Below are 65,563 nucleotides of genomic sequence, written 5' to 3' on the forward strand. Positions count from 1 at the left end.
CTTTTGCATGCTGTTAAGTTAAATTGCAAACTAAATCAACAGAAAAAAAATTTCAAACAGTTCTGAATCTCTCAACTGAATGTGCATACCAATGTTGGATCTGCCACTCTTGACCCTCAACCTCAGTATTTAGTCAACTTATCTAAACAATGGACACAAAATCATCAGCCACCTCCTGACTTTCAATACCAACAACTTCCCCACCCATATAGTCAACTTACCTAATGCAGGACACAAAAACAAACAAGCCCATATCATTCAAAGCATAGCTCTTCCCAGGTTAGCTACTGGAAATGTCTGTGAAGATATTAATTGGCTTAACAACCCATTGTTCTTCTCTCAAAATGGCAAAGAGAGCTAACTACACCTTATTTCAGATCAAGAAACGCTGTGGCCATTCAATAATATTTTTACAACATTCAATTTACAAGGTAATCTGGGAGTTCCTTTAGAAAGGATGTCAAGAGTAGCCTTTTGCTTTTGGTGGCTGGGATTGGGAGGACTGGTTGCGTGAGTAAGAAAGCGTGTAAAAGTGCACTGCTTTTTCTGTTAATTTTACATGCATACATAGATACAAATAATAGATTTTATTTGAATGTTCAATTACAGAAATTGCACAACTTCTTCAGCCTAGGTAGCTTTATGTTCGATCTTTCACTTTCATCTTAACCCCAAAGAGGACCAAGCCTACTGATGGGTGACAGCTCCACTCAAAATGGCCTCTCCATTCTTAATGTGCAAGCATGAAAAGCAAACAATGCACTATTTGATTAAAATAAGCCAAATTCTTTGTGATTATTTATAAATGTGTTCATTAACATCAATCCTTTTGCCACTCTACCAGTCCAGGCACAGTAACCCAGTAGTAGCATCCCCACAAGGGAGCTGGCTGGGTTTGCATGGTTCAGTATTTCCACTGAGGTGCATTCAAACATTCAGATAATCAGTTAATTGTACATAAAACAAAAATCATGAATCTACTTCAAGAAATTTAATAAACAGTTTAAATGATGCATGATGCACCATGTCTTTGCCTCATTCTTGGATTCTGTGCTGTGTGGAAATATTGTCAGGGATTTTCAGGTCATTGACTCTGTTCCAGCTGCAGCTGGCTTTGAGTCAATCTATTCAAACAGAGTATTGTGTGGAACGTTTCAACAAAGCATGTAAGGTCCTGAATTTCTGATGTTGAGTTTCCACAGTAACCTTGGTCTTGAAAAATTGCAGAGAGGTTTATAGGAAATGGTTCGCAAGCCATTTAAAAAGTTAGATCTCATTATGCTCATTGATGTTAAAAGGGTTGAGAAGGATCATGTTGGATAGCTGGAGACTTTCCAGAAGGAATTAGTTACATTTAATCAGAATGTTGTGCAAGCACAGCTAAGTAAAAGCTCAGTGTAAAATATACTGCAAGCAGATTACATACAATGTTCTTTTGCTGTTTTAAGTATGCATGCATCAACAGGCTGTGTTAACAGCTACCCTGTATAGTACTGGTTCAAAAGAGTGCCAGCCACAGCCAGATTGCCTTTACATTAACAACAGTCACATTATTTGAAGAATATGATGGCCTCACTGAGCTACGCAAGCGGCTTATAGAAACTCATTCATTAAATTTATCTAAAATTCTGCAGTATTTCAAGTCAATTTCTGCAGGAATCTCAACCACATTGAGTGACATATAACTGTAGATTCTGTAGACAAATCTGCTCAGGATTTCAGTTGTCTTAATGTAATGTGTACTCCCAATCCTGTAAATAGTGACAGTTTTTTTAAAAAAAATAGCTGGCATGTTAATGGTTTAGATTGATTCTCCAGCATTGGCAGTTCCCACTATCTCACGTTAATGGTTTAATCCATATTTGGTTTGTACTATTCATTGTACAGTAATAGCTACCACTTAACAGTTGTCTTACCTGGATTTTCATTAAGTGAAATGAGACAGCAAGGATTCTGGTGTAAGTTAACAAAGCCGGTATTTTTTTGTTTAATGTTCCAATATTCAAAACATTATGATTAAGAAAGCCTAATTACTGAAACTGATCTATCCTATTTAAAATTATTTCAAACACTGCATATGCTGGACTAATTAAGGTGCTCGTGAGCTTTGTGTTTGCTGACCCATATATTAACCGCTGAAGTTAATACTTTCAGTAAGGCGACACAAACTTGCCAACAATTATAAAAATAAAAATCAGAGACTATATTGAAATCTTTAAAAAGAAAAACATAATACGATATGTGCCCTTCATTCTGGGAGGTACAATGTGTAAATACAGACACTACTTTTTCTGAGAGTCTCAGCGACTGCGAGAGGCTGTAGCTAGCTTCTGCAAAGTCTAAAGGAGGACAAATCAATCCTCATACATTACACACTTTACAGATTTCACCTGTTTAGCAATACTCAGTGTATAAATATCAATACTTGCTGTCCTGAATATATAATATGATAAGTTTTAAAATTCTCTTATTTATTGTTAATCCGATGGATTTTAACCTTGCACATTTCACTTGATACACCAGATCCAAAGCTTCTGCATAACCAGATGATTACAAAACAGCCATCAGCCAAGTACATTTCATACCTTTTAGATCTAGCATGATGCTCAGCTTTGCATGTTAGTATTCTAGGAGACAAGCTTCAACAGACTTTGGCCTTTGGTTTTCTTCGACTACTGCAGCATAGTATCAGGTTAAGTTGCCACTGACTTGCTGACAAGTATAATTAGAACAGTAAAGTGGAAATGGGGGTGGGGGGGCAATAAATAGTGGCAACAATTCAAAACATTTATTACACACATTAGCATGGCAACTCAAGCCAAAAGGATTTCTGTATCGATGAGCTAGGACATGTCTTATTTATTTCCCCAATAATTTTGTGAAGTCCAGGATTGTTTCTTTGCAATCTCAATCTGAGTAAAACTGCATTTTATCAATTCAGTCAACAAAATGTAGATTTTGTCAATGTTATAACCAAGTCTCAAGCTGAGAACAACATCCAATTCACCTTCAACTATTTGAAGTTGAGCAAAGAAACTATTTGTAAGCAATCAGTTTACCACAGTTTATGATCACACACCCTCAACATGCACACTTTATCCATTAACCTACCTGATAGGCAGACTCATGTGCCAAATTCCAAAAAACAACTAAAATAGAAAATGACTTAACATCAAATTCTTTTATATTTAACAATTATATATTCTCTCAAATTACTTTATGCAGAAGTTCATTTATTTCTAACCAACATTTTAATATCACTGTTCAAAAGTTATTTTGGGAGGAAAAGGAAGAGATAAGAATTGAAATAGTATGTGCTGACATTTTAATTTAAACTGATGTTCTCTCTTTCTTCATATTCATGCCTTTGGTCTAAGACCAGCTAAAGAATCACAGCTTGAGTTGTTATATGCTCCAGAATAATAAAGTGTGTTTTGCATGTCAGTTCAAACTGTTTTCACCAACAACATTGCTGTTGTAGCAAATAGTAAACAAGGAAGATATAAAACTGTTATTCTAGATAAGTGGAAAATACAGTGAAGGTGCAATTCATTGCAGAGAGGCAAGATTTTGATTTCAAATGCAGAACTCAACCTCAACCATGGTACGAATGGAAGATGTCAAGCAGAGGCCATGCATTTCCTAACATGAACTGATGAAAGATCTCCTCTGTAACATTAACCAGTCCTTGTCTTTCTGACAATTACTATTTTTTTTATTGCCAAGGCAATACCTTTTAACTAAGCAACGGAAACCATATTATTGAGTTATTGAAATAAGTTTATCAACTGCAACCTCCACTCTGGCCCCAGTGATACTGAGGCTACATAACCCATTGCCCAGGAGTGAGTTAATGGCTATAATATCATTCAGGGTTATTCAACATACCCAGATTTGATATAATTTACTCTCATGTTAACCATTAAGTATTCTGTCCATCAATTCTTTTACTGTTTAACAACAGTTCAGCTGGGAAAGCTGTCCTGTTTGATTTACCGATTAGCAATGGCTCCTCAGCCTCACTCACTCAATAGTTTCATTTCACTGTTTATGAGATTGTTCATGTTGTAGCCTGACTCAGGCAGTACAGTCTGCATGGACCTGGAACCAGCAGTGTCGGAATCTCTGACCTCCACTATTTCAGGATCACTCTCACTAGAGCTTGAACCCACACTCATGGTGAACACACTCTCAGGGATGGCACTGACTGAAGCCCCCACCTCTGGCTCACTTGTTTCACTGGCACTTGAAACAACAGAAAGAAGCGACATCTTTCTGGTCAGTCTGCTTGGCAGCAATGATAGGGCGTAGTCCGCTATTATACCACTTACATCCAGATTGCAAGCTTTATCAAAGGCCCTGAAACCTACATTTGCATTTGCTTCACACACTACAAAAGAACCGTCATCTTTCCTGAGCAGATCGATACCGCACACGTCCATGCCCAGAATATTGGAGACCTGGATTGCCAGCTGTTTGCCCTGCTCACTCAGCTGATACATCACACCAACACCTCCTATGAAATAAAAAAAAAGTATCAGTTCTGAACTTCCATGAAAATTAAAAATTATAATTAGCATATCACAGAAAAATAGTATACAAGTAAAATATTCTGTTGGCAAATGACCAATTAAGCTTTCTATATAACTCTCAGTAAACCCAGTAACTAAAGCTGGAATCTCTGCTAGGCAGTAAAGCTTAAATCTCCAGTCTTAACTCATTTTATTTTACAAGCACCCAGAGAGTAAGCTTCCACAATCTGTCAGTTTCCAGACAATAAATTTACTTCCAAACAGCAATTTTGCTCATCTTGAAATGAAGAAGTGACCTCTCCTTTGTGTGTTTCTAACTACTGAAGATGATGATATTTCCAATTTTCCTATTGTTGTCAAAACAGCTTATTTTTTATACTAACCTCTCCTTTTTGAACAAATGTATCCTCTGGATGAGAGCAATTCTGCTAAGACTGCATTTATTATTGCTGCTTAGCCATCTGAAGAACAACTGCAATTTGGTGGTGGACTTCCACAGTGTGAAGTCATGAATTCCAGCTCAAATGTGGAATAGTGATATATGTCCAAGGCAGTAATCGTGCGTGACTTGGGATGAAAACTTGAATGTGTTCCATTTGTATTATTTTGCTGTCTTGGCCTTCACAATAGGAAAGGTCATAGAGTGGCTGCTGAACTACCTTTGTTGATTTGTTCCAAGACCCTGTGTAACACACAAATACTGCAAGTTGGATATGCTGATGGTGCAAGAGGTAGATACTGTATGCAGTCAGTGACCACGGCAAAACATGAAGCTAACTTGATCATGAATATACTGAGCTTCGAATGTATTTATAGCTGTACCTATTCAGTTGAGTAGGCTTATTTGAAACAAACCTGATTTGAGCCTTATATGTGATGGAGAGGTTTTCAGGGATCAGGAGGTACACTACTCATTGGGGCTTCTGTCCTATTATTGTAGCTGTGGTGTTGATATGGCTGGTCCAGTTTGGCTTTGGTCTTTGGTGGCTCCCCCAATATGTTGATAACAGTGCTGCTGAAGGTCAGAGAAAATCGGTTTGGCTCTTTTTTTTAAGCCATTGATGACCATTATCTTGAATTTACATAATACAAATATTACCTGCTCTCATCTGTTCAAATTTGGACCTTCTCCAGATCCTGGTTAGGACTTCTTTATTACAAGAATTGTGAATGGACTGGAATACAAAATTATCAATGTAAATCCCCTCTCTTGACCTTAGGTTAGGAATTAAACTGATGAACTGACTGAAGAAGTCCGTGTGGAGGCCACTTCCTTGTAGAAATCTTGTCATTATGTCCTAGTGTTGCAACGATTCCCACCTGACAACCAACAAATATTTTTCTTTGTAGCTGCTTTGATTCCAATTGTTGTCAGATCTTCTCTTTGATTGACAGTGACTTCAGTCTCTTTACGATGTTACATATTATCCAATACAATGTATATATTAGCACGCTGCTTGCTGCAGACAAAAGGACCTGTTTGATACATTTTCCAATGATTTGGATGTACAGCTTATAGACCTAGCATTACACGGACACTGAAATTCATTTATGACATTATTCATTTGTCTGGTAAGCAAAACATCTTTTTGGTTAACAGCAGTATCCTGGAGGAAACAACTTGTGCTTATTGCAAAGTGTGTCATGACTCAATTGGGAAAAGTGCACTGATAACTGAGACTCACTATTCCATAAGCTGTTACAAAAACATACTCACCCAATTAAAACACCAAGATAACCAACTTGCTGACTGACTGCTACTCAGGACAAAGTAATTCAGACCAGGTTTCTTCATTAACAGGAAAGTAACTATTTACTATAAATGAATTTATTCTTTAACAAAAGGGCAAAAATGGATGACTGATTTATCACTATGCAACTCAAGACAAACTCCAAATAGGTGCACATTCATTCACGAATATGGCAGAAAATAACAGATGGTTTGACAGAAATATTACTGGTGGAAAATACAGACAAGGAAAACAAATGACATAGAAACATAAAAACTAGCAGCGGGAGTAGGCCACTTGGCTATTTAAACTTGCTTTGCCATTCTGTAGAATCCAGGTAGATTCTCTATCTCAATGTCATATTCCCTTTTTCTTCCTATAGCCCTTGATGTCTTTAACATCTAAAAGTTTTTATGGTGAATATGCTTAATGATTTGGCCTCCACAACCTTCAAATAGTTGAGAATTCCACAGGTTAACTACCACTTGAGTCAAGAAACCATTCCTCATCTACAGTCCTAATTCTGTCAAAGTCCAGACTAGTAGGTTGGATGAGTTGTTTCTCATAATTCTTCTGATTTTCAGCAACAATGACGATATACTGTCTGCATGGCAATGGTCCATATTCAAAGCGTGCTAGTTTCTGGATATCTCTTGGTGCAGAGTCTTACAGGTCTGTGAAATTGCAACCTAAGAAGCATATTCTTAAGGCCATTGCTCAGTAGTTTTCCCTTAATTCAAAGGCTGCTGGTGCCACTCTGTCACAAAACATTCATGTCACGGTTCTGAAATATAACATAATCTTGTCTAATTAAAGTGTACACCTCACAATCCCACTTGATCTTGAAGTTATAAAATCTCTCCTGGTACTGTAGTTTTAGCTGTATAGCAGTGTCCAACTTAATTTTCAATTTATAATCCTAAATGGAAAACATATGGCCCCTTACAAGTAGCTGAGTCATGTTTTATAAATTGCCGTTTCTTTTCAAAAGACTTTTCTTCTTGTGGTTCAGCTAATGGTGAAAAACTTCAACGTTATCTGTCCTTTTTTAGCATTAATTATGTTCTGTATTATATACTCATTCCAGGTGAAACAATAGTTTATTCATTTAAATTTACTACAATGTATTCACTGATCACAACACAGTCTGCTTGACATAGATGTGGATGGGTGACCATTTCTGGAACAGCTCTGTTCAGTCCATAAACATGACGCTGACCTTCTGTTCACCTATCGTTTTAACTCTTCATCTTATTCTCACATTGAACTGTCCTTGGCCTCCTGAAGTTCAATTAAACTTGAGGAACAGCATTCCATCTTTTGACAAGATGCTTTACACATTCTAGAGTGAACAATGACTGATGATAATGTTATAGCATCAGGTAACACACTACCATATGTGATGCCCAGTATAATCAAGCAATCCTGCAAGATCATTTATAGTACGATTACAGCGAGTCGACATCTTCCAGTGACAGGACCAATGTCAATTCCAGAACTTAATAATTCTATGTGGTCCCTAATTCAACTCCACTACTCCAAACCATCTGACACAAAGTCAGGGATTAAAGCTGGGATTGATGGTCTGTATAACTATATCATGTAATAATTACATATTGCCTTTACAAATGGAGCCAATGAGGGAGCCACAATATTCCAGTACCCATGAAGTGCAAAATCTCACCTAGTGAGCAGTTACTTTGCATTCTACCATCAGTGGAGCAGCGCAGCATTGCACCAATCACACGGCCTCCCACCAGCACCACACGGATATCCTTCCCATGAGATTCCTTTACGTATTTCTGGAAAAGGTATGGAGCATCATGTCGTATCAGATGAGATAAGTCAGACAAATGATGCTTGTCCCGTGCCAGGAACACTGCCTTCCCTGAAGAACAAAATAGAGGCAAATTTCTGTTATGCATCTCAACAGGCTAAATAATAAACTATTTCCACTCAGGCAATAAAGATTCTTTATTATTTTTACATATATATATATATATATATGAAAAACACTAAAAACATAAGACAGCACAGTATTTTACTTTGCAATATTCTAATGTAAATGTAAATATTTATTTGAAAAAATATTTAAATTTTGCTTTATTTTTCTTATAAAAATACTGGTTCTTGCCATCCCACTAAATATCTGACACACTCCTGTAACTCTCAAAAGGAGGATATCCTTAATGTCCTGCATGTGAGAACATCAGCAGGTTAGTTAAGCGCAGGGCTAGAGGTGGCATCTCTACTGAGCATGTTTTTGCCCAAATGCAAGTTTATCACTGGGGGGCACAGGATATTAATCAGGAGGAAAAGCTCATCTGATTCCACATCAGTTTTTTCCACTTCCTGCAAACCATCACCTCTGCTCCTCCCAACATCTACCTTCAACCCCTCCAGACCACCTGTGGTGAGGCAACTATGACTGATTGTAGTGCCCAAATACTATCGCAGCTGAAATCAGCTACCTCATCAGAACAGAGATTGCACCATCCTTCAATGATTTGATTTCTGTTCCTTAAAAAGTGATATTAAAGACCACAAAAATAAATTTATGTGCCTTCAGTTTATCTGTACTTATCTGCAAAATGAGAAAGAATTTATACCTCGGTGACCTCGTGTATTTTTAACTACCACTGGATAACCCAAAGGCTCAGCATTATCGATCATTTTTGCAAAATTTTCATGACCACCTGTTGTAAGAAGAAAGTTTCAAGGTTATTGGGCAAACAGGAATAAGATTATGGATGCTTTAGTCCCTGCAAGGAGAAAACCTATATTTGTCTCCTCTTCCCTATATCTCACCCAAGATTTTAAAAAAATCAGCTTAAGAATAGTGATCTAACCACATTCCCATTACATTATCGAGATTTTTTAAAAAAAAACAAGTCCTGTATTTTGATCTTAATTACTGATTCTGGCAATTCATTTTAACTTTTCATCAGTTCTTAAAAAACAAACTGTATCAAACGCAACGGCTGAAATTTTTCAAGGACACACAGTGCCCATAGTATGAAAAAAACACCAAGATCAAGAACGTACGGAGATACATTTTATAGTGTCTAGCTTTCTTAACTTAAGGTTTACAGCTGCACAAGTAACAATTATGGGTAATAACTATTGCAGGTGTCAAAGAAAGCTGCAGCATAGACTAGGTTGTGTCTAAATATTATTATTTCAGAGGGTATTGTGTTTTTGCTTTCAAAAATAAAACATTGCTGAAGATTTTAAAGTCGCAAAAGTATTCTTAACATCTATTTATATATACCATAAGAGAAGGTGTCAGGCAGTGGTATTCCATGACCAGCTAATTCCTGGAAAGTCCAGAACTTGTTAACGCAGTGCAATATGGCCTGAGGACGATTGGCCAGGCGACAGCCCATCTTTTCCAAGTGCCGCAGGACAGTGATGTCACTATCATTCTGGACTGAAGGAGTAGGAACTCGAACAACCACTACTTGAGGGTAACTGGTTACTGGCTCCTGTTTGATACGTAGTCCTGCAGGGAACAGAACAGCCAACATTAATACAACACAGATGGCCAATAAAAATCCTTCATTTGCGTACTTTATGCACCGTTCCCAATAGAGTATTTTGCTTACACAGTTGCAAAACAGTACTGTACAACAGGGCTTAGGGCACCTGTTGATTGTGCATGCTAATAATTCTCTCCAGTACTCAGCTCAGATGAGTTAACTTCAGCATATCAGAATTAGGGGAGAGAGTAAAAGAGAGCTCCTCCTACAAGTTGCTTTGGTAACGTCTCAGAGTAATAAGCAACAGTCAACAATATCAGCCATCTCACTCTCATCCTCTCCTCTCCAAAAAGTCTATATTTATACTCCAATGTCTTTAGAAAGGTACAATGGTCATCAATAGATCTACAACAGTTTGATACTGATTATTTCTTTGTACAGGATTCTGTAAAATGAATATACGGTTTGGCTCAGAGGCATGAAAATATCTATTTTAGCACAAATCGCATTGAGGATTAAAAAAAGGAAAATTTTAAAATGTTAGAAGGAGGAAAAGACAGTCTCAAGTAGGTAAGAGACTATCTACATTATTTTCTGCACTGCTAAGTTTCTGATCCTGGTTCTACTGACAAGGAGTAACACAACTTAACCGATTTATGACACAAGAAATTACGGAGAAAAGAGAAAACACGCATTGAAATATCACTGAAAATTCCTCTTGCACTCCATCCACTAGTTAATTCTGTGGAAACAACTCTCTTGACTAACTTGTCAATGGTGAGACAGATGAGGAGGAAGGAGGGTTGCAAAAGGTCTACAGAAGGGACAAAAAAGTTAGAAGGGAAAGTGAAAACTCTTACCATTACAAAATTACTATGAATAAATGAAACAATCACAGCACAGGAAGTTACATGTGACATTGTTTGAATAAGATCCCTATGATTAAATCAAGTTATTTTCATTCTCTTTGACCATTTTAATTAATAGACATTCAATCATTGGGACGAAATCAAACTTGTGCTTACTTTAAAGTGAACATATGACAGTTCTTGGCAAACATTTCTCTTAAAACCAGTCCAGATCTTTCATTCGGTATTCTGAAAATAACAACACTGTCCAGTTTTTTTTTGGGCGGGGGGAAGATCAAGAAAATATAGATTACCCTAATATAATTAAAAGAATGCAAAACAGTTGTTCAGCCTCCTGTTACAAATTGTCTTTTCGAATTCAATGTATATCTGTCAAACTATAGTCAGGAAGCATCAATATTTCCCAGAGAGTTGAAGAAGGTTTGGAAACAGAGAGGTTCCCTGGTGGCTCCGACAAAGAGGTGCAGGGCCTGCATTCAGATAGGGGAAGTAGGAATTTGAGGTTCAGGTTAACATTTAATCAGAATCATCAAAGTTGGATTCAAATTTTTCACTGTGATTGTCGCACTGATCGTCAGCTTGATGAGCAAAAAGAGATGAATAAACTAAGAGTCAGAAACTTTAAATGCTGTTGCTTCAAAACAGGTATGTATCTCAGAACAAGTTAGGAAGTCTGCTTCCAAAAATAGATTTGGATCCTGATTCAATGGTTCAAAATAATAAATGTTTCAATTAACACAAATATTCATCAGCTCCTTCAAGCAATCAAGGCTGATTTTCCAATCTGAGGAAGTAGGCGTTAGTGAAGCAACTGTGACAAAACAAAGCAACTGCGGATCGAAGTAGGGATTTGGACCTGAAGACAAGTGCGTGAGAAAACGTTTCTAGTTCATGCCTTGAGAATGACTTAACTGAAGCAGGATTGCTTTTTATTGGACTTCGAATTTCAGTGAAGATCCAATTATTCTCATCCAAAATCACTGACCTGGGAGCCAGATTAAATCATATATAATAGTGTTATAGATGCATAGAGGTCCACAGCATAGAAAAAGACCCTTCAGCTCATTGAGTGTACGCTAGTCAAAAACAAGCGCCTAACTATTTTAATTACATTTTCCAGCACTTAGCCCTTAGCCTTGTGTGCCTTGACATTGCAAGTGCACATCTAAATACTTATTAAATGATATGAGGCTTCTATCTCTACCACCTTGCAGGCACTGAGTTCCAGATTCCACCAGCATGTGGATGAAAAAATGTTTTCCTTTCATCCTCACTAAACCTCTCGTCCCTTACCTTAAATCTACGCTGCGTAGTCATTGATCCCTCCACCAAGGGGAAAAGTATTTTCCTGGCTATCTTATCTATGCCCCTCATAATTTAAAACAATCTCAATTATGTCACCCTCAATCTCCTCTGCTCGAAGGAAAGCAACCCCAGTCTATCCAATCTCTCTTCATAACAAACTCTCCAGACAGGCGATATCCTGGTAAATCTCCTCTGTAAAATGAATGCACTATCTAGTGCATTCACATCCCGCCTAATAATGTGGATTCCAGACTGCACACAATAGTCTGGCTGTGGCCTAACAAACATTTTTAAAAATTCCAGCATCACCTCCCTATTCTTAAACTCTATACCTCAGCTAATAAAGGCAAGTATTCCATTGCTTTCTTAGCCACTTTATCTACCGGTCCTTTAAGGGACCAGTGGACACGCACACCAAGGTTTCTTTGATCCTTGGTGCTTCCCAGGACCGTACCATCCAGCATGTACACACCCTTGCCTTGCTTATCTTCCCAAGTGCATCATTTCGCACTTATCCAGACCGAATGCCACATTTACCACTAATTGACCCATCTTATCAGTAGGTCTACATCTCCTGTAAACTAGGCTACCTTCCTCACTATTTACCATCCCGCCAATTATTGTATCATCTGTGAACTTATTGATCTACACACAAACCTAAATCATTTATTTACACTTCATCACCATCCTAAATGACAGTTAAGTCATCATTACCACGCTCATTGAGCCCTTTGGCTAAACCTCTTAAATTTCACTTAATATCTTGAGCATTGGAGATTTAGAGTGATCGGATTAAGATCAAAATGTCACAAGTACTTGATCATGCAGATATTACTTTCTCTGGAAGGATCAAGGGCCAGGTCTATAATCTTCAAATTTTGGCCAAGTCATTTAGGAACAAATCAGCAATACTTTTTCCACAACAAGAGGTGATAAAATTTTGGAATTCTCTTCTCACAAGACTAGGGATGCCAGGGAACAACTGAAGTTTTCAAGACTGAAATTGTAGGGTTTTTTTTTTAATTAGCTAAGGTGATAGAGAGATATGGAATAAGGGCAGGAAATTGTAACTTATGTGATTACCCGTGGAATAAATCTTAGGGGGGGTGAATGGCCTACTGCTGCTCCTAATTGCCTACATTTAAAAAAAAAAGGGACATGAGCACATTGGAAAAACCCAACTAGTTCCTTTAGGAAGGGGCAACTACTGTCCTTACCTGGTCTGGTCCACATGTGACTCCAGATCCAAAGTAATTTGGTTGACTGTCAACTGCCCTCTGGGCAATTAGGGATGGGCAATAAGGCTGGCCTAGCCTGTGATGTCCTCATCCCGTGATGTCCTCATCCCATGAAAGAATAAATGAAAACACTAAGTGTTCAGCCCATGAATGAAAACAGAGAAAACTATTTACTTTCAAGCATATAAAAATGTAGTGTGTTCAGCTAACAGAGACTGAAACTCTTTGAAAATTTGCTGTGGCTAGGAAACAGTAATTATTCAATGAAAAATGGTTTGTCAGTTTGGAGAGGTGACAGGAGGGAAGACAAAAATCAACATACACCTAGGCATTCGCAGTTTCCTTTTTAAATTGAAAACAAAAGGGTAAAGCATTGTTAGAAATGAGAGACAGGGGAAGAACACTCAAGATGCAAACAGGTGGTGTAGCACCCAACCTATAGGGAGTCTCTTAGTAGAAATGTCAACAGCAGATTCACAATAGTGAGACTCTCAGTCATTAACCTTGCCAGACCCTATAAGGCCTTTATGCACCTAATGTAAGAAACCAGATACAAATACAAGAAATGCTGGAAAAACTCTGCAGGTCTAGGCAGCATCTGCAGAGACAGAAACAAAGTTAACTTTGCGAGTCCAGTATGACATTTCTTGAGAAAGTGTGGGTTTGATCCCCATTCCAGTTGAGACAAACTTGAGACTTGCATCCTCACACCACTCAGTGGAAAGCAATGGCAAATACTATTGACAAAAATGCCAAGGAAAGTGGCTCAGGATGAAGTATCAGCATGCATGAAGCCAAAGACCTGTCTTTAGAGACAGCACCAATACACGCTGGTATCAGCAATTCAGATTCATACCGCAGTTTAACATAGCAAAACATCTCACATAAACATAAATTTACACACTCAGGGAACAAACGAGTAGCATTTTTGATGCACAAGAGAAACTTGCCTAGGAAATTTGTTTCAGAGATAGTAGGAACTGCAGATGCTGGAGAATCTGAGCTAACAAGGTGTAGAGCTGGAAGAACACAGCAGGCCAAGCAGCATCAGAGGAGCAGCAAAGCTGATGTTTTGGGCGTAGACCCTTCTTCCGAAACGTCAGCTTTCCTGCTCAGCCTGCTGTGTTCATTCAGCTCTACACCTTGTTATCTAGGAAATTAGTTGTTTGCTTTACTCACCTCACTATTCACCTGAGCTTTTCAAAACTGTAAGATTCCCTGTTTCAAACATGTATACAATTAATGGTGAGCGGAGGAAGGCAGGATATATTTCTTGTATTTGGATTGTACTGTCTCCTCCTTTTCCATCATTCACTCTACCTTAAAGATGTGACTTGTTAAAGTGGCAACTTTGGTCTGAAATGATTCTTTGCAACTTGCAAATCAGCATCTCTTTGAACCTGTGCTTGGAGATTTTGATTTGCTTTGGGTCTCCCTAGGAAAAATGCAGTCTTGATTGCTGGACAAGAGTGCAACAGCTTCTCAAGCAGAACCTCCCTGCAAAGTTAGTTGCTCCAGTGACGAGTACATTCTTGCACTGGTAGAATTCCAGTATAGACGCTATGCTAGCGTACCAATGTGAGCAATAAGATGTCAACTGGCTCATGCAAAAGAATCAATGCAGAACCAAATTAAGTTGATACAAAAACAGAAATCACTGGAAAAACTAAATAGGTCTGGCAGCATTTGTGAACTTCAGAAGGATCACTGCTGGAACTTTAATTCTGTTTTCATTTGCGGAGAGAAAACAGAATTAAAGTTCCAGCAGTGACCCTTCTTCTTAAGTTCACGAATGCTGCCAGATCTGCTGAATTTTTATAGCAAGTTGTTATTGTTTCTAATTTCCAGCATCCACAGTTCTTTGGTTTTATGGTTCACATTAAGGCGATGCTCTTCTCTCCCTGATACAAGTGAAGATTCGGATAGACAGTGTGTTATTCTAGATCAACATTATCTTTATTTGGAGTAAGACACTCTGTACACAGAGCCAAAGAGAATCCTGTTTCCGAGAAATACTTCTTGTCATTGAGTTTAAACCCAAATGCTAGCCTGTTCAGATGGCGTCTATAGATTCAACCACTCAATGTAAAGATTTTCACATTGCTGGTGAGATATTGTGATCGCAGACGCTTTATCTCAAATATAAAATGATGAAATATATTAAAAATACAAGAAATATTGAAAGATTCTATAAAACTTTTATAAGGCAAGAATAAAGATGAAGGGATACAAGTCTCATTATTATTGCCTATGTGTCATAAACATTATGTTTGAACACATTTTCAAAGTGACTTTTCAGCTTTCGCAGGGGTTGAGGCATTAAAGACCACATCTTTTTATTTCTACTGTTTTTCGGCTGTGGACTGAAAAGGAAGATACTGTTTTAAACTAAGAAGAATGGGTGAACAGATGGCTGCAGTTGTATAAATCAGGTTTACTGGAGCTGAGCTGTATACAATGTTGCTTTTTCCTGGTATAGTAACAGCAAAAAAGCAGATGCCACAGAGCTAACAGATTCTGAAGCAAGGGAGATAACGGCTTGGTAACAATACTCTGATTGGCTCATTACCAGGCGACCATGGCTTACGTGCAAGCAGTGAGCTGAGAACCACTTCGTCTGCAAGGAGAAAGCACCAGAAAAATCTCTCTCTCGTTTGCAAGTACCAGCTAGCTGTCTACTAACATTTCGTTGCAAAATCTGAAATAGGAGGATTAAAATGCTTTTAAAAGCCAGTAAAGAGGCAAATTCTCACCCAGTAACTGAAAGACAGCATTACTATCCAAACAATCTTGTGTCAATAGCAAAGAGCCAATAAGGAATTGAAAGAAAGAGAAAAAAGCAACACATTAAATCCTGTGTTACAGAACGGTGCTTTCAGTTATCCTGATTTTCTTTTTTTTCCCCCACACTTAGTATCTACATCTTGCCTATATTTATGGGGGTGTCTGTTTATGAAGGGGGAATTTAAGAAGAAATAGAGTTTAAGTTGTAAAGTTATAAGTTGGCAATACATATTTTCCAATTATCATTGGTTAAAGACAATTTGTTTGCAATAAACAGTTACACTCTTGTTAAGTAAAGAAACCTGGTGAGTGTTTTCTTCTAATTTCATAGATCCACTAAATCTTTTCAATTTTTGACGACAGCGAGAACATAGCCTTAAAACTCACTCGGTATTTCTCCACAGATATGGATTTTCGGAAGGCATACTCACTGGCTGCAGGTTTGCTGGTGGCTAGTCATGCCATCAGCAACTGTCAGATTCTCCTAAAATGGGTTCAAATAAAGATGTAATTGCTGAGGGAGATAAAGCCTCTCTGCTCCTATGATGCTGCTTGGCCTGCTGTGTTCATCCAGCCCTGCACCTTGTTGTCTCTTATCCTCCTCCTCTTCTGTTTCATGCTGGTTCTTTGTTTAGACTCAAATATGTCCACTCCCAATGAAGTATCCTAAGGCATCATTTCTGTCCATAATGGTGGGCACTAGTTTGTTTAGATGATCCTGTCTGGAATACTTCTTCGAAATGGAAAGGTAGTTGATCCCACTTCAGTTGGAACAGTCCGACTTTTCTCCTGCGTGTCTGTACAAGGTGATGATGGACAAACTCAAAGATCCTGTGAAATCTTGCCATGACCCAGCAGACCACAAAAAGCACACAGAGTTTGACATGCAGGGTAAGGCCACCATGCTTCAGGGGTTCAGATACATTTCAATTTGGGGATTTGTTGCTCTTAAATTACACTAAAACTTAAATCCTAAATTGCTTTAACTATCTAGCATTAAAATTAATTTTGATGAAACAAAACATTAAGTCAGGTATCAGTCCCTTTTGCCAAAGTTAGTTGCTTCCAAGTGACAACATGCAACAATCCAAGGCCTTTACACAAGAAGTGTTTTCCAATCACAATATGAATTCTGATAAAATGCCATCTACTTTAATTGAGTATGAGCTGTTATAGTTAACAACCTTTTTAATTACATTGATAAGTAATAACAAATATTGGCTCAAGAAAGGATTATTGTTCAAGTAATGAACAAAGAAAGAGGCTTGTCATCCTTTAAAACTGGCATCTATATTCCTGATATGTTCTGAATCTTTGCTTAATTTTCACAAATGCAGTTAGCTAAACCAAGTTTAGTTTTGTTAATAATGTAATGATTCTAGATGACAGTTGGAGATTTCAGTTTCCAACAGTGTCTCAAATGAAATTAACTAAAAGAGTTAAAAGCAGTCAAAGTGACCTCATTTGAAGTATTTCAGTCCCTATAGCTATCTACAAATTCACAAAATGTAATCCTCAAATGCCATAATTGGAGATGAAACAAAGCCTAGGAGTTCAAGAGGCTGGGTATATATGGTGTCAGTTCCTCCTTCACAGTTTACTAGAATGAGAATGTTTCAAACATTAAAGCTAAGATGGAGGATTCAGTGTTGGAAGATACCTGGATCAAAGTGTGCAAGTAGAATGAGACAATAGGAGCTGACAGAGAGAACTTGTTGTATATTTGGTCAGACTGAAAATGCAGATCTGCTAGATTTTTAGAAGGCTGAATATCCAGTACAACCATCAGAATCCCTCCTCAATACACCCTTTTTAAATATGTTATTGTGCCACCTGCAATCTTAAATAATCTGAATAAACTGCAGTGCCTAGCATCACAAAGCAATCACACTCGTGTGCTGTAGGATTCTGGATTAATTATGATTTACAAGAAGAAAAATGCTCATAAGTAAACAGTTACAGCCACCCTCCAATATTAAAAGATAATTTTCCTGCACTTAAAATAAAACTTTGACACCAAATAATATGTACCTTTACATGAAACAAGATTGTAAATGCACTTCAATGCATCCTTGGGAACAGGGTTTGCAGTGATTATGCTTTGACTTAAAAGTTAGACAACTTACATGAGCAACACCACAGAAGACTTATAACATTTAGTTTTGTACTCATTTCATATTGGATAATCAGAACTCAGACGAGAGACTTCAATAGCTGCAGCCCAGACTAATTTCAAACCTTGATTCCAGATCAAAGATGACATAATCTACGGCACATTGCTTTGGGAAAAATATTCAATTTCAGTTCCATTCTATTTCAGTAATTCCTCAGAAGAAATTTTATGAATCCAGTTAATAAGATTTAAAATAAAAACAGGAAAACATTGCAGACAAACAGCAAGTATGATCAACAATTGTAAAAATAACTGCAGCAGTTCAGGCATACTTTTCACTACTGCTGATGAGAAGTCACCCTTAAGGATAAAATATCTTTCAGATGTTATCTGATGAATCTTCTTCAGTATTTTCTGCTTTCTTTCAGATATCCAACTGAAGTGTTGTGCAGTTACATAAAATATTTTGTTGGAAAATTTCCATTTTGGGTACATTCATGATTCAGGTCCAAACTGCACTCAGAATGGATCTTGTTTTCAGAAGTATTTTTATTTTGTTTCTATTCAAAGTCATCTGCAACATCAGTCATAGCACACATTACGTAGTCCTCTTGCTTCCGAGAAGATCCTGGCTCTTAAGCTGGCAATGCAGCTGATTGATGTTACACTGTAGGAGGTGTTATTCTTTGGTCAAAACCTTTATCTGCCTTGACCATTCTCTAAAGCTTACTCCCTAATTCCCTGTCATTCTGTGGCTCTCCTGGTAGTGTAATAGAGTCATAAAGTTGTACAACATGGAAACATACCCTTTGGTTCAACGCGTCCATGCTGACCAAATACCTTGGAAAGTCATCTTAAAATGCATCTGCTCAGTAAAGTTTAGTCACCCACTTCCTCTTCCTCAATATAATTCAGTTTTCACAGTCCAACAGATATACCTGCAATTCCTTGCCATGATGAGCAATAAAATTTTGGTTACATCTTTGACAATCTATACTGAATGAGGGAATCTGTCTCAATTCACTCAATGCACGTACTCACTTACTGGTGATTCCAACATATACAGGCACGGCACTAGAAGCCGTACTTTTGTTAAACATTTCTCATGAATTTTAATACACCTCCAACATCATAATCATTCCACAGGACCGGGAGGCCCGGGTTCAAGTCCCACATGCTCCAGAGGTGTATGATAACATTTCCAATAAGGTTGATTATAAAAAAAAGTACACACAAAAATAAACAGATTCACTGTGAAATAGCACAAGTACTTTTAGAACATGTGGTACAGTTGTAGTGTCCCTAACTCTGAGCCAGGAGGCCCGGGTTCATGTCCCACCTACTCCAGAGATATGTAATGACATCTCTGAACAGATTGATTAGAAAAATAGGTTAAAGAAAAAAGCTGCCTACACCTGAATCCCAATTTTGAAAAGCAAGACACATTTTACTGAGGAAAATGTAGATGATGCCTGGTCAGTGCACAATCATTGTTTTAAACGTTATGCTGCAGCATTTTTAGAAAAAGCATTTTTGCTATCGCAGTCACACTGACCAACATCAAATACATTTACAAATCAGAACAGAAGATTATAGAAGTGGATGCTTCAGTTGCCTCAGGACTAGAAAAGCCCCTGTTAATGAAATTGCAAAAACAATTCTTAATATCAGATGTTTTAAAGTTTTCTGTCTTTGTCGCTGTGTAGCTACTTATCAAGAAACACATGTGGGGATGAAATCAGTAAATACCTCAAACTGCAAAACCCAAGAGATTATGGTATAATATTCGATTTCACACTTTATATATTAAGTCAACACCTCAAATTACAGCTCTATCCAAAGCTAGAGGCCAAATCTTTCTAACAGGATAAAACTATCAACGAGTTAATGATAAATATTTAAATAATATTTAATATTAAATAAATCAGCACAAATTGGCTCAGCTGCCTGGGTTTTATAGCTGAAATTGCCAAGGCTTGAACGAATTAGGATTATCAACTGCAGTTCAATTACCTGCAATTTATACTGAAGTGTTATCACACAGCTTTGGTACCAGGGTAAGTTAACAATACCTAGGACTCAACTTACAGAACATTACTCATAGAATTGTACAATCACAGAATTGTTACAGTGCTGAAGGATGGCATTCCATTGTCAAGTCCATGCAGGCTTTTTGTAAGAACAACTCACCAAACTCCATTTCCCTCCTTTGCCCCTTGCAAATTCTTTAAGGATAGTGATTTTGTCCTTTTTTTTAAATGAAGAAAAGTTGAGGAGAGGTACCACTCGGTCTACTCAGAGCCAATAAAGTAAACAGCTTGCAAGACACCTTGGGGTTTTATTCCTCTAAATTCAGAACAACAGAAGTAGCCTGAATGGGTGGGGTCAAGCTTCCACAGAAGGAGGAATTCTAGATTTAGTTTTACAGTAGCAGCTGTTGCTGGAGTCTTGAAGCTGGGTTTGGAAGCTGCAGTACATTTCTCCCTTCTATGCTCTGTCTCAGTTTTCTCTTGATGTTGTTTCTGCTGGACCAGAGAATTGCACGTGAGACAATCTTACTGAATTTGCTTTTGCCAAGGTGATGTTTATGGGGTGTTATTACATTGAAACAGTTACAATTTAGTGGTTAAACAATCTATCATCCTGTTCAGCTTTCCAATAGAGTTGTTATTCTAACTTCTTTCTTTTGTTGTATTTTAACTGTAGTGTATGAATAAAGTGTGTTTTGCTTTAAATCTGGTAGTTTGACCAATCGAATTGCATCCAGAAAGCAACGCCTGGCACTTGTCTTTATAATAAGAAAACGTTAAGGTCTAGGCTATCATCTTAATATATTTTGAGGGGGTTTGGTCTGGTCCAAAACAAATTGGGGACTCTTGTCGGGATCAAAATCTGTAATTCCAGATTATTGTACTCGAAGACAGTGAGTGGTGAATGTTGTTTTTTTTATTTTGAGTGTCAAATTCTGTTGGTTTAAGCAGGGTGTGCCTTGTGTAATAACGGCTCTTTCAGTCACTAAGAGTTTCCAGGGCGTAGAAGTCACTTTAGGAGTTTGACAGAAAGTGTGCAAGGCAAAACTTTTGGAATTGGCAAAAAAGGTGGAGTTAGGGTTGTCTGTGTTTCTGAGGAAATGGGAAATAATTGTGGCAGTCAGCAGCATTTACAATTTACAAGGGAGAAAGCAAGAGAAGAAAGGGAGAAAGCGAATTTTTGAACTTCAGGAGGTTGGAACTGAAAATTCAAAGTCAACTTAAAATGGCAGAGGTAGAGGTAAAAAATAGCAGTAGTGATGGAAAGCAATCCTATCGTAGCCAAAGGCCTCTTGTGACCTGTTTAAATAGTCTAAGAGTTGCCTAAGGTCGATGAAGAAGATGTAGAAGCCTTTTTCATTTCATTTGAGAGTGGCTAAACACATGAAATGGCTGGAAACCATGTGGGTATTGTTGATCCAAACAAAGCTGGCAGGTCGTGCTAATGAAGTCTCTGCATCACTATCAGAGGTGGTATCGGGGGAGCATCATGAGGTGAGAAAAGCCATCTTAAGTGCACATGAGCTAGCACCTGAAGCCTACAGACAATGTTTTAGGAATCCAAGGAAGGAACCTGGTCAAACAAGGATCAAACGAAGTAATTTTGATAGGTGGATAAGGACATTGAAAACAGATCGAACATATGACACTTTTAGGGGGACAATTATTTGGAGGAGTCCAAAAATTCACTTCCTGAAGTAGTGAGATCTCATGGCAGAGCAGAAAATTAAGACTGCAAGATTAGCTGGAAGAGTTATTACAATCACATGGGGAGAAATGTGGGAATAAGCTGGGTAATACTAATCTAATTGTGCATGATGTAGATATAGGAAATGCTGTTCCAATTAAGCAACATCCTTATCTTAACTCTCTAGGCTCAGGTTCAAAAAGATATTGAACACATGCTCAGAGACAATATAATCAAAGTGAGTTGCAGCGAATGGAGCTCATGCATAGTAATGGTACCAAAACTAATTGGTACCAACGATTAGGTGTGGCCTATTACAAAGTCAATGCATTTACAAAACCTGACTCATATCCTTTTCCATGTTTGGAAGATTGTACTGAGAAGGTGGGACAAGCAATTTATATTTCTAGGTTGGACTTACTCAGAAGATACTGGCAGGTACCTTTATCTGAAACAGCGAAGGAAGTTTCAACTTTCATGACGCCAAGTGGACATGCCTTTTGGGATGAAAAATGCACCAGCCACATTTCAAAGACTAACCAATGTCATTTTGGGATTACCCAATTGTGTTGCGTACAATGATCTGGTGATTTTTAGTCACACATGGAAGGACCATTTGGAGCATCAATTGGAATTGTTCAATCAACTTCAGGAGGCAGGCTTGGTGATAAACCTAGCTAAGAGAGAGTTCGCAAAAGCAAAAGTCATTTTCCCGGCCACGTCATTGAACACTGTCAAATGGCCCCACAGGATGTGAATACAAAGGTTACTGGGGAATTTCCCATACCATCAACCAAGAGGGAAGTTCTACGATTCCCAGGACTGAGTGTTTTTAATCGGAAGTTTGTACCAAATTTTAGCAGTGTGGTTGCTCCACTGACTGAATTGTTGAAAAAGTGCAGAAAATTTCAATGGATGAAGGAATTTCACAGCCTGAAAGCTGTGTCAACCACTGCCCCAGTCTTAGCCACAATTATGCAATTTACATAATTACGCAAAGCCATTCAAGGTAGCTACTGATGCAAGTGATATGGATGTCGGTGCTGTATTCTTGCAAGACAAGAAGGCAGAAAGACCTATTAGGTGTTTTTCCAGAAAATTGAACAATCAACAGAAATATTCCATGATTGAGAAGGATATCTTCAGCATGGTGTTGGCATTGAAACATTTCAACATTTATATTGCCAGTAATATGTCTGCGACAATTGTACATACTGATCATAACGCATAAAGTTTTTGAAAAACTTTAAGGATAAAAATTCTAGACTGTTTATATGGATCTTATTATCACAGCCATTCAATTTGGAAATTATACGTGGCAGAACGAAAGGACGTAATTGGCGACGCGTTGTCGTGATTTTGATGAAGGAAGATGGAAGCGTTTGATGGCGGCAAGACTGAAATGGACAGTAGTAGTGAATTTTTGCATGTTTAGTGTCAATGCAGCGTATATGTATTATCATGTATCAATAGTGCAAAAGGTTTTTAAAAATGAAGCCATTTTGTATATAAATGGAATTTTTTTAAAAAGTCGGGGGGGAGGAGGTGTGACAATACTATGGCTTCAAGAGGGTTATTTTGTCCCGGTTTGTTTTATGAATAAAGGTTGAGACAGAGGTACCAATCGGTCTATTCAGAGCAGGTAAGGTAAATAGTTTGAGGCGCCTTGGGGGCTTCTTTTTACTAAATTCAGAACAATAGAAGTAGCCTGAATGGGTGGGGTCAAGATCCCACAGAACCAGGATTTTTAGTTTTAGTTTTTCAGTATCAGTTGTTGCTGGGGTCTTGAAGCTGGGTTTGGAAGGCACAGTACATCTCTCCCTGCTACTGTTTCTCACATTCAGTTTTCTCTTTATGTTTTTCCTCCTGAACTGGAGTATTGCATGTGAGACAATCTATTTTACTGAATTTGCCTTTGCTAAGGGTGTGTTTATAGGATGTTACCATATTGGAACAGTTATAATTCAGTAGTTAAATAATCTATTATTTTGGTAAGTTTTCCAACAGTTAAATTATTCCAATTTATTTTCTCTTTTGTTGTATCTTAACTATTGTGTATGAATAAAGTGTCTTTTGCTTCAAATCTGGGAGTTTGACCAATCAAATTGCATCCATAATACAATGTCGACCACTTGCCTTTAAAGAAAGAAAAAGTTAGGGTCTAGGCAGTCTTCTTAATATATTTTGGGGGCGTTTGGTCTGGTCCATAACGGGATGAGGGTGTTGCCGGCATTTATTATCCATCCCCCAGACTCACAGCAATGCGGTTGACTCTTAACTGCCCTCTGGCCAATTAGTGATGGGCAATGAATGCTGACCTAGCCACATTGCTCATCCCATTAATAAAAAAAATCCACAAAAAAAGTGGGAAAATCTGTTAGTGGGTTAAATCTCATATCAATAGGGAATGCTCAAAAATAATTTAACGTTGTACAAGACCAGTTTATATCCCCAAAAGGGTTTAAAAAAGGCAGCCATGGACAATGAAAACGAGGTAAGGGACAATAGAAAACTAAGAGAAAAGCACACAAAAAGACTAAAAAAAAATGAACAAATACTGGCAACTAGAAATTATACAGAAACAGCAAAAGGTGAAATGGAGATACAAGAGGGGAATATTTCGAAGAAACTTGCAAAGGATAGTGGGATCGAGTCCAATGTTAATCAGCCGGATCTCAGGCCGCTTCAGTACTTCTCGAAGAGAACTAGTCCTTTCTGTTGTAATTTGTGGCCCTCCTAATGCTTAGCTTTCAACCAGTTCTTTTACCCACGTGGAAACTGATTTCCTCTCTTTCATAACAGAACAGCCCAGATCGGGAATGCCTGATTCCAGCTTTGCCACAAAAGACAAGTATTTTCAGAGTTTGGGAAGCAAGTATGAGCATCTCAGAACCACTTGTACTCACAACTAATATTCACAAAGAGAACAGTGTTTCCTTTTACTGTCAACAAAGTATATTGATAAATAAAAAGGGGAATTTGGAACAACATGGTGTCTTTATTCAAAGACTTTAAGAACAAAGATAAGACAATATTGGCAATCCAAAGCATGTCACTTGGTGCTTCCACAGTAGCAAGACAAGTGGAATCTTTGGACAAAGATGTCTTTCAGCAACTACAGCAGGAACAAAAGGATTGTGAATGCTTCTCGACATGATCGATACAGAACAAACTGATTGCTTTCGTGTGCGTGGTTTTTAAAAAATATATCAACTAAAGAGGACCTTCTCACCCTTTTGTCCCTTAAAAAGGGAAAACAAAGGGGTGAGGATATCTACAATAAATTCAAAAGGTACTTGTTTAAGAAAATGTTCCTATCAAGAAACAGGCTTCCATCATAACTGGCAGCACACCGGGCAAGCTTGCTTCAAATGCAGGCTGCGTTTCATTTTGCAGTAATGATCCGGATTGTCCTTTATTAGTATATTATCACTGTTTAATCCACTAGCAGGCATTAGCAAGTTAAATTAATAGATTTTTCTCATGATAAAAGATGCTGTTAAGATTGTAAACTTGATTCAAGCAAGAACCCCTCAGTACTATTTCTTTAAGTCCTAACTTGATTTGATTTATTGTGGTCACATGTACCTAAGTACACTGAAAAGCTTTGTTTGCGAGCAGTACATGCAGATCATAGTAAACAAGGATATACAGAGCATAAGGTGCTTTAACAGAGTGAGGCATACAGATTACACTGCACATTAGGTGCGCGAAGCAAGATCAACATTATTTGAATAAAAACCGAAAGAACTTCAGATGCTGTAAATCAGGAACAAAAACAGAGTTGCTGGAAAGGCTCAGCAGGTCTGGCAGCAGCTGTACAGAAAAAAAACAGAGTTAACGTTTTGGGTCCGGTGACCCTTGCTCAGAACTCTAAGGAAGGATCACCACAGACCCAAAACGTTAACTCTGTTTTTTCCTTCACAGCTGCTGCCAGACCTGCTGAGCCTTTCCAGCAACTCTGTTTTTGTTCCAATGCTGTTTGAAGTTACATAATCCATTCATCAGTCTAGTAATGGCAGGGAAGAAGCTGTTCTTTGAACCTGTTGGTGCACATGTTCAAGTTTCACTATCTTCTGCCTTATAGAAGAGGTTGGAGCAGAGCGTTACCGGGGTGGGAGGGATCTTTGATGATGTTGGCAGCCTTTCCGTGGCAACCAGAAATGTAAACGGAGTCTGAGGATGGAAGGTTAGCTTCCATGATGGTCTGGGCTATGCACACAACCTTCTGTAGTTTCTTACACTCCTGGGCACAGCAGTTGCTGTACCAGGCCATTATGCACCCGGATAGTATGCTGTGGTGCATCTGTATGGGTCGATAAGGGTCCTTATGACATGCCGAATTTCCTAAGCCGCCTGTGGAAGTAGAGGCGGGTTATACCTTCTTGACTGTCACATCTACATGGGAAGTCCAGGACAAGTTGTTGGTTATCATCACTCCGAGGAACTTGACGCTCTCAACCTGCTCTCTGTTGATGTAGATGGGGGCATGTTAACCTCCTTTCTTTCTGAAGTCAACGATTAGTTCTTCAGTCTTTGCTGACATTGAGAGAGGTTGTTATCATTGCACCATGGACACCAAGCCTTCCATTTCCTTTGTGTATTCTGACTCATTGTTATTTGCTATCTGTTCTACCACAGTGGTGTCGTCAGCAAACCTGTAGCTGGCGTTTATTCAGAATTTGGATATACAGTCGTGGGTGTACAGGGAGTACAGTAAAGGACTGAGGACCCAGCCTTGGGCAGGCCCCAGTGTTGAGGGGTATCATGGAGGAGGTACAGTCATCTATCTTCACTGACTGCAGTCTGTGGGTCAGGATGCTGAGGATCCAGTTGCAGAAGGCGGAGCCAAGACATAAGTCTTGGAGTTTTGAGATCAGTCTGGAGGGGATTATAGTGTTGACGGAGGTGGTGTAGTTGAGTAGGCGTCTGACGTAGGTGTCCTTGTTGTCCAGATGTTCCAGGGACAAGTGCAGGGCTAGGGAAATGGCTTCTGCTATGGACCTATCGGTAGGCAAATTGCAGGGGATCGAAGCAGGCTGGGAGGCTCGAGTTCACGTGGGCCACAACCAGCTCTTGAAGCACTGCATGATTATGGAGGTCAGAGCCACTGACGGTACTCAATAAGGCATGTTGCATGTGCTTTCTTTGGTACCTGCATGAGGGTGGTCTTCTTGAAGCAGATAGGGACCTAGGCTTGTAGGAGGGAGAGGTTAAAGATGTCAGTGAATACCTCCACCAGCTGGTCGCACAGGATCAAACTGCACAGCTGGGGACTCCGTCCAGGCCTATTGCTTTCCTTGGGGTGGCTCTCAGAAAGACCGATCTAATGGCTGCAGCGGTAACGGAGGGAACAGGTGTGTCAGGGGTTTTTGGGGTAGGTGACACCACACTGCTGGCATTCTGCTTCAATCAAACATAGAGAGCATTGAGTGCATCAGGGAGGGATGTGTTCTTGTTCGCTATCTTACTCTGCTTCATCTTGTATCCAGTTGTGTTGTTTAGGCCTTGCCACAGGCGGCAGGTGTCCAAATGGTTGGTTTGGGCCTCTAACTCGGCTTCGTACTGCCTCTTGGCGTCTCAATGGCTTGATGATCCCAATGCTGCCTATGGTGAACTAATCTTCCATGCTGATGTGGGATAGTTAAGTTGAAGGAAGTTTCTTCAAAGAATTTTAGATCCAGTACCTGAAATTGTCACTTCTCTTCAATCAAGCAACGAAATGTGCAACGAGCCATCAGACAATGCATAATTGCTCAACTTCAGGTTCCTTATAAACTTATAAAGTCATACAGCAGGGAACAGATCCTTTGGTCCAACCAGTCAATGCCAAACATAATCCCAAACTAAACTAGTCCCACCTGCCTGCTCCTGGCCCATATCCCTCCAAACCTTTCCTACTCATTTATCTATCCAAATGGCTTTTAAACTTTGTAACTGTACCTGCATCCACGACTTCCTCAGGAAGTTCATTCCACATGCAAACCACCCTCTGTGTAAAAACTTTGCCTCATGTTTTTTTTAAATCTGTCTCCTCGCACCTTAAAAATGTACCTCCTAATCTTGAAATTCCCCATCTTAGGGAAAGGACAGCTACCATCAACTCTACCTATACCTCTCATTATTTTATAAACTTCAATGAGGTCACCTCTCAACCTCCTACGCTCCAGTGAAAACGAGTCCCAACCTATCCAACATTTCTTTATAACTCAAACATTTCATACCCAGCATCATCCTGGTAAATCGCTTCTGAACCCTCTCCATCTTGACTCAATGTCAAAACTGGAAGAGCGGAACTGTAAATTGCAGGGTAAGGACAGAGACTTGACATGTATGATCAATGCTGTGAATGCATTTACATTGAAACTGGGTCAGTGGTCCTCCAATTAATAAATAAAATGTTGCAACACTTCCTGAGGCTGGAGAAAATACTAGAAACAAAATCAAAAACAAAGAAACTGGCTCCACCCAGAAAACGTCCACGCACACCAGGAGTTCAGTACAGGAATTCAACGAGTGATTTGAGGAATTAGTTGTGATGGAACAAATTGTCTTGTTTGTCTCAGATTCATTGTTTCAAGTAGACGTTGCTGAGTTGCCTACCAAATTCCAGTGGAGTTGGTATGGAGATCGTTACTACGCAACTTGATATTGAGCTGAAACTGAGATCAAAGGAAAGTGATTTTTGGGGATTTAAACAGGGAAAAATACCACTCTAATCCTGCTTTTAAAGTGAAAGATTAATCTGACTCCACTTTTATAAATTAGAATTCTCCCAGATTATGATAATCAAATCCAAGTATCACAACCTTCGTAGATATCCATTTGATGAACTGTGTGCAACTAGCAAACTCAAACTATAACCCAGACTTCAAGGCAGATCCTGGGTTGCACTGAAATTCACAGTGATCTTGTACTTAAAAAGGTAGAAACCAAATCCCAATACAATTAATTAAAGTGAATATCAGCACACTACCATTAGACAAAAACATTTGCATCTTTTACAGTCTGAAAGTTATGGTTTAAATTCAGTGGCCACTTTGGTTGCAACATTTTTCACAATATCATACAGTGCATGGCTATCATGGTATAATAGTTTTCTAACAGCTTAAACATCAGTGGGGATTAGTATCGAAACATATTAAATAAACATCAAGTATTAATGTTGACATGATCTGGGAAAGCGGCCTTGAAGGATTTATTAAGTCATACAGCAAGAGGGAGTTAAACCTGTACATGGATAAAACTTTCAGAAGCAGTTATATTACCATAACTGTTGGCAATTCAGCAACTCAGCCTCAGGCTTAATCATTCTGCAACACAGTACACACAAATTTTATTTCAAGTTAAACAAAATTCAAAATAGAATAGGCAACAGGCACGCTTTACAAATAAACATCTCAAATTTAACCGTAACAAAAGTATACACAGTAAGATAATTATCTATGAAGCCTCATAAGCTAGGAGTGAGAAGTTGGTGCATTAAAGGGACAAGAATGGAGAAACCTCCTATTCTCTATTTCTTTACAGATACAAAGAAACTGGAAAATTATTCATGTAGCTTTTCATTGGTCCTGCTTTACACCACAGGTCATGCAACAAAGCTTGCAAGGTAAAGCTCTAATGCTAGTTTTCTGCACTTCAAACTTCCCCTCAATCTTGTTCTGATATTGAAGCTAATGCTGTAATTGGAATCAGAGAAAGGTCTTCTAAAAAAAAAACACAAGACATTTTTAAGTGTTTAAACTCACAATAGTCATCCAAAATATACATCGTTATCAATTTCTACATCAACATACAAATAGCTTGAATCGGATTTCAGTAATTTGGTGCGTCAGCAATAAAGGAGAGAAATTTTAGACACAAATTCAAATGCCTCAGCTAAATGAAGCAAAGAATTGCAACTTCAAGAATGGGACATTTTACCAAATTACTATTTTTAGAACACAGAACATAGAGCTGTACAGCACAGTACAGGCTCTTCGGCCCACGATGTTGTGCCAAACTTTTACCCTAAACCCAAGGCCTATCTAACCTCCACCCCTACCTTATACTATCATCCATATGCCTAACTAAAAGCTGCTTAAATGCCCCTAAGGAGGCCAACTCCACTACCGTCTCCGGCAATGCATTCCACGCCCTACCACTCTCTGAGTAAAGAACCTACCTCTGACGTCTCCCCTATATCTACCTCCACTCACTTTAAAACTATGCCCCCTCATAATAGCTACCTCCACCCTAGGAAAAAGACTCTGGCTGTCCACTCTATCTATACTTCTGATCATTTTGTATACCTCTATTAAAGTCACCTCTCATCCTTCATTGTTCTAGAGAGAAAAGCCCTAGCTCTCTCAACCTTTCCTCGTAAGACCTTCCCTCCATTCCAGGCAACATCCTGGTAAATCTCCTCTGCACTCTTTCCAACGCTTCCACATCTTTCCTGTAACAAGGCGACCAGAACTAGGCACAATACTCCAGGTGTGGCCGAACCAAGCTTTTGTATAGCTGGAGCATAACTTCACAGCTCTTGAACTGAATCCCTCTATTAATGAAAGCTAACTCACCTTACGCCTTCTTAACAACTCTATCCACCTGGGTGGCAACTTTCAGGGAACTGTGGACATGAACCCCGAGATCCCTCTGCTCCTCCACACTGCGAAGAATCTTTCCGTTAATCCTGTATTCTGCTTTCAAATTTGTCCTTCCAAAATGAATCACCTCACACTTTTCAGGGTTAAACACCATCTGCCACTTCTCAGCCCAACTCTGCATCCTTTCAACGTCCCTTTGTAACCTAGAACAGCCCTCCGCACTATCCACAACTCGAACCACCTTCGTAACGTTCGCGAACTTACTAATCCACCCTTCCACTCCTACATCCAAATCATTTACAAAAAAATCACAAATAGAAGAGGACCCAGAACAGATCCTTGTGGTCCACCACTCATAACTGAGCACCATGTTGAATATTTTCCGTCCACTACCACCCTTTGTCTTCTAAGGGTCAGCCAATTCTGAATCCAATCTGCCACATTTCCCCCGATCCCATGCCTCCTTACTTCTGCATGAGCCTACCATGGGGAACCTTATCAAACGCCTTACTTAAATCCATGTATACCACATCCACTGCTCTAACTTCATCCACGTGTTTGGTCACCTCTTCAAAGAATTCAATAAGGTTTGTGAGGCATGACCTACCCCTCACAAATCCATGCTGACTATCATGAATCAAACTGTGCCTTTCCAAATAATTATAAATCCTATTCCTATTCTTGCTTTCTTCTTCACGATTTTTTTTTGTCTAAAGAAAGAAAACAATTGGGTACTGACAGTTTTTTTTTTTAAAAAAAGACCCAAGCAACAAACCTATGAATTCAAGGAGAATTGCAGAAGACATTTGGCACAATGGGAGTTTCACTGTCTCTGAGGCAGAGGCTCAGGTTCAAGACCTACCTGCACTCAATGAACAGGTTGATTAAAAGTGTCTAGAAAGCAACACACTCCAAAAAATCTGTCATCCAGGAGAATGTTGGTATGACACATTGGCAACAATAAACCCTTGGAAAGCTAGAAACAGTCAATAAAACATGGAATGGATGGTATCACAAAATGTAAAAGTATGAATTAATTTATACCAACTGCAAATTATTAAGAAATATTAAGTATGTGTGCTTTATACGGAGAATGACAAATCTAAATGATAAAGTAATTTCTACAACTGAAGGAATAAAACCTTTAAATAGGACTCGCCTTTCAAATGTCTGGCTTTGAGGAAAGAATATGAAGCTTACCCTTCCACTCAGTTTACATAGCTGGTAAAGCATTTTTCTTAACAAATATGGAATATGAATCAGTGTTTGGAAGTCTAAGGAGGTTACCTACTCCATGCAGACAAGAAACTATGTGGAGTAGATAAGCAGAGGTATGGGAACACAGATAGATAAATTACAAACAAAAGCAACACAAGTTGCAAAGCATTACAGAAAAAAGAATGTAAAAGCAGGAAGATAATGTTAAATGTTCCAGAAAATCTCTGGGATACTGCACTCTCATTAGTTGAAAAAAATGATACCAAACAGGGAGACATATGGGAGGGAGGTACATGGGGAGGCGATGTCCTAGTGGTATTATCGCTGGACTGCTTAATCCAGAGACCCAGATGACATTCTGGGGACCTGGCTTCGAATCCCTGATGGTAGAATTTGAATTCAATAAATATCGAGAATTAAGAATCTAATGATGACTGTGAATCCGTTGTCGATTGTTGGAAAAACCCATCTGGTTCACTTATGTCCTGTAGGGAAGGAAACTGCCATCCTTACCTAATCTAGCCTACATGTGACTCCAGACCCACAACAATGTGGTTGACTCTTGACTGCCCTCTGGGCAATTAGGGATGGGCAATAAATGCTGTCTAGCCAGCGATGCCCTCATCCCGTGAATGAATTTTTAAAAAAGCACAAAAATAGGGCTGTTAATGGAGTGAAGAAGATAAAAATCATTAAATTGAGCTGCCTGGGGCTCTTTGACAGATCAAATGTAGAATTTAGGAACAATTTATTCTTGCAGTGTGTGGTAGGAAGGTGGAACTCACTTCCATATGAAGTGGCTGAAATAGACAGCATTGATGTATTTCAGAGGAGACTTGAAAAATACGTATGATAGAAGGTAATAAAGACTTACAGTGGTAGCGAGGTGAACAGAAAATTAACAGGAGGGAGTCTGCATGGAATATAAAACTTCAATTGTACTAAATGGCCTGTCACCATGCTACAGGCATCAAAATATACAAGAAACATAAATCTGATGGAACGCACTGAATGTACACAAGTGGCAGCAATACATTAAAAATGTAACAATTGACAAGAAGAAGCTCTCCTTCGTAAAGAAACCATACTACATCTGACCACGAGTCATCCTAGTTGTAACGTCTTGGTCATCTGTCCAGATATTCCCCTTACCTTCCTTACCTCAGTGATAGTGTTTTATTGATTTTGTTAAGTACCTTCGGCTGTTTTGCTGCATTAAAAAAAGGGCTCCACAAGTGCAAGTAGATGTCTTGCTACCATTACTGAATTGGCCTTAACACTATTTAATATTATTTGCAATGCTTTATATGTAAATAGCTTTCAGGCTATACAAATATTATGCCAGAGACACAAACAACTGACAATTAACGAGACAAATAAAATGTTGCTCCTTCGCTTAGAGAAGCCATAATTCTTGAGGTAGCCAACAGAAAACAACAACTTGTCCCACATGCAAGGCAGAAAGGCCCTCTCAGGTTACAATTCCTGACCTCTGCAAAATAGCATTCTTCATGGTCTCAGCTGACAGCAAAAATAAATGGAAAACAGACGTTTTATTTCTTAGAGACTGAGAATTGAAAAGAATTCTATTCCTTGAAACAAATTCTTGGCAATTGGTGACAGCTTCTCCCTTCGCAATTAAACCAGTAGAAAAATGCTGCCCTTTTCAGAATTTTTACTTGGATGGGCAATTAATAAACTTATCCTAATACCGATAAAATTGCAAGAAAATTTGCTTGGAATCACCATTCAATTACCTAAGAAAAATGAGCTGGGTCCTAAACAAAAGATAAACTTTACAACTTGTGGCAAGTTTTACTTAGCCGAGTGAGAAATTATACAGCAACTTATTTTGGATCTCTCCAAATAAATCTCAAAATTATAATATGATAGAGCACAAAAGGAGACTGGACTTATCGTGCCTGTGTTGGCTTTGATAGTAGACTAACTCCAATTCTAATCCTATTCTCATATAGTTTCATCCCCATTTCCATCCAGAACCTAGTTAACATGATCTCTGCTTCAACTAGTGTCTTTGATCAAGGAGCTCAGAGTTTGCCATAAAATTACAACTGCTGAATTCCAACAATGACCCTAGGCTCTGCACATCAAAATTTTCCTAATCTTCAACAGCATCTCAACTCTATTCATCCACCTTAGTTCTTCAGCACTTCATACCACTGTCCAACAAAATTTTCATCAAACTCATTGTTAAACACCTAATTTAGATCACTCTTGCTAGAGTTTCCCAACGTCGTGCTTGATTTTGACGGCTGTCTTGTCTCTTTTCACAGCATCCCTGAATTGGAGCTTTAGGCACCCCCGGTGGTCTCTTGGACTACTTCCTGTGTAGCATATTCTTCAGGAGTATGCTTACACCATGCAAGATTGCACATCAAGAGAATAAACTAACCAAAAAAGAAGCTCAATAGTATTTCATTTGTAAGGTTTTGGAGTAGATTTGTAGCTCGGGTTGTGGATGTTGAGATTGGTTGGCTCGCCGAGCTGGTTTGTTGTTGTTCCGCAGATGTTTCATTACCCTGCTGGGTAACATCATCAGTGCAGCCTCCGATGAAGCACGATTGTGTTTTCCCGCCTGGTTTTTAAACTCTGGAATCCGTTGAGCTGGATTACCTCACTTCCGGTTTTCCTTCGCAATGGAGTGTATATGGGGTCAAGTTCTATGTGTTTGTCAATGGCTTTGTGGAATACCAGACTTCTTGGAACTCCTGTGTCTGTCTCTGCTTTGCTTGTCTCAGGATTTTGGTGCTGTCCCAATCAAATTGGTGGTTCTCCTTATCCATGTGGATAGAGATAAGTGAGTATTGGTCATGTCTTTTTGTAGCCAATTGGTGTTCGTGTACTGTTGTTGTTAATTTCCTTCCAAACCAAAGATCCACTACCCACTATGGACAGGACCAATGTCATATACAAGATTTCCTGCAGAGACTGTGACAAACACTACATCAGACAAACAGGAAGGAAATTAACAACAAGAGTACACAGGATGGGAGGGAGGGTTGGTCATGGGATGAGGCCGGGGGTGGGGAGATTTTGAAACTGGTAAAGTCCACATTGACACCATTGGGTTGTAGGCTCCCAAGGCAGAATATGAGGTGCTGCTCCTCCAGTTTCCGGGTGGTGTCATCGTGACACTGGAGGAGGCCCAGGATGGACATGTCGTCCGGGGAATGGGAGGGGGAGCTGAAGTGGTTCATGACTGGAAGGTGTTGTCGTTTGTCACGAACAGAGCGCAGGAGCTCTACAAAGCAGTCTCCGAGCCTCCGCTTGGTCTCACCGATGCTCAGGGCGCCACATCAGGAGCAGCGGATGCAGTAGACCACATCAGTGGATGTGCAGGTGAACCTCTGTCTGATGTGAAAGGTTTTTATGGTTCCTTGGATGGAGGTGAGGGGGGAGGTGTAGGGGCAGGTGCAGCACTTCCTGCTGTTGCAGGGTAAGGTGCCGGGGGTGGTGGGGCCAGTGGGGAGTGTGGAGTGGATGAGGGAATCACGGAGAGAGCAGTCCCTATGGAAGGCAAATAGGGGTGGGGAGGGAAATATATCCTTGGTTGTGGGATCAGATTGCAGGTGGCGGAAGTGGTGGAGAATGATACGTTGAATCCAGAGGTTAGTGAGGGTGATACGTGAGGACAAGGGGGATTCTGTCTTTGTTTTTGTTGCGGGGTGGGGATGTGAGGGCAGAGGTGCGGGAAACACAAGAGATGGGATCGAGAGCATTTTCGACCACTGAAATGAGGTGGGGGGTTGCGGTACTTGAAATAAGAGGACATCTGGGATGTTCAGGAGTCGAACGCCTCATCTTGGGAGCGGAGGCAGAGGCATTGGGAGTAAGGGATTTTGTGGCCCCTAATATAGCTGATATTGTTAACAGTTTTCCCTCCTCAAGTTCTGCCTCCATCTCTTTCAAATGTATTGTCAGCATCTTCCCACTCAAAAAACCCACTATCCTTGAAAACTGTTGTTTCAACTCCAGCTTCTGTTTTCTTTCCAAAATCATTGAATTGGTGTTTCTCAAATACTGGAGATCTCATCCTAGAGATTCATGTTTGAATCCCTCTAATCAAGTTTCAGACCTACCATAGTAATGAAATGGCTCTTTCAAACATGAAAAATGGCACCTGTGTGATTGTGACAAAAGGTGAATCCTCATATCCTGTCCTATTGTTTGGAGGGGAACAACTAAATGTGTTGTATTTGGGCTTCCAGAAGGTGCTCAACAAAGTACCTCGCTAACAGTTAAGTCATAAGATAAGGGCCCATGGTGTTGGAGTAGTATACTGACACAGATAGGGAAGTAGCTAAAGGGCAGGAAACAGGGATTCTTTTTCAGTTTGGTAACCAGTAGGATTCCACAGGGATTAGTGCTGGGACTACAACTGTTCACAATATATATTAATGAATTGGAAGAAGAAGTGAATATACTGTAACAAAATTTGCAGATGACAAAATAGGTCGAAAGACAAGTTGCGCAAGGGATATAAATCGTTTTCAGTAAGATATCGATAGGCTAAGTAAAAAAGTTGGCAAATGGAGTATAATGTAGGAAAACATGAAGTTGTTCATTTTGGAAGGGAGAACAAAAGAACAGAGCATTATTTAAATGGAGAAAAGCTGCAGAAAACTGCAACACAAAGGAACACAGGTGCAGCAGGCAGTCAGAAAGGATAGTGGGATATTGGCCTTTATTTCATGGGTGCTGGAGAATATGAATAGGGAAGTCTTACTAAAACTGTATAAGGTGCTGACAAGACTAGATCTGGAATAGAGAACTGTTTTGGACCCCTTATTTAAGGACAGGCATTATTTCATTGGAGACAGTTCCAAGAAGGTTCACCAAGTGATCACTGGTATGGAGGGATTGTCTTATGAGCAAAGGCTGAACAGGTTTGGACCCTATTCTTTGGAATTGAGAAGAATGAGAGGTGATCTTATTGAAACATATAGCATTCTTAAGGGGCTGGACACAGTAAATGCTGACATTCCCCCTCATTAGAGAGTCTATGACCAGACGGCAGAGTCTCAGAATAAATGAGTGCCAATTTCAGACTGAGATGAAGAGGAATTTCTTTTCTCAGAGGATCGAGTGTCTTTGGAGCTTTTTGCCATAGCGAGCTATGAGGGCAAAGTCCTTGTGCATACTTAAAACTGTGATAAATACGCTTCTTGACCAGTAGTGGAATCAAAGGTTACAAGGAAAAGGCAGGAAAATGGATGTGAGGAATGTCAGATCAGCCATGATCCTACTGAATAGCGGAGCAGGCTCCAGCAGCAGAATGACATACTCCTGTTCCTAAGTCTTATGGTTTTGTGATCAGACCATTCTCCCCCAGTTCCTCTCCACAATGATGGCACTCAACAGGTGCCACGTGCCATTTTTATCTAATTGTGGCTAAAAACAAATCATCTGCAATGGATTCTCCTCGAGATATCGTATCTCTGGTATCTCCCAATTCCACCCACTCAACTTATTTGTTGCTGAAACTCTCATCTACATCCTTGTTATCTCTACTTGATTATTTCCCTCCCCTGCTGTCTGACCTCTCACATTTTACCCTTTACAAACTTGAGGTTATCCAAACTCCGATGCATTCATAACACGTTTTGTTCACTCAGCACCCTTGAGCTCTTGGTCATACAATCGTGCCCAGTTAAGCAACACTTCAATTTAAAAATTCTCAGACCTATTTTCAACAGCTTCCATAACCTTACCCTCCCCATCTTTAATCTCCTCCAACCGTTCAAAATTCCAAAATACCATGATGCTCCATTCTGGTCTCTTGAGCACCGCTGATGTTAATTGCTTTATCACCAATGGCTGTGTCTTCAGCTTGGAATTCCCTTTTCTAAACTTCTCCACCTCTCTAACTCATTTTCATCCTTTATTTGGACAATTGCAATCTACTCACAAGTGGCATTCAAGTCCAAAGCACAAAATGATTTTGTTTTTCTCAAAAAGGTTAACAGGATAGCAGGATGGTAAGTAAGAAAACATCACATTAATATACAGATGATCATCTGAGGCCTGGTTTAGGTAGTTAGTTGGAGTAGTATAGAAACACTCATCGTTGCATTTAGCTCTGCCATACTTGACAGGGTTGAGTTTGATGGTGGTGCTTTGTGACAAAACCAAAAATCATTGGATTCAATTAGAAAGACTTGAATTTTATACAGCACTCCCAACCAGATGTCACAAGGTGCTCCACTGTCAATAAAGTATTTTTGGAATGTAGTCACTGTTTTCTCTTCCTTTCGGGGCACTTCATCAAAAACACATGAGAATTAAAAATTGTAAACTTCAGATGAAATATGAAGAAACGCAAGCTCATTTAAAATTCTGCTCAAATAAGAATGGTTTCCTTCATATTTTACTTGGTGCACTACTGCAAAATATAAACCTGATGCCCAACAGAATTAGCAAAATATTTCTTAAACAGCTGTTGTAACATCTGAATTATGAGGCAATATTCCCTGGGAATAAAAATATAGAGTACACATGCCAAAGAATTTTCCAGCAATAGCAAACGTGTACAAAACTGCACTTTTTTAAAATTTCCTGAATACATCTGACATCAAACATTAAATATAACCAGGAAACAGGCCCAGCAATATGAAAATAATAATACAAATCAGACAAACAGGCAATTTTTTTCTGGACATTAAGTAGCATCAAAAATCAGTGCTAATGCTCCCTTCTCATCTATCCACCTATCTAGAAAAATGAATATCATTTCAAAGTAATTAAAACTTTCAATAATTTAATGACTTAAACTGGTTTCTCTGACAACAAAGTTTCAAGAGTAGTTATTCAGGATCGTTCAAGCACATAGGTAATCAGAAAATTTATAATATCTGAGCTCAACTGACCAATTTGTTTGCAAATACAAACTTCAGCTGTGAAGTTGTGCCTTTAGCTTCTGTACATACTTACCGAGTAATAAGGATATATTTACACAGTGAAGTGGATCTTTTTATTGGGTTTTCCAAATGTGATCTGAAGCACTTGAAAGAACAGTGCCATATAGGCTGTTAATCACAAGTTACCAACTGAACATAATTACAATTACAAATATCACAATTTTTCCCCAAGGAGTTGACTCAATGACGCTAATGGTTAAATTGTGTCTCAAGCAATATAGAAAAGAGTCAGCAATTTGATTCCTGATCCAGTCCAACTTAGTTGATTTCACCAGGGCACAATTTTTAGGTCAAAAACTTGAAGCCAACTGTTATGATAGTGTTTAAATATAAATCAACAATATTCCACTTCCATCATAAAGTCTTTACTGCCTGGGACCTCCATGGATTACCGTGGTTTCTAAAAGAAAAACCACTGATTTTTCTAAGAGAAAAGCCACAGCCATCAGTTGACTAAGGCTGAGCCAGTTGAATGTAAACTACAAATAAACAAGAACCACACTGTGCCAAAATTATAATCTTTATCAAAACATACAAACTCAGAGATAGTAGGAACTGCAGATGCTGGAGAATCCGAGACAACAAGGTGCAGGGCTGGATGAACACAGCAGGCCAAGCAGCATCATAGGAGCAGAGAGGCTGACGTTTCGGGCCTAGACCCTTCATCAGAAAAGGGGGAGGGGAAGGGGGTTCTGAAATAAATAGGGAGAGAGTGGGAGGCGGATAGAAGAGGGATAGAGGAGAGGATAGGTGGAGATGAAACAAACAGGTCGAAGAGGCGGGGATGGAGCCAGTAAAGGTGAGTGTAGGTAGGGAGTTAGGAAGGGGATAGGTCAGTCCAGGGAGGACTGACAGGTCAAGGGGGCAGGATGAGGTTGGTTGGTAGGAGATGGAGGTGCCGCTTGAGGTGGGAGGAGGGGATAGGTGGGAGGAAGAACAGGTTAGGGAGGCAGGGACGAGCTGGACTGGTTTTGGGATGCGGTAGGGGGAGGGCAGATTTTGAAACTTGTGAAATCCACATTGATACCATTGGGCTGCAGGGTTCCCAAGCGGAATATGAGTTGCTGTTCCTGCAACCTTCGGGTGGCATCGTTGTGGCACTGCAGGAGGCCCAGGATGGACATGTCGTCTGAGGAATGGGAGGGGGAGTTGAAATGGTTCGCGACTGGGAGGTGCAGTTGTTTATTGCGAACCGAGCGTAGGTGTTCTGCAAAGCGGTACAAACTCAGATGTGTATTTTGTTTGTTTGACACCCTTATGGATGTTTCATAGATTGGGGGATGAAAGACTCACCTGCAAAATTATCCAGTTTGAATAAACAATGAAACCAGACATGGGAGAGACAAATGAACAGAATTTAAAGCAGCTCCTTTGTCAGATCAGCAGAAAGAAAATTACATTTGTAAGAGAAGAACTAGAAGGCTCTTGTCCTGTTTTCTCTCTCAACCTCTCCAAAGCCAACACCCAAAGACAAAGCAAATTGGAAAGATATCCATTTACCAAAATCACAAAACATATCTACAATACGCTGAGGATACAAGCCCATCAATTAAATGACTGCGGTCTCAAGTTTTCCCTAGCATCTCAAGGACTCTATAGACTTTTAAATTACAGTATTCCTTATCCTCCTCTTTTTTGTATAAAACATTATAGTCTCTTTAGAACTTTTTATCTGTGTGTGTTTGAGGCTGCTTCTTTAATACTTTCTCAAAATTAGTAAGGAATAAAATAAGTCATTTTTTCACTGAAAAAAGCCTTGTAATTGGCTCCTTAATCTTGATGCCAGTGTGGCAGTAAACTACATTTTAATTGTAGGGATATGTAGCTGCCAAGTAAAAAGAAGTTAAAAAACAGAGAGCGGTTGGTAATGGAATGAACTGCCAGAGGAGGGGGTGGATGTGGGTACAGTTAAAATATTGAAATATGTGGACTATTTGAACTGAGGAGTCTGTATGCTGTATGACTGTATCTTCCTTGCAGACAATTGAGGTGTTTAAAATGAGTGGAACTGAGTCACCCATAATGAAAACACTTCATCCTGATCACTATCTAGACATTCATGCCAGAAAAGGTACATGTGCAAATCATTTGGACATGGCATTGGTACAGGACAAGCTCAATATAATGCCCACTGTGTAGATTCACTGGAAGAATGCACATATGGAAAGTTACCAAAGGAATTATCTACCTCTGCAAAAGGAGTTAATGCCTTCAGGAAAACAGGAAAAAAAGGGAAGACAAAATTTGAAAAAGAAATGAGAAAAAACAAAATTTATGGGCAACAGCAGTGCTACAATAATGGATGTCTAGCACCAAGGCATGAGATAGATACTGACTTTGGACAAGGTAGAATATAAATATAGTGCACTGACATCATTTAAATGGAGCACAAGATCTGTTTTAAAACTGAAATAAAATCAACTTAGTACAAAAAAAAATGACTGGTCAACAAATTATATATCTAGTGATTCTGCAGTTCTAGTATTTCAACAACCGATTGTTTATCCCTGGGTTTTTTCCTATGTTTACTACTTTAGCTGGATTGTCTTCCCTTTTGTTCCTGTTTTCTTGAAGGCATTAACTCGTTATGCAGAGGTAGATAATTCCTTTGGTACCTTTCCATATGTGCATTCTTCCAGTGAATCTACACAATGAGCATCATATTGAGCTTGTCCTGTACCAATGCCACGTCCAAACGATTCATGCGAGGCATGAACCAATGAATCTTAAAATTTACACGCAGGTGCTTGAATCACATCTCACGTCTTACTAAGAAATATATTCTAAAATAATATTCCAGATTTATTTATTCCACCTTCATAAATATCTAAAAATACCATGTTAGATCACCTCTCAGAGATTTTTCCTTTTCAAACTAAAAGGGCAAGTCTCTTGACTTTTTCATAATTCGATGCTTGCTCATTTGGGATCAATCTCATGGCTGTTCTCTGCAATGTTGCTAGCACTTGAATGCCTCATTTATTTACTAATAACCAGAACTAAATGCAGTACTCTTGGTAAAAACACTAACCAGACTGCAATATAGCTTAGTTACCTAACATGTAGCCAGAGTATTTCATCCATGATTTAACAGTCTACTGACATTTTATTGTTGCAGAAGTTTCTGGAACCAATAGGATGCTCCATAACTAATTTAGTCCTCTTTGCATTTTATAAGAGGAGTTCAGCCAACCAATGTGATAATAAAATACCATTTACCTAGAGTTATTTCAATTCTCCTTCAGTGTGATTTAAAGAATATGTTAGGTTGGTCCTCATTTTCCACCAAGCTAGTTGTTCAGAGTGGAAGCATAAGGAACAGGTGACTTGATCACTTAATTAGGTGATAGTACTGAACCAAATGCCTATTTGTAGCAGACCCAAACGAGAGATTTAAACTCAATTCCATTTGGGAAGCTTGCTTCTCAACGATTTGGGACAATGTGATACTTAGCTCTTCTTCAAGACACATGCAAACTCTAGTGACTTGATTTGTAAAGATTTTGCCACCAGTTGTCAATATCAACGCCATTATTAAAGGAACTTCCTTTCTACTGGAAAATTCTCAAAAATTGATCTATTAATTTCAAATTATAGATACTGCACAATAAACCCGCAGCTCTGTTGCAACCATTAAGGATAAACAGCACCCTCATATCTTAAAACAAAGGGGTTGAATTGAGAGATTAATTTAGTCCGGTGAACAAAACATATTTATTAGCTTATCTTGTATTTTTTTTGCCTGATGAGCAGCAATACCAATTCCAACTGTTATGCTGAACAGTAGTTAGGTGCCAACACGTTAACCAAGACTAAAATTAATAACCAGTATCACCTCTTCCAGCAGACGGAGTTCAGTTACTAATAAGATAAACTTTTAAGCCTCTCAATAATCATATAGATCAACTTTGAAATATTTCTTGTTTTGTATCAACACGAATGATAAAAGATTAGGCACTGAATGGAAAAGGACACTCTCACCAAAATTAAGCTTCACATTCAATGCCCCAGACTCCTGCATTATCACCCGTGTTTGAAGTCACCTCAATGTTTGTGGAGATAAAGTCTCACCTTCACACAGTTGCCTCCCTCCAGTATATTGCGTAGCAATACTATCATACTAAATAGGTTCAGGCCAAATTTAACAGTTGAAAACTAGGCAAAGAGGAGCTGCAGGCTATCAGCGACAGTAGGATTGCTTTCAACCACAACTGATAATTTGATGGTTCAGCAAATCCCTTACACCACCATGACAATCAAGCCAGGGACCAGCCCCACTCAATGGGCAGTGTATGAGAGCATGCCAGGGCAGCACCAGGGATACCAAAAAAGTGAGATCCTAATCTGCTTAAATTACAACAGAGGACTAAACCATTAAAGCAGTAAGCTTTAGACAGAGCTAAAGTTGTGACAATCAGTAGATTAGATCAATTGTACTGGTTAAACTTGATTAAAAATACCGTAATATTCCATTTGAAATGCTTGTGTAATGTTTTTGTTTACAAATTTTATGAAAAAAGTATATTTGGGTAGAAAGAAATCAATGGGTTAGATCTAGGTTCTACAGTTGTTAAGTGGGGCAGCAAATTAAAACAAGCAGAGGAGGTGGATCCAAAATAAAGATGCACTCTCATTGAAATAATGAGTAGATGATCAATCTCGTTCTACGCTTGAGGTCCCTTGTTTGCAGGTACCTACTTTCAGTCAATTCAATTCACTCCATATGACATCAAACTAGAGGATATAGGTTTAAGGTACAAGGGGAGAGATACAAAAGAGTCCGAGGGGGCAATTTTTTCCACAGAGGGTGGTGAGTTTCTAGAATGGGTTGCCAGTGGTAGTGATGGAGGAGAGCACAATTTTGAAAACTTAAGAGATGTTTGGACAGGTTCACGGATGGAATAGGTATGGAAAGATATGGACCAAATGCAGGCAAATGGGACTAGCTTAATTGTGGAAGCTGAGTGGCATAGACAAGTTGGGCCATAGAGCTTGTTTCCATGCTATAAACCTCTATGATTACGACTCGACTGAAGGCGCTGGATGCAGCAAAGGCTCTGAATCCTAATAATCTCGCAGCTGTGGTACTCAAGGTATGGACTCTCGAACTCAGTGAACCCCAGTAAACTGGTCCAGTACTGGCATCTACCTGATAATGTGAAATTGTTCATTGATGTTCTGTTCACAGAAACCAGGACAAATCCAACCCAGCCAATTACCACCCTATTGGTCATCAACAAAACATCAAAAGGTGTCTCTGAAAGTGATCTCCAGCAGCAACCACATAGAAATAATGTGCTCACTGATATTCACTTTGGGTTCCAGCAGGACCACTCAGCTCCTGACTAAATTACAGCGTTGGCCCAAACGTAGATAAAGCAGCTGAATTCCAGAGATAAAGTGGAAGTGACAGTTCTCGATATCAATTATTGAATATCGTGATATTTGACTGAGTAGCTGGTTTCGATATGGCTTCTTACTGTCACAAAGGGAATCGGTAGGAAAATTTTCCATTGGTCAGACATACCTAGCACAAAGGAAGATGGTTGTGGTCGTTGAAGGCTAATCATCTTACCTCAGGACAGTACCATGGCAGTTCTTCAGGACAAATATTTTCTCAACCTGTTCACAAGTGATCTGAAATACCTCTGGAGCAGGTGGGACTTGAACTTGGGTGTCTGGCTCAGAGGTAGGGACATCACCACTGCATCACAAGTGCCCTTAGCTCTTCAGGGTGAAGTGATATCTTATCAATCTGTTCAGAGATACTGGAGCAGGTGATACTGGCTCAGCTTCCAGACCACTACCACTGTGCCGCAGGAGCCCCTTAGTTCTTAGAGTACTTATTTTAAACTACCATACTCTCAGATCTCTGCAAATCTGTATATATCAGATCAGGAGATTGTAAGTTCGACTCCTTCCTCATTCAAGCATAGTTCGCAATTTCTTTAGGGTGGCACGGTGGCTCAGTGGTTAGCACTGCTGCCTCACAGCGCCAGGGACCCGGGTTTGATTCCACCCTTGGGCGACCGTCTGTGTGGAGTTTGCACATTCTCCGTGTCTGCATGGATTTCCTTCGAGTGCTCCGGTTTCCTCCCACAATTCAAAGATGTGCAGCTTAGGTGGGTTGGCTGTGCTAAATTACCCGTAGTGTTCAGGGATGTGTAGATTAGGTGGATTAGAGAGAGATGGGTCTGGGTGGGATGCTTTGAGGTTTGATGTGGACTTGTTGGGCCGAAGGGCCTGTTTCCACACTGTAGGGATTCTATGATCTATTCTATGATATAAATCTCTAATCAATCTTTTCAGCAATGTTGTTACATACCTCTGGAGCAGGTGGGACTTGAACCCAAGCTTCCTGGTACAGAGGCAGGGACAATACCACTGCACCAAAAAGCTCCGAGTTCTTCAGAATAGATATCTTTCTAACCAACTCATTCAGAGTGGGACTTGAATCCATCCTCCTAACTCAGAGACAAGGACACACCACTGTGTCACAGAAGCCTCTGGTTCCTTCGGGTAAATTTTTCTAATCAATCTCTTCAGTGATGTTAATATACACCTCTGAGGCAGGTGGGACCTGAACGTGAGCCTCCTGACTCAGAGGTAGAGATACTACCACTGCAGCAGAAGAGTCCAGCTCTTCACAATATACAAATATGTATACATTTTAAAATCAGTCTGTTCAGAGATGTTATTACACACCTTTGTAGCAGGAGGGACTTGAACCCAGACCTCCATAGTCCAGAGGTAGGGGCATTATCACTGTGCCACGACAGTCTAGCTCTTCAAAATAATTTTTTATTAACCTATTTTGTTAATCAACCTATTCAGAAATGTTATTACACACCTCTAGAACAGGTGGGACTTGAACCCTGGCCTCTCAGTCCAGGGGTAGGGACACTACCACTTGACAAGGCAGCCCTCTAGCTCTTCAGGAGTAAGGTCTTAAGTCCAACCATCTTCAGCTGCTTCTTTTCATTGTAAGTTCTGAAGTGAGGACATCTGTTGATGATTGCAAAGTGTGCAGTCCTACTTACAACTCCTCAGACTCAGAAGCAGTTAATGTCCTCATATAGCAAAACCTGGACAACTTCCAGGCTTGTGCGTACAATCTACAACAATTCTGCAACTTGTGAAGACTTGATATCATCTTCTAAATCCCGCAACCTCTATCAACCATAAGATCAAGACAACAGGTGCATGAAAGACCAACACCTGAAAGTTACCACTCAAGATACAGACCATCATGAGTTGGAAATTTATTGGCATTTCTTCATTGTCAAAAACTTGGAACTCCCTCCATAACAGCACTCTGACTCTACCTACATTACATAACTGCTAGGCTCAAGAAGGTAGCTCACCACCACCATAAGTGCAATTCCTGTGATGCCCATATATGTGAACAAATAGAATATAATTTCTATACTTGTTCAACATAGCTGAAATATAAACACATTGCATTACATGAACAATCTGCCAATTTGTCAAAAGATAGTTCCAAAGCACATGACAGCAGCTTCAATCGGGCTGACAAATCTTTAGATTCTTAATTCTTCATGTAATTTAGCAATGGGTGGGAAAATATCCTGTATCTTTCTTTAAAAAAAAATGCCAAGCCCTGTCAAGGATTCACCACTTGCAATATGCTGACAAACCTGCAGCAATATTGAAGCTTTTTTAATCCAATACATCAATAAATTGGAAGATATTCTGTATTACTTAAAGCCACAAACCAACCGCTGATTTTTTGCTAAGAAAAACTGTTACTTCACAATGAACAACTCTGATGTGAATGCACTGAACCCAGTCCATAGCATCTCTCGGAATGTCTGATTACAATCTGTCAGTCAATAGACCTATCCATTTATTTACAAAACCTAAATTCAAAACAGGACAAAAATTAGTGAGTGGTGCGGGCTGGCAGTGCATCAATGTTGCTGGGATTATAGTGAAACTATTTTAATTAGGAATTGGTTGAGTTGTCTTTGTCTGTGCGTATGAAGGGACAATGGTAGGAATTTCCAATGTCAGGAGAAAATGATCCATTAATTCAGTCTGCAGTCTCTGCAGTATCAGCCCCACCCCCACAAGGTCTGCGCACACAGCCTAGTATTCTGCACTTCTGTGCCAAAAGAATCTGTACACTCTTGGCAGCAAAAGCTCCAAAGCACCTGAAAATAATCAAATGCATTCATTATATTTAAATATTTCAACAGCCCCAACCCCATTATTTAAAACGGTGCACAGCAAAAGTCCAGTACAATACTTTTATAGTTAATATGATCCAAAAGATCTAAAAAGCTATCAATGATGTTTTTCAAAATTGCATTCATATTGCTGTTTATTCTCTTCCTACCTCAAATTCCAAAATGAAACATAACCATACAGTAAATTATTTAAAAATAGTTAAAGGATAGTTATAGCTGGACTTATCTGGATGCTACTGTTTGGCTGTTTCTTATTAAACTAGCTTATTCCTCTCGTGCAGCAACAAGATTATCGACATCATCCAAGAACACCACCTGATCGACTAGTTAACAAAAGAGATCTTACAATTTATCCTCACATTGGCAGCAATATCCACACTTCTAAATCATCAATTAATATCATTAAACACAATTGCCAATTATATCCACTTTTCGTTTTCACATCACACAAACAATTTTTTTAAAAAGAAAGCCAAGGAAGGAGGCCATTTGGTTCATCAAATCCAAGTCAACACTCTGGATAGCAATTCAGTCAGTACCCTTCCCTAGCTACATCCCCATAGTCCTGCAAGTTTATTTCCCTCAAGCACTTATCCAATTTTCTTTTGAAATCCGTGATGTTCTGCTTCCAACACCCTTATAGGCAGAGTATTCCAGGCCATTACCACTTGTTGCAGAAAAATGTTCTTCCTCATGTCATCTGTTCCCCCAGTCCAAAACCTTAAACTAGTGCTGTCTAGTCCTGGTACCATCAGATAATGGGAACACCCAAACACAGGTTTGAAAATAGAGAACATAGAACATAGAACATTACAGCGCAGTACAGGCCCTTCAGCCCTCAATGTTGCGCCAACCTGTGAAACCAATCTGAAGCCCATCTAACCTAAACTATTCCATTATCATCCATATGTTTATCCAATGACCATTTAAAGCCCTTAAAGTTGGCGAGTCTACTACTTTTGCAGGCAGGGCATTCCACGCCCTTACTACTCTCTGAGTAAAGAACCTACCTCTGACATCTGTCCAATATCTATCACCCCTCAATTTAAAGCTATGTCCCCTCTGCGAGCCATCACCATCCGAGGACAAAGGCTCCCACTGTCCACCCTATCTAATCCTCTGATCATCTTGTATGTCTCTATTAAGTCAACTCTTAACCTTCTTCTCTCTAACGAAAACAACCTCAAGTCCCTCAGCCTTTCCTCATAAGACCTTCCCTCCATACCAGGCAACATCCTGGTAAATCTTCTCTGCACCCTTTCCAATGCTTCCACATCCTTCCTATAATGCGGTGACCAGAACTGTACGCAATACTCCAAGTGCGGCCGCACCAGAGTTTTGTACAGCTGCAACGTGACCTCATGGCTCCGAAACGCAATCCCTCTACCAATAAAACCTAACACACTGTATGCCTTCTTAACAACGCCATCAACCTGGGTGGCAACTTTCAGTGATCTATGCACATGGACACCGAGACCTCTCTGCTCATCCACACTACCAAGAATCTTACCATTAGCCCAGTACTCTGTATTCCTGTTACTCCTTCCAAAGTGAATCACCTCACACTTTTCCGCATTAAACTGCATTTGCCACCTCTCAGCCCAGCTCTGCAGCTTATCTATGTCCCTCTGTAACCTGCAACATCGTTCCGCACTATCCACAACTCCACCGACTTTGGTGTCATCCGCACAACTCCACCGACTTTGCTTTAAAACTCAAACAGCTTGACTCTGACAATCCAAGTTACAGAAGCTCCTGATTTTACTTTACTTAAATTCAATAGAAGTTTATTTATTTGGGAAGTAAGGGATTCAAAAGTAGTACATTGTGGTTTTACAAGCTGTGCCAAGAGAATAGAACAGACTAGGAGTTCACTTCTGTCACTCCCCACAGAAGAAATTCTTGATCACTAGACTTTTGGAAGAGAATTTCTCCAACAAAGGAAAGGAAATTGAAGGGCAGACCACTCAAGCTGTTATCACCTGACGATCAGTTGCAAAAGTGACACAATACTAATAAAAGTCTAGGAGAACATTATATAATTCATGTCTAAACCATTAGCTGGGATGAGTTAAAGTGAAGAGTGTTTCAATATTATTGTCTTTGTTTAACTGCTGTAATGATAAAAGTTTCCAAACTGATAATTTTCTGGTCTCCCTAAGTTTGATTCAATTAAGCGTAGAATAGCACAGCACATCAAGTAGGCAAAGCTATGTCAAGCCCAAGGGATACATTTCTTTCTTGGCAATGATATTATCATAGAAGTCACAGGATCATTACAGCATAGAAGGATGCCACTCAGCCCATCACGGCCAAGACTGTTCTTTGTAGATCAATCCAATCAGTCTCTGTCTCAATTTTATTCCTATGGTCCTTCAAGTGGAATATATATGAAATATATAAAGTCATCGTCTCTGTTTCCACCACCCTTGTAGGCAGCAAATTCAAGATCAATAAAAAATATACAAATTTTAAACGACCGCTGTCACAGCACTGATCCTTATGGGACCCCAATTTCAACTTTCAGCCACAAAGCACAGTTACATGTTACATCTAGTCTTTACTTTCTACCTTGATGCCAGCCAGCTATCCATTCTACTAATCGTACCCTGGCTCTGTATGGAGGCCTTATTTGTTTGACAATTAAGTGATACCTTATCAAAGGATTTTTATTTTAAATCTATGTTTTAAAAGTTTATCCTCATGTAAATTTCCAGATTTTCCAGTGCAAGTAACATTTACCTTCATTGGGTAAGGTAAGCACTGAAGTTCAAGACATATTATCTGTGATGAGGCGGTTTTCACATTTTTAAGTGGATTCTTCAACAAAACTAATTAAAGTTGTAGCAGTAGCAAATATTAGTGATAAAGTATGGGGGGGGGGTGGCAAAGCTTTTGCATCAACTTACACTATTTACCAGAAAAGAAATTGGAGTTTCTATCTAGTAAACATGATAAAATAAACAATGGTCATTTCAAAAACTTTTTAGACATAAAAATGGAACTGACAGATGGTCAGTCATGCAATGAAATGTTGTATGAGTGCAGGTGCTGCAGCACAAATCAAGTACAACATGACCTTACTTAGAATTCCATGACTTTTCAGGATGTCAAATAGAATGAGAGTCTGAGAAAAGAACAAGAAACTTAATAAAGAGCAAATCTTGAAATTATATAGCACCTTGAATGCAACAAAACATACACGACACTTCATAGGAGCCTTATAGAACAAAATTAGACACCATGACATTTGGCAGACTTTACAGCATGTGACTGGTTAAAATGACGTAAGTTTAAAGCAGAATGTTAGAAGGTGAAGAGGAGGGAAGCAATTATTAAAACTAGACTTTATCTTTTCTCCCTTTTGCTCTGCATTTTCCCTAGATTGCCCTTTAAGCCAAATGAACAATGTCCCCAAATATTGAAGTGAAACCATTTTGTAAACACAAGGCTTTTTTGTTGTTGCTGAGGAGTCTTACTTGATCTAACATAACTGATCCTAATCATGAAGGGCCATAACCCAAAAGTAGCAGGGAAGCAAACATTGTGCGATGTTACAATGCTAAAGATATTAAGGAATTAGAATGGGTGCGAAAAGATTCACGAATGATTTCAAGGCTGAGAAACTTCAGTTATGTATATAAATTGGAACAGCTGTGACTGTTCATTGTGAGTAACAGAAGAATGGCAGTAAGTTTCAGAGGCATTCAAATGATGAGGAATCTAAATGAAATAGGTATGGAAAGATTGCTTCCTTTCGCAGAAGAATCAAGAACCAGACAACATCAGTTTAAAATGATTGGTAAAAGAAACATAAGGAAAATCTTTTTTACACAGTGCATGGTTAAGATCTCGAATGTACTGCTCAAGAGTGCTGTGAAGACAGAGTCAATCATAGATTTCAAAAAGGTTTTGGATCATTATCAGAAGAATTGTTTGCAGCACAAATGGATAGAGGCAACGGAGCGGCATTAGATGAATTGTTTTTGCAAAGAGCCAGCACAGGTACCATGGGCCTAACATGCTCCAACTATGTTGCAACCATTCTATTTTTACTCTCACAGTAAAACCCTACATTTAAAAAGGGAAGTGGGGAGTGATGTTCAGAATACTCTTTGGACTTGCTAACAAGGCGAGAACAATTGCTCTGACTTCATGGCCATGTCAGAAACTCAGCTCATGAGTGCTAGCAATTCAATCCTTACTACAGCTTCCCTGTTTTGATACACCATCCAACATTTCTCCTGCCTAAACCATCACAATGGTGTTGGGATGCTTAGCATCAAATTTCGACATGACTTTTTCCCCTCCTCCTCTGAGGACTTCACCCTGTTTCATCTTTCTCACGTTTCCTTTAAAATTCTTTATTCTAAAAACCTCTCAGCTAAACTTCCCAAAGGGATATCCTTATCTCATTTCTCCAAAAAAAATCTCCAAGTGAGTGGGAAGTTGACGTTTCGGGTCAGGACCCTTCTTCAGAAATCGGGGAGGGGGAAGGGAACTCCGAAATAAATAGAGAGAGGAGGGATGGGGCTGGGGAAGGTAGGTGGGTCCTGACCCGAAACGTCAACTATCCTGCTCTGCTCCTCCAGCTCCACACTGTTATCTCTGACTCCAGCATCGGCAGTTCTTACTATCTCTCCAAGTGACTTAACTACAATGGATTCGACCACCATTTCAAGTCACATTGTTCACTCTACATATGGAAATTATTAGCATTTCCCCCAATTACCCCTAGAACTACCCCAGTTTAGATCAATCAAATAACTATAGCCTAAGCACTGAATTTGAAACATTGCTTTCCATATGGTCCAATGTCATAGAAAGTGACCCAGACACAAAGATAGTTGTCGAAGTCAGTTTCAAGTGACAGAAGTCTCCATGCGTGCACAACCCCAATAAAATGTGCACATATTTGCACCATAGCACAGTCACCAATTTCATTCCTCTTCCACTGAAGCAATCCATAGATTAGCATTCATTTTAAATCTTGCTACAGTACCTCCAATGTCTCCATTAGCTTCCTGTGTAACTTCAGTGCAGCTTTGGTGCTCAAGTTGTACATCTGGATCCTGCTTGCATAGAAAGTCTGCAGACAGCCCAATAATGAATTCAAAGGAAATTAATCCTATATTTACTTCAGAGCAACCAAAAGATCAACATATAAATAAATTTATACAGTCATAACAAGCGACTTAGTTCAGATATCCCTGCTGCTACCAGTCTTAATTCATTGTATAACAAGTGGTGACATGGAGTACAAGCATGTACATCTCCCAAATTCAATACTACAACAAATGCTACCCGGCTCATTTCAACTTCACAAAACATGTTGAGAATGTTTAAAATCAAACCCAAAATATAAAAGAGCATGGAAGTGAAATTCACAGTCCTGAAAGGTAATTCAGTTCTCCCTGCAGCAAACATCACTACCCAAATGAAAGACAAGCCAGGTGAATAATAATGCAACAAATGCCCAATGCAGTGCACAGCCATTCAACCACTAGATTTTTCTACCCAGCTCCTAAAAAAGCATCCACATTCCACTCAGGCCCTTACTCATGAAAGAAGTGATTGCATATCCCGTAATGTTTTATACTAATTAACACACCACAACACAATTGAATGATATGCTGGAAAGAAAATATCGATCTTCTAGCAACAAAACTTTCAGTACAAGACAGGTATTAAAAACTTGAAACATCAATGTTTGTCTAGCTCAATGAAAACCATGAATTTTTAAATTTAAATTCTATATTGGAAAAGCAGCAATGCCTCTTCAACAAATGGATCTGGCACAAGTCTAAAGAAATTCAAAACAATTTAGGTTGCAAAAAGAAACAAAATGGCAGCTTTAGGCACACATTAAATTGTTCAACAACTAAAAAGGCCTCCAGATTGAAAATTTTTGGAACACAAATATTTCTCAATGTAAAGACTGAATAGTTTGTTACATTACCTTAACAAAACAACATCAACACAGGTCAGTTTCAAATTTTTGATTCTGGATTTTAGTATGCATCTTTTTCTTCACAATCTATTCATAACCTCAAAACAAATAATTAAACTAGCGTTTACTGCATTTTAGAGATGCAGGATATCCAACTGAAGATCAGACTTGAAATGGAAGTAGTCACATAATTTTGATTTCGGCTGAGTTTTTCTGACAAATATATATGGTGTAGATTCAAACATGAGGTACAATATCTTTCTGGATATTTTGTGCTGTTTTCTGGATCTGTTTCAATTTCAGTAAAATTGAAGTTCAATTACACTTGAATAATGAAAATAAGAAAATATATCCTATTTTCATTTTTTAAAGTCAATTATTCATGTCTTTCTGAACTCTCTATACGTAAAATGAATTTAGCTAGGAAGCAAAATCCCTTGACTTGTTGAATCCTAAATTCTGATTCAGTTAAAACCTCCCACTAACTACTGCTAAATTTGTATTCCCTTCTCAAAGAAAGGAAACATAATGAAAAAAAAAGCAAAGGTGATGTTCCATACGTCAAATTGGTAGCTATGTTTACAGATCTTCAATTTTCAGTACACGCTGAAATGAACTATGCATCCTAGCCAAACTGGGTATAATAATCCCACAGAATATTACATGATGATTCATGCACAAAATGTCATTTTAACAACAATGTGCTGTTTAACTCTGTTATTCATGCACATGACAATGTTTGTTGTCAGTCTGATTTTAAGAAATGGGTGGGTGGGCGTATTTACACCAAACTTTGGTTGTAACTAATCACAGATTACCATGCCTCAGTAGATTATCATATACTAGATACAGTGGCACACAATCTCTGAAAGATTTCGAAGAAGAGTTCCATGTTTAAGAACTTTTGTGATTCACTGTTCAGACCACAAGCTATTGCACATTTTGGGGTATAATGCTCAATATGGACTCAACATGGCTTTTCATTTTAGCTGACAATACAATTTTTATTTCCACTAAAATATATTCAGACACTAATTATTATTCTTTAAATATCTTTATGACTGATCAAAATGACACACTTTTAGATATCATGGAACTCTTACCTCTGAACCAGAAGATTGTGGATTCAAGCTCCATCCAAGGAATTAAATGAGCACATAAACCCAGGCTGACACTCCAGTGCAGTAATGAAGGAGTGTTGCACTGTAGGAGGTGCCATCTTTTGGATGAAATGTTAAACCGAGGTCCCTCTCAGGTAGACGTAAAAGATCCCACGCCACAATCTGAAGAACAGCAAGGGAGTTCTGGCCAACATTTATCGCTGAACCAACACCCAAAACAAATTATTTAGTCCTTTATCTCATTGCTGTTTCGGGGATCTGTGCAAACTAACTGTCGCATTTCCAACACTGTAACAATACGGACACTTGAAATGTATTCAATTGGCCATAAAACATAATAAGCATAAATGAAGCTTAAAATTTGACAACATGGCTTTCAAAGAGTGGAATTTTTATTCCTTCTTGAGAAATCAGCTTCACTGACAAGATCACCATTACTGCCCATCCCTAACTGCCTTTGAGAAGATGGTTGCAGTCCAAATGGTGTAGGCATACCCATAACGCTGTTAGGGAGGGAGTTCCAAATTTTGACCCAGCAACAGTGAAAGAGTGGCAAATAGCTCCACATCAAGATGGTGTCTGACTTGGAGAGAAATTGCAGGTGTGATGCTCCCGTGTGTATGCTGTCCTTGTTCTTCTGGTTACTAGGGATCAATTGTTTGGAAAGTGCAGCCAAAGGAGCTTGGTGAGTTGCTAGCGCATCATGTTAAATGACCTCCCTGCTCACTGCTGCAACTGTGGGCCATGGTTCAGAGAGTATGCATTTGAGGTGTGGGTGGGACCAGCTGCTTGATTGAAGATAACAAATTTCATTCAACCATCCTACACTTTTGTAAAGGTATTCCCTCCATTCAGTTAATGTGCCAAATACTGTGTTACTGTTTCAGTATCAAGGTAATTAAACTGCAGTAGCATACCTTCTGAAAGCTTTCAGCCACAAACTGAGTCACCTAATCCCCTGCTACTTACTCATATTCCTGCTTGTTTTTTCCCCTTCATAAAATATCTATCCAATTCCCTTTTGGAGGGCCATTACTGAATCTGCATCCACTACCAAATCTGACAACGTATTCCAAATCTTAACGGTTTACTGCAGAAACATTTTATTTTCTCATGGCACCTCTGGTTCTTTTGTCAATTACCTCTTAAGTCTGTGTCCTCTTGTTCTGTGCCTTTCAGGCATTGCGAGTTTTTCTTTATTTGCTTAATCTAAACAATGGATGGCACAGTGGCTCTGTGGTTAGCACTGCTGCCTCACACAGCCAGGAACTGGGGTTCGATTCCACCCTCGGGCGACCGTCTGTGTGGAGTTTGCACATTCTCCCCGTGTTTGTGTGGGTTTCCTCTGGGTGCTCCAGTTTGCTCCCACAGTCCAAAGATGTGCAGGCTAGGTGGATTGGCCATGCTAAATTGCCCACTGTGTTCAGGGATGCGTAGATTAGGTGGGTTATAGGGGGATAGGTCTGGGTGTGATGCTCTGAAGCTCAGTGTGGACTTGTTGGACCGAAGGACCTGTTTCCACACTGTAGAGATTCTATGATTCTCTGAACTGAATGAAATCTTCCCTGTAGAGCACAAATTCAGTTTCTCTAGATTCTAACTGTATTTTTCTTATGCTTAGACAGCACATTACAGACTTCACGATCTTTTAGGTGAAAAAGGTTTTCCCTCAAAACCGTCTAAACCTCCTCCCTTTCATTTTAAAATTGTATCCCCTTGTTATTGACCCTTCAACTAAAGAGATCAGCCACTTTCTATTTATCGTGTCCATGTTCATCGTAATCTTATAAACCTCAGATTCCCCCCAACTTCTCTGCTCCAAAGAGAACAACCCAAGCTTATCCAGCTTCTCTTCATAGCTGAGACGCTTCATTCCAGACAACACCATGGTGAATCTCCTTTGCACCCATGCCAGAGCAATCACATCTTTCCTATAGTGTGGTGACCAGAAATGCACACAGCACATCAGCTGTGGCCTAACCAAAATTCTGTACAGCTCCATATGACCTGACTGCTCTTAAAAATCTATGCCATGACTGATAGAGGCAAGCAATCTGTATGCCCTCCTCTTAACCACATATTAACCTGTCCTACCACCTTCAGGGGATCTATGGACAAATACCCCAAGATCTCTCTGTTCCTCAGAGCTTCCTATTGTCTTGCCCTTCATAGAGTACTCCCTTGTCTTGTTCCCTCTTCCAAACTGCATCACCTCACGTTTGTCAGGGTTAGATTCCATCTGCTAATGATCTGCCCATCTGATCAATCGTTTACATCCTCCTATAACCCAACACCTTCCTCCTGCTAACAACCTGGCCAATCTATGCATCATCTGCAAACTTACTTATCACCCCCAATCCCACATTCTCATCGACATCATTTCTGAATATCACAAATAATAAGGGACCCAGCCCTGATCCCTGTGGAATGCCACTGTACACCAAGCTTCAGTCACAGAAACTGCCTTCTACCACCACTAAACTAATTTTGGATACAACTTGCTAAGTTATCCCAGATCCCATGAGCTTTTACCTTCTTTATCAGTCTCCCATATGGGACCTTGTCAAAGGCCTTGCTGAAATCCACATATACTGCATCAACTGCCGTACCTTTATCCAAACACTTGGTCACCTCCTTGAAAAATTTCACCAGATTTCTTGACCTCCCACTGACAAAGCCATGCAGACTGTCTCTGATTAAACCTTGCCTCTCTAAACAGAGATTAATTTTCTCCTCCACTATTTGGTCCATTAGTTTCTGTAACACTGATCCTAGACACACTGGTCAAAGTCCCCTGGTTTATCTCTACCACACACTTCTTGTAAAATGAACCATGTCAGTTGTCCTCTCGTCCTCTGGCACCCCCTACGTGGGAGGGTTAGGGCCCCTGCACTTTTCTTCCTCATCTCCCATAGCAGCCTAGCTTAGGACTCATCCAGACCTGCAGATCTGTCCACTTTTAAATCCACCAAAACCTCCAATATTTCCTTGTTCATTGAACTCATCTTCTTGAATTCTGTATTTGCATCCTCCTTCTAAAGTGTGAAGACAGAAGTGAAATACCCATTTAACACTCTAACAATGTTGCTGGCTTCTCACTCAGATTGCCCCCTTGTCCCTAATAAGCTTTACTCTTTGCCTGGTTATTCTCTTCCCTTTGGTATACTTGTAGAATATCTTGGGATTCTCCCTAATCTTACTCACTTTTCTCACGCTCCCTCTTTGATCTCCCCCTTTCTCGCATCCGTCCTGCACTTTCTGTACTCCTCTAGGACCTCTGCTGTTTTTTGTTCCCTTTGTACCCATTATACATCTCTCCTTTTCCTTTTGTCCAGTCCTGAATATTCCTAGGACATTCAGGATTCCCCGGGCTTGTTGTCCTTAAATACACACTTAGAAGAACATTTTGGCCCCATCCAGAACTTTTTTGAACACCTCCCACTGTTCTGCTGTAGTTTTACCCTCAAGTAGCTGTTCCCAGAATATTTTGGCAAGATGCCACCACCAGACACATATTCCCCTCCCCTCCCTTTTCCGCCTTCCCTCCGGGACACCCTGCTCTACACTTCCTTCACCCCCAATACCCCCCCACAGCCCTACAGCACCTTCCCCTGTAACCAGCAAAGGTGCAACACCTGTCCATTTACCTCCTCCCTCCCCAGTATCCAAGGGCCCAAACATACTTTCCAGGTGAAGCAACACTTCACCTGCACTTCCCAGAATCTAGTCTACTGCATTCGCTGCTCACAATGTGGTCTCCTCTACAGTGGGGAAACAAAGCACAGGATGGGTGACCACTTCGCAGAACATCTACGTTTTGCTTGCAAAAAAGACCCAGAACTACCTGTTGCCTGCCACTTTAACGCACCACCCTGTTCCCCGACCAACATGTCTGTCTGGCTTGCTGCAGTGTTCTAGCGAAGCTCCATGCAAGCTGGAAGAACAACACCTCATTTTCCGCTTGGGGACCCTGCAGCCCTCCGGACTCAATATCGAGTTCAATAACTTTAGGGCCTAAACTCTCCCATGTCCTAGTCCCCTACCCCTCACACTAGGCCCTGTTACCACATAGCCTGCCATTACACACTACCAGAGGACACAGGTTTAAGATAACTGACAAAAGAGCCAGAGGCAACATGAGAAAAAAGTACCAAACTTAATGATTTGGAATGTATTGCCTGAAAAAGTGGAGGTAGCAGATTCAATAATAACTATTAAAAGGGAAACAGATAAACACTTAAACTCATATATGTACAAAGTAAACATATATTGGGCTATAGGGAAAAAGGGCAAGGGAATGCCATTAACAGCATAGCTCTTTTAGAGAGCTGGTAGAGACAAAAATGGGCTGAATGGTCTCCTTCTGTGCTGTATCAATCCATAACTCGACTCTTTCGATTTAAATCTGAGATAGATCTCTGCAATTTAAAGCGTCAGCAAGGCTCTTTGATTGCTTCACATCCTTGCAACACATTTCCAACCCACATATTAATCAGTAGCAAAACTGTTTCTTTCATGCATTTATTCTATGTATGTTAGTTCTGTCTTTCATCTGGTTCTCTGTTTTGCATCACTGTCTACATTCTTGAGCACCCGGTGCAATCTTCGAAAAGCCAATCTGGAAATGTTTTCTGATTTTCACCTATTGGTGCCATAAAGAAAGTAAGTGGTCTCAATAAGTGAACTACAAGGTTCATACTTGGCAGTTTCAACTTTGCACTATGTCTTCCCTTCATCATTGTCTCCATAAAAATAGATGAAACTACAAATGAATTTTGAATTTAAAACTTTTTTCAAATAATTTTCCATCTTCAAATTAACCATGTTTGGACACTTTTCTCAGCGCTGTGCGCCTGTGCCTGCTAATCCACTAACCATGTGCCCAAAGATATTGAGCTGTGTGTGAATTATATGTTCTGTATATTTACTTTCCCTTCACATACTATCGATTTTTGGGGGAAAATGCTGTTATTTTATTAGCTGAAGCTGTAGACATACAAAAAGTCCTATGTGTGCAAACTTATGGTTTGCAAAATTATGTTAAAATGGACATGGCACAGTCCATTATACAGAAGATTACCTCCTTACACCTAGTGGTTGTAATCTTGATAGACACTCTCTTTAAGACACTGTCTGGAACCTACAAGCATTCATTGTTTGTAAGAAGGGTTTAAATAAACTTCAACAAATAACTCACAAGATCCATCACTTGTCTTTTCAATATCCTTAAAATATTTTCAATAATTAAATTAGACTAGGAACCCTGCAAAAGGTCATAATAAATAATGTGTCCCATCTATTTTTTTGTATAATGCATAGAGAAGAACGTGTTTTTGAGAAGTTGGTGCGACGACAATAAACACAAAACAGCAAAGCAGCTGATTTGAAAAAATCTTTTTTCACACTTCAAACATGGTTCAATTTGAAGATATCGTTTTTTTAAAAAATATTGGGCAGAAAGGTGACTGTCTACTACACCGATGAACGCAGTTGCGAAGAACGTGGATGTTTGGCTAGTACTGACGATTCTCCTACCAGAAATGATTCAAATAACTGTCGAAGTGACATTTGGAAGAAATCCTGTCCATCGTATAACTCAAACAAGGGCAATTAATCAAGTGTGCAAAGTACAACTCAATTCAACACTGCACGAGCCACGTAACGGAAAAGATCAAAATAAAGTGATATTCTGATCGCGCACACATATAGAACATTACAGTACAGAAGCAATGGGCTGGAAGGGGGAAAATAAACCTATCCAGAACCAGATTATGCTTGGCAGCAATGGCAAACGCGGTCACAATGCATCAAATAATGACGACTCGAAGTCAGAATTTGGAAGAATGGGGCAAACGACAGTGGGTGATTAACTGTGGTGAAAGGGGCAAGCATTGATGGTGTTCCTTACCCAAGGCTCCCTGCTCGATGGTGATGACGATCTCATCCATTAAGACCATGCGAAATTCCACCTCCTCTTCGGCGCATTTTTGTCGGAGGGCGCGCTCGATCTCCTGCTGTGGGTAATCCTGCAGGATCCGGCGATCTGTCAGAAACCAGACCCGGGCGGACATGATTCACGCACCGAACAAACGGGCAGCCCAAGGAGTGCGTAAAAGGGAGAAAGGATCGAGACTACGGGAAGTGGTGACGGATGGAAGTGCGGAGCCAGCCTTGAGACAAGCGTGTCTTTTGGGGAAGGAGGGGAGAGGGGCGGATGGTGCTAGAGGCGGGCGCCGCTTCTCCGCCCGGGAGGAGGGAAGGGGGGGGGGGTGGAAGGTGGTGGTCGGTGTGTGTGTGCTCCACCGATCGTCCGAAAAAAAAAATCAACCAAGTGTGGGGCGTGGTGGGGAAAAGATAAAAGGAAAACCTATGAAGAATAAAAAAATAACGTTATCGTTAAACTGGGTATCAGCCCGAACCCCACCAATAGGTGGGAGGGTCGCGAACTGACGGCTTATTACGAAGCCAAGAGACGGCGAAGGGTAAGACGGGGGGGGGGTTAAAAGGAGGAAAAGGGAAGAGGGGTTAAAAGTAAGAAAAAGGGAGGAATCAGTATTTCCCCTCACACAAGTCTTTAAAAAAGAAAAATCTGGAAGCGGCTGAAGGCAAGGGCTTTATACCCTTCCCCTCCGGTGCCCTTTAGCTAGGGCGGGTAACGGTTATTCTTTCTTTTGTGTTTATGTGGAAATGATTTCTTTCCCCTCTCTTCACGGTGTCTTGTGTTTTTAAAAGAAAACTTCCGCAAAACCGGTAGCCGTCGTCTCCCCTTGTTTCGTTCTCTCTTGTGTTTTGTAGACAGACAGCGACAGCCTCCTGCCGCTCCGTTTTGTTGTGTGAGATGGATTTTGGGGGTGGGGGGAGAGACGGTGGGTTGGTCCCGAGTGAACCCTCACTGCGCGTGCGCCCTGAACATCTGACCCACTTCTCACACGACATTGTTTTTCTCGCTCGCTCTCTGGGTCCGTTCGAAGCGCGCGAACCTGCCGCGTGCCGGCCGCGGAACCAGTTCCGCGCGCTTTGTACAGTAAGGGAGCGTGAGGGCGGGACGGGTGTTAGGTGCTCGCTCGCTCGCCCGCCGTTGTGTGCGCGCTCACCGTTCGCTTCCCGGCTCACGCGCTCTCGGACCAGACTTCGACCATCACACACCCCCCCCCCCCCCACGCGCACGTACGTGCACGTCAATCAAAGCCCTCTCCTCCGACGTCTTGTCTCGTTCGCTGAAGTCTTGCTGTGCTTTCTGAGCGTCCACCTCTCCCCTTCCTATCCACGCTGCATATACGTGGACGGTCGACTCATTAGATAATGATTTTCTTTCGGTTCATCTCGACGCGTAAAATAACGACTTTCAAGGTGTGCGAGCGTGGCATTTGTTCGAGAGTATGGTGGTGGCGGGGAGCGGGCGAGTTCTTGGTGGGGCGTCTCGGTTATGAGCTCCTTTGCAATTGGAGAGAAACAGTCCTTGCAATGCTGGTCGCTAGCAGGAATTGCTGGGGATGAAGTAACTGGCCCCGATCTCTCGGTCCAGCGTGTTGAGGTTATATATTGCTGTTGACTAAGAAGGGAACTAGCTCCCTGCAACCAGCTTTTCTTGTCTCTGTCTGAGTCACCCACACCCCCAGTACCGCCACCCACCCCGGGGGAGCATACCACACTCCTAAGGATAAAAGCTGCCTTTTTAGATCTTGCAATAAAAAGTTGGCGAGAGGTTAGGTAGGTAGAAGTGAGAGCAAGAAATAGAGCATTCCATCCAACAGCTCCGCTGTTCAGAAAGAGTGTGATTCCTAATGTAGCAGTAACAAAACACCAAATGTTATTTGTTTTCAAGATTCTGTATCAACAATATTTCTTCCCAAGGACAATCCTACAGTGGAAAAGGCTGCCAGATGAAATAAATGTGCAAACTTCAAGGTCCATCCTTAGATTATAAAAGTTTTAATGGTCTGCTGGTTGTGATTTGGTTTTGTTTGTCCGAAATGACTTTAGAATACAGTTATGAGTTTGTGTTGCCAGCACAGCTGAAGTTGAAGCAGATCTTCTTTGTGGCTTTAACTCTGCTTTTCTGCCTATTCCCCATAATAGAGTAGATGGTGGCATAGTGGTAATGTCATTGGACTAGGGACCCAGGCTAATCCTCTGGGATCATGGGTTGAAATTGAAGTAAGTTAATAAAATCTGAAATTGAAAGCTAGTCTCAATAATGAAACTATCATGAATTGTAAGAAAAAATACCTATCCAAATGACTGGTTCTCTGGGATCTGCCATTATTCTGTGGTCTGCTCTACATGTGGCATGTCAGTCCAGACTCACGGTAACATAGTTGACTCTTGACTGCCCTCTGAAAAAGACTTCAGTTCAAATCACTCAGTTCAAGGACAGTTAGAAATGAGCAACAAACACTCATATCTCATTAAAGATGAAGAAGAAGCCTGATTCCTTTGTCAATCAAAAATCTGTGTAACTAAACCTTGACTATTTCAATGATCCAGCCTGTTGAGGCAGAGATTTCCAAAATATATTGATCTCTGAAAGAACAAATTCCTCCTCTCCATCTTAATTGGGAGACCTGTTATTTTTAAAAACTTACTCCTGTAGTCTTTCATCCTCCCCTCAGAATCATACGTTTTTCAACAAGGTCACCTCTCATTCTTCTAAACTTCAATGAGTATATACCCAATCTGCTCAAGCTCTCCTTAAAGCAACTCCCTAATTCCAAGAATCAATCCCGTGAGAATTATCTGACCTGCCTCCAATGCAAATATATCCCTTCTTAATAAGGAAACCAAAACTGTATAGTTATTTTTTACAATAACTGGTACACTTTCACACACAAAAGCTAACCCTAAACACATCACCCAGAGACTGATGGAGTTCACAGCTAATGCATTTCCATTGTATATTCACAAATCTTTTAAACAGGAAGTTACTGCTTTTTTTTAAACTGCATCTCAAATCTCAATCTAAGACTTAAAATTAACAATTCTCACACAATGTTAATTAACAAAGCATTCAATACAATCTTCCCCATAAAGTAGTTCCTATATATGTGTAGCCTTAAACCAAAATTACCATATTCATTAAAGACCGTAGGGGCAGCACAGTGGCTCACTGGTTAGCAGTACTCCCTCAAAGCACTGAAGATCCAGGTTCAATCCCCACTCTTGGGTGACTGTGTGTGTGGAGTTTGCATGTTCTCCCTGTGTCTGAATGGGTTTCTGCTGGGTGCACTGGTTTCCTCCCACAGCCCAAAAATGTGCAGGTTAGGTGCATTAGCCTTGCTAAATTGTCCAGGGATGTGCAGGCTAGGTTGATTAGCTATGGGAAATGCAGGGTTACAGGGATGGAGTGAGTCTGGGAGGGATACTCTTCAGCAGGTCGGTGTGGACTTGATTGGCCATGCTGTAGGGATTCTATAACACAATAAGAAGCAGGAGTAACCCATTTGGCTGCTTAAGCCTGCACCACCATTCAGTAGGATCATGGCTGATCTGACACTCCTCATGTCCATTTTCCCTGTAATGCTTGATTCCCCTACTGATCAAAAATCTATCCATTTCAGCCTTTAATATGCACAAGGACACTGCTGCACAGCTCTCTGTGGCAAGGAGTCCAAATACTCTCAACTCTGTAAGAGAAGAAATTCCTCCTCATCTGTTGTAAATTGATGCTCCTTTATTCTGAGACTATGCCCTCTCACCTCTCAATATTTATTCTGTCAAGCCCCTTAAGAATCCTATATGTTTCAATGACATTACCTCTCATTCTTCCACGTTCCAATAAGTAGGTCCCAATCTGTTTAGACTTTGCTCTTAAGTCATTCCCTCCACTCCAGGGATCATCCTGAACTGCCTCCAATAAAACTATGCCTTTCCTCAAATAAGGGGATGCAAACTGTTCTCAGAACTCTAGATGTGATCTCACCAGCACCTTGTACAGATACAGTAAGACTTCCCTACTCATACTCTAATGCACTTGAAATAAGGGTGAACATTTCATTCATCTTTCTGATTACCTGCTGCACCTGTGTGTAGCTTTCTGTTTTTCATGTACAAGTACCCCCAAGACCCTTTGTGTTACAGCTTTCTAATGTTTTTTCTCCATTTAAATAATGTTCTTTTGTTTTCCATTCCAAAATGAACAACTTAACATCATACTCCATTTGGCAATATTTTGCCCATTTGCTTTTCTTATCAATATCTCTCTGTAAATTCTTTCTATTCCACTCGCAACTTGCCTTTCCACCTATTTTTGTGTCATCTGCAAATTTGACTACAGTACATTCACTTCCTTCCTTCCTCCAAGTCATTAATATATATTGAGTCCCATCACTGATCCCTTTGGAACTCGACTAGTCATGAGTTGACAACATGAAGAAGAACCCCGTATCCCCACTTGCTGTTTCCTGCCCATTAGCCTATTCTCTATCCACGCCATTATACTTCCTCCAACACCTTTTGTGATATGCCTTGTTGAATGCCTTCTGGAAGTTCAAATATAACACATCTACTGGTTCCCTTCTACTCTTTTAAACCAAGAGAAAACAAAGTAATGGTCCCTTCACACTGTCCCCATCACCACTCCCAGGACAGGGAAAGCATACAGTTAGAGACAGAGTAAAAGTTACTCTACATTTTTAAACTGTAAGAAAAGCCCCTCGAGACTGTCACCATCAAACACTTCCAGAACAGGGACAGCATGGGATTAGATACAGAGCAAAGCTGTCTCTACTCTTCTAAACTAAAAGTAAATGGAAAGTAAAGCCCTCTCTACACTGCCCCCCATCAAGTATTCTCAGAACAGGTAGAGCACAGGGTTCAATATAGAATAAAACTTCTCCAACTTTGTCTCCATCAGGGGCACCAGGACAGGGACAGCACGGGAATAAGTACAGAGCCAAGTTCCTTTATCTCTTTTAAACTGAAAGTAAAGTTCCCTCTACTCTTTTAAAACTGAAAGGAAATGGAAAACAGGTTAGAATCATAGAATTGCTACAGTGTGGAAGCAGGCCATTTGGCCCATCGAGCCCAGACCAACCCTTCAAATAGCATCCCATTCTTCCCACCTCTGCACTTAGCATGGCTAATCCACCTAGCTTGCACATCCCTGGACACTGTGGGCAATTTAGCATGGTCAATCCACCTAACTTGTACGTCTTTGGACTGTGGGAGAAAACCAGAGCACCCAGAGGAAACCCGCGTAGACATGGAGAGAACATGCAAACTTCACACAGACAGTCACCTAAGGCTGGGATTGAATCCAGGTCCCTGGCACTGCAAGGCAGCAGTGCTAACCACTAAGCCATGACACCATTCACAACAAAAGCTCCTGGAAAAGGAACAGTACAGGGTTAAATACGGAGCAAAGCTCCCTGCACATTTTGAACTAAAAGTAAACTGAATGAAGAGTTCCCTCAATACTGCCCACGTCCAACACTCCTGGAATAGGGACAGCACGGATTCAACACAGACTAAAACTCCCTCGAATCTTTTATGAAAACAGAAATTCAAAAATACTAATAACAAAACAACCCCTATTAGGACACTGTATCGAAATCAAAAAACAAACTTAACAGTCAAACAGAAACTTATAGAATGAAACATAAACTTAATAAAATAATCAGAGATAGTAGGAACTGCAGATGCTGGAGAATCCGAGACAACAAGGTGCAGGGCTGGATGAACACAGCAGGCCAAGCAGCATCGTAGGAGCAGAAAGGCTGACGTTTCGGGCCTAGACCCTTCATCAGAAAAAAAAGGCTTTTTTTTCTGAT

At 40.0% G+C, this 65,563-nt stretch overlaps 1 protein-coding gene across 1 annotated transcript; it reads right to left on the reverse strand.

The window, feature by feature from the left end:
* Positions 1-1,038: 1,038 nt before the first annotated feature.
* On the reverse strand, positions 1,039-60,747 carry rimkla (ribosomal modification protein rimK-like family member A). The gene is made up of 5 exons (XM_048615228.1): positions 59,704-60,747; positions 9,534-9,764; positions 8,872-8,958; positions 7,947-8,150; positions 1,039-4,516 (listed from the first exon to the last, which is right to left on the reverse strand). The coding sequence occupies exons 1-5, from the start codon at positions 59,864-59,866 to the stop codon at positions 4,020-4,022; spliced, it is 1,182 nt and encodes a 393-aa protein (XP_048471185.1). The 5' UTR covers positions 59,867-60,747; the 3' UTR covers positions 1,039-4,019.
* Positions 60,748-65,563: the final 4,816 nt, after the last annotated feature.

The sequence above is a fragment of the Rhincodon typus genome, chromosome 31, assembly GCF_021869965.1.
Source record: "Rhincodon typus isolate 14 chromosome 31, sRhiTyp1.1, whole genome shotgun sequence".
Classification (NCBI taxonomy): domain Eukaryota; kingdom Metazoa; phylum Chordata; class Chondrichthyes; order Orectolobiformes; family Rhincodontidae; genus Rhincodon; species Rhincodon typus.

Bases quoted from the DNA above. Each gene is read 5' to 3' on its own strand.
- rimkla (XM_048615228.1), bottom strand. From the start codon at position 59,866: ATGTCCGCCCGGGTCTGGTTTCTGACAGATCGCCGGATCCTGCAGGAT. The intron at 9,765-59,703 runs GTAAGGAACACC...TGTTCCCTGCAG, and splicing joins CATCGAGCAGGGAGCCTTGG to GACTACGTATCAAACAGGAG. The intron at 8,959-9,533 runs GTATATATAAAT...TTCTTACAACAG, and splicing joins GCCTGACACCTTCTCTTATG to GTGGTCATGAAAATTTTGCA.